Below are 69,830 nucleotides of genomic sequence, written 5' to 3' on the forward strand. Positions count from 1 at the left end.
GGCATGAATAAAGGACCAACGCAGGCTTGTGAATTACTGGAAGGAGACTGAGTGTGATTTATTTTCCTCTCAAGGCAGATTACTATGCAGCAAATTTGAATTATGATTTTCAAATTGCACTGGAATATTGAGCAGTTTATGAATTACATAGATGGCTCAGGTTACTCTATGAAGTATTAGAAGGTTGAATGTCTAGCAACCAGAATATTCCATGAGACCTTACTGATAATATTCCTCTATAAATCAAAAGGAAAAGTCTGGTACAGTTTGGAAATCACAATGTTCATGGTATCTGAACATAGGTAGGACATGTTACTTCATTCTGCTCTCTATAAACTACTTTTTTCTATATCCCAGTTTCCACAATTTCTTCTTTGTTTAATTCCTCATTTGTCTTCCCAGCCAGTTTCATTCTGTCTCTTGCGTTCTTCATTTCGATGTCAGGAACAGCATTTAAATTGGCAAACATTGTCCAGGCCTGTTGTTAGCAACCACGGCTAAGTTCTAAATGGCCTGTCCTTCTTCTGAAAAGGACAGACATGACCTGGTTATGTTACTGCACAACAAAGAGAGGGACCTCCACACTTGCCTCCACGGCTATTTTAAGGAGACTTTGGTGGGAAAGCCGAGTTGGCAGATATTTCCAGACCTCATAAATGAGCTATGCAGTGGGCCGCAGGGGACAAAAGGGCATAAGATACTCTTCTTGAACTGAGCGAGGAGGGCAGCAGAGAAAAGAAGAGGAGCTGTAATCGTGGAAGTTAGTGGTCACATTGACCAACAAGGCTCAGAGAATCCTCTGCTCTGCTTCACAGGACGTCCAGACTAACTGCTGACTTGTTGTGCACAGCTTGTCAGTTAATGTTTGGCAGAGAAAGTGGTGAGGTCGTCATTTGGTGCATTTGGTAAAACTGTCTGGAGACCAACAATGCAGCTTGTGTTCATGCAGGATAAAGGTTTGGCAGTCAGATGCTTCTGAGTAGAACATTGCAGCTGACACGTTTTCAGCAGCAAATGTCCTCAACCAAAAGAAGATCTGGTGACTTGAAAACCAGTTGCACATAGACATATATATATATATATATATATATATATATATATATATATATATATATATATATATATATATATATATATATAGAAGATTAATATCCTAAACTACCCAAAGACATCGATGTCCCCATCCAACATAACTGTCTTTCACCACCAGTGGCCACCCACCAGTTCCTGATGTATTGCTGCACATATTTATATTGTTTGCATTAAAATACGTATTAGCCAAATGTAGGTCAGCTTCTCCCTAGATGCAGTTTAGGGAATTGCAAATTCCCTAAACTGCAAATTCCCAACCATACGCGTCCTGTGTTCTTAGCTGCTACTCTTTGTAAAGCTAATCTAACCTCAGTCTGTCTCCATTATCTGTCTTTGTTGCTGAAGAGCTCTTTGGAGCTCCATTAGAGAAACTGTTCGTATGAATCAGGAGCAGAACTCATGTCAGAACTCCTCTTTGGGCCCTGGCATAATCTTTGCTGTGTTTGTAGATAAAAGGAGAACATGTTCACAAAGATGTGTCATCCCGTCATTTACCTGCAGAAATTTGCACCACTTTCATGAAATTAAAGCTCAACAGTTAAAGGGGCACTTGAAATGATGCATGCGCCCCATCCTGCGAAATGACTGAGGACTCCCCAGCAGGGGTCTGACAGAATTGTTGATCAATACTAGTGTTTCAATGATTCCTTCATCAGGTGCTGACCTTTCTGAGTTTCTAAAAGCTTTTATCTCCTGGCCAGTGCTCTGGAAAGAATATTGCACATTCAGAACACTCAATCCCTTCAACTCCTTCATTTTATTCAACTCAAAGCCTGGTGATGGCTCTATGAATGGCATTAATGGATATTTGGGCTATTAAGGCTAATACATCAAGCCATAATAGTAAATGAAGAACTAAATTTGCCTCACAGTACTGAAGACTTGTGAACTGTTGTCACCTGATTCTATAATATTTTTACTTGTTTGCACTACCAACACTCCCTGCTGGTTTCTTTTAACCATGATCATGATTGTTCCCATTAGAGAGTGGGCCAGGAATGACATCATCTCAATGCTTATGTGGATGTGTCCTTTGGCAAGACACTTAACCCAGATCAGCCCCAGCAGGCTGTTCCTGCGGTGTGTGAATGAGGATGAATGGTGGATCGTCCTGGTGGGCAGGTGGAACCTTGCATGGTGGCTCCTCCCATTAGTGTATGGCTGAGTGTGAATGGGTGAATGACGTCACGTTAAAACACTTTGAGTGGTCAGAACACTGTAAAAGAGACATACAAGAACAGTCCATCTACCATTTTACCATTTGTTGCACTTCCTGTTGGACAGAGGCTGATAACGGTCATACATTAATGCTCCTTCAGGATCAAATAGAAAGAACATGAGTCGTGTGGGCCTTTTCATTGACACATATTACAGGTTTTAGGGTGCAGCAGATGACACATATTATAAATATCCATCTGTCTGCAGGTGGGCCATGAACCCAAAAGCCCCTCTCCACAGTGGGAGCCCGCTAACCACCTCTCCCTGGTGGTCTCTGAAGATGCAAGAATAAGACTTGAGTCATGCCAGCAAAGGAATCCTCTTATCCCGACTCAATTGAGACCTCAAATACTTCTGCTCAGGGCACTGGGAGGTCGATGCAGGGCGGCCTCACACACAGCTGGACCTCCGGCGAGAAGCCACAGTCTCACATATCATTCTGTTTCAGCAGCGGTAATCACTCTACTTATCCTGGAAGGGTCTGCAACTGTTTTTGGGGGTCCCCTCTGAGTGTGTGTTGCTTTCGGATGCTCACCTAATATTTTGACAGCTGTATGAAGAGCATGCATCCTCTTGATACCTGAGGTGATGCCTTGCAGCTGCAGGTAGCACTGAGGTCAGGGAGCTGCAATCCCTGTGGTTTCTTATAGGACAGTGGCAAAAATAATCTCGGTCTTTACAAAAGGTTTGTTGTCCCTTTCAATAGGCTGACATGCTTTAGGGGGTTTTGTACTTTTTCTTAGTTTAACGCAGTGAAATGTTGACTGTTAGTTCGGGAAAATGTGTCACTAGCCACGCGTGTGTGTGTGTGTGTGTGTGTATATCTATCTATCTATATATATATGTATATATATATATATATATATATATATATATATATATATATATATATATACATATATATGTATATATATGTATACATATATATACATATATATACACACATATATACATATATATATATATATATATACACATATATATACACATATATACATATATATATATATATATATATATACATATATATATATATATATATATATATATATATATATATATATATATATATATATATATATACATATATATATATATAATTGATTTTCTGTATACTATCAAAGAAAAGTAAAACGTAACTGAAACAAACCGAAATTGTCCTGAGGTCTTAGCAGCCTTAAGCACTTGTGAAGGCTGTTAGTGGCTTTAAGGTGAGTCCTTTCCTTTGCCACACCTCATTAGCCAGACTTAGCATCCCTAAACGCGTTTTGTCAGAGGCCGTTGGCTCACTGATAGCCAGTCAGCTTCTTTCAGACCTTGCTACACATGTAAAGGTTTCCGTGCGGTCATTGCAGAAGCAGAGTATCCTCTTGTGCCCTTTATTGCTTTACTTTTAGAAAGAAATGATTAAAGGATGTAGCAGTGCAAATAAAATAGAGTTATGTTGAAACTATTTCTGTCTATAACAGACAGGCTTCAACAAGAGACAGAGAATAACTTCAGAAAGATGTCCCAGTTAGAGACGTTCACATTACCCCTTTTGCCCTGTGAACATTGTGTCTGCGTTTCAGGAACATTAGGACGACTCTGATCACAAGATCATGCTGCTCTGATCATCAAGCTTCCTTCTCTTGGAGGTTTCCAGATACATGGTTTCATCTTCAGCATGTAAAACAAAAAGGGACTTCAGTCATAACTGGAGGGTTTATAGATCACCTCCCCTGCACATTTCCACCTGTCAAGGAAAAGGAGGTGCCCTACTGCTGAAAGAGCGTCTCAGAGAGCGAAGAGGAAGAGGAGCGATTGACGCCTCTGGAGACACCAGCTGCTCTGATCTATATTCAGGAGTACAGGGATAAAAGGTGACGAACCTATTGAAAATATGTCAAGTGGCATTCAATCAAAGGAGAACATATAGGTCTAAACTCAGCTCAGGGGCATCTCCCTGTCAAACCTCTGGAGCGATGCCCTTCTGGAGTTGAACTTGCTGCGTCATCCAGGAGGGATTCACAATTGAGGACAAATTAGTTATGAATGACCAAATTAGTGAAGTAAGAACAGCTACAAAACCGTCTCAGAGTATTTAGTAAACACTCTTAACCTTAGATAACGGTGTGAATGAGCAGCGGTAATATGGACTGTGGACTATAACGACACAATCCTGCCACACGAGGCTCCACTTCCTGCCCACATGTCCGATGGAGAAGTCCTGCTTCCAGGTCCAGAGGGAAGTCTCTCTCTGGAACAGCAGCAGAGTTCAGGGACCTGAAGACCAGGACCAGTCCTGATGTTACAGGTGATCTGGCGTCGCTCTGTCAGCGACACGAAGAAGAAAGAGTTCCACGTGGAGACGTCTCTCCACTGCAAGGCCGTCAAATAAGGAGGTCAAATCACACCAGACGCTCATAATTATACTGGAGAGTTCTACAATATCATCAAGAGACAGTTTAAATGAATGGCGACATCGTTAGGCTGTAATAATAATTTTAAATTATATCAGCATATAATTCAGATGTCAGAGCCAAACTGTATAATGTCAACATAATTATTAGTTATATCTTATGTCAGGTTTTCTAACTCAAAATAGTTTTTCTTTCTTCCATCACTGATATATCACGGCCTGTCCATGAAGCCTTCATTCCAGCGTCTGCTGTGTGTTTGGACAGTAATGGTTTGATGATCTGGAGTCCTTGGGCACATTTCTACAAAATACCCCCAAAAATAAGAAGCGTGCACATTCTGCGATTAAAAAGGCCAATGCTTAACCATTTCCCCGCCTCAGTATACCTGACAGAGCAGTCTGCACCGGTGGAAGAGGAACAGGCAGCTGAATGTCTCCATGGTCTGGTGTCATTGCTTGCTGACCTGGAATGCACTTTGGTTGACGGCTGGAGCAACAGAAAACACCTTGACACCAGCGTAACACCATTTAACAAAGCAGGCGTCAAAACATTCACACACAAACACAGCTTTTCAAACGGAGGAAGGGCATTCTGCACGTGAGAAAGACCTTTAAGGTACATGCAATGTGATTTGGTGAGAGGTTGAATGCACTCAGCGGGTCGGCGTTTCATTTTATAAATCAATCCGTTTCCTTATCGGAGGCTTTTATTCACCCCTACGAGCAGTTATGAGGCCTGCTGTCCTCTGACATGTATAATCTCAGATGTACTCACTAAAAGTAAACTGAGAGGGATGTTGTTATAATTATTATTGTTTTAATAATTATTACTTTCAGTTCACAGTTTTGTGGTGTTCAGGTTTGTGGGACACTTTTGTGTGAAGAACATATATCAGAATACATTTCCAATGACCACACACTGTACAGCCCGACACATTCATATTACCAGAGCCCACTGAACCCAGAGAGAGAGCGAGAGAGAGAGAGAGAGAGAGAGAGAGAGAGAGAGAGAGAGAGAGAAAGAAAGAAAGAGAGATTAGTTTTTATGACCTTGTCGTTCTGCTCTCACGTTCCCTCTAACTTTTGGGAACCGTTCTTTATTCAAGCAATAAGGGACGAGAGGCAGTGCTGTATCGTCAATAATGTACACACAGGTAACACACTGGTAACACTGTAACACACAGGTAACACACAGGTAACACACTGGTAACACTGTAACACACAGGTAACACACAGGTAACACTGTAACACTGTACCACACAGGTAACACTGTAACACACAGGTAACACACAGGTAACACTGTAACACACAGGTACCACACAGGTAACACTGTAACACACAGGTAACACACAGGTAACAATGTAACACACAGGTACCACTTTAACACACAGGTAACACACAGGTACCACTTTAACACACACGTAACACACTGGTAACACTGTAACACACAGGTAACACACAGGTAACACTGTAACACACAGGTAACACACAGGTAACACTTTAACACACTGTAACACACAGGTAACACTTTAACACACTGTAACACACTGGTAACACACTGGAACACTGTAACACACAGGTAACACTGTAACACACAGGTAACACTTTAACACACTGTAACACACTGGTAACACACTGGAACACTGTAACACACTGGTAACATACTTTAACACACTGTAACACACTGTAACACACTGGTAACACACTGGAACACTGTAACACACTGGTAACATACTTTAACACACTAGTAACACAATGGTAACACACTGGTAACACACAGGTAACACTTTAACACACTGTAACACACTGGTAACACACTGTAAACACTGTAACACACTGGTAACACACTGGTAACACTTTAACACACTGTAACACACTGGTAACACACTGGTAACACTTTAACACACTGTAACACACTGGTAACACACTGTAAACACTGTAACACACTGGTAACTCTGTAACACACTGTAAACACTGTAACACACTGGTAACACACTGTAAACACTGTAACACACTGGTAACACACTGTAACACACTGGTAACACACTGTAACACATTGTAACACACTGTAACACACTGTAACACACTGGTAACACTTTAACACAGTAGGAACCGACAAGGAGACAAAAGGGTTTGAACACAAGAGGTGACGAGCAGCAGGTGACACAACGAAGGCAGCAGTTGAAGAAAACACACAACCAGGAACCAGGTAGACAATCACACACAACCACCAGGACAGGAAGTGCAGAGACACACAGGACATAAGACGACAAAATAAAACAGGAAACTCACATGACAGGTTTAGATTAACATAACTCCAGAATAATATTTACAGAAGTTATGCAACAAATGAACCAACGTTCACGTTTCACACGGAGCTGGAATACGACGTCCTGGATGAGTTTGTGTTTGAATCCAATGTTAAATTCTGTTGCTTAAACTAATTGCGTCTGATGGATAAAGTGTTGATGAGCGCCACCTTTGCTGATAATAAACAACAAAAAACTAAAGTGGTACACATCTGGATGTGTGAGGACGAGAAGTAACACAAACCAACCAGCAGCAGGTTGCACTCAGATCGGAAGCAGAGGATAGTGTCACCAACATTTCACCTGACAAGATGGCTCCATTGAGGTCGTCTTTTATTGTGATGGACACACAAACCAGACCAGGACAAGAGTACATGGACTTTAACTCAAAATGACAACTGTATTCCTCATCATGTGCAGACGCACATAAACACTGCATGTTCACAAGACTCAATTCTCGGCAGGTGCAATCTGAGGCAGAAGTCAAAATAATGCACCACTTAGTTTTTGTTCTGGATAGAGACAAAGAGACGGACACGTTCGCCCAAGATTAAGCTTCAAACAGTTGTTGTGTGGTTAAGGAATTGTTGATTCTTCTGTTACTTTACAGGCTTTTCAGGAAGCTTTTGTGCATTCAGGTCAGTTTTCTTCATGGTAAGCTCATGAATACAAATCAACACAAAATGCTTGATGCATTCAAAGCTATTGTTCATATTTGTGTATTTTCCAATCATTTGGCTGTGAATACATACAATGAGTCCTCACTGATCAACCACTGTTTCCTTCAGTAGTTCCTCGATGCTTGATCTCCAACCTTTGACTCAAAGGAGAATATACACAAACACATGTAGCTCATGAGTAAGAACTGTTGGGAAAAATGCAATATTCAAGAAGCAATACTTCATTGCCACTGATACACTGTCAGCTTGGAAATTACACGCTTTCAAAACATACGTGATTGGACGACTAAGCTGTCTATCAAATTATGCATCTCTTCCGTCGAGAAAAGCCTTCAGTTTTGTTCCTCACTCGTCTTTCAGAGAAGAGATCCTCTCCAGTTGATATGACGGATGCTGCTAGAGCGATGCAGGAGCTCACAGTCTCCTCGTGATGTCACACACACTTAAGCTAGCCCCCAGCAGCCATGCACGCTAACACAAACTGAGCCAATAAAGATGAAACTGCCACGGTGTTGATGGTTTACGGTTTTGTTTGGTAGTTTATTTTTTGTGTCTCTGCACTTCCTGCCCCTGTGTGCCTTGTTCCTTGTGCGAGTCTCCTGATTTGTCTGATTGTCGTCACCTGTGCTCCTCGTTGTTCCCACCTGTGTCTCACTACCCTCCCCTTGTATTTCAACCTCTTTGTCTCCTGTCCCCTTGTACTGTGTTACTTGTGGTGTCTTATTTCAGTTTCCCTTCAAGTCCCGGCTTGATTCTGGTTTTGTGCTTTTGCCTTTTGGGCCCTGGCGGTTTTCAAGTCGGCCCTTGTTTTTTATTAAAAATAAAGATTCTTTGAACAGTTCACCGGCGTTCGGGTTGTGCTTCCGACACGTGACAGATACTGACTCTGCTCAGGTTCATGTCAGTTACTAGTGGAACCTGTCGCCATCAATAGCCCGCACTTTTAAGACAGGTGTTTAGCACAGGGATGACCACATTGATCTTCAAACCTCTTCTTGTGATCAGAACTAAACTTAAAGTTACATGAATGCATCTTCCACGGTCGCTACTGCATTGGAAAGTCTGTCCAGACGTTGAGGAAACGAGGTCAGTTGGTAACAAAAAGTTGATGTTTTCAGCAATATGGTCCGATTAGCTTGGAAAACAAAAATAGTTTTTAATATTAAATACAATAAATCCAGTACACTGAAAGAAGATCATACAACTCCAAAGCGTAATGCACTGATGTCACCTCCTCCTCTTCTCTGGCAGTTATTGAAAGTGATTCAAGGGACTATTAAAAACCATTAACTGAAGTGGAAATAGGTGAGGCAAAGTGGTAAAGTGGGTACACCAAAAAGATAAATGACCACATTTTGTCACATCATAACTCGTGCAAGGTATTGGATATCACAGTTTGATGATGTATAACAGTTCAGCAGTATCCAAGGGTGGAAGTTGCTTTCACAGTGATCTGGCCCACAGTTCCTGGCTCTGCTCCCTGACTGGAGAAAGAGGAGTGACATTTAATTTCACATTTCTTTCCGACATGGAGCAGTTTTAAATGAATGGTCTACACTATTAAAAGCAGTACCTGGTGTTTAATGGCTGCTTTATTGTGCATTTTGTGCTGAAGATCCAGGTTCATATGTGATGAACATGACAAGCAGTTTTGCAGAGCTGCCAACATATTTGGACGTTAATTGGCCTTCTTGAGGTGGAGTCAGACATTGTTAGAAGTGACCTTTGGAGAGAACCTGCAGGCGCACATTGTTTTCAACTGAATATGGTTTTATTCTAAAATCACATTCATGAATATCAGTGTCAAAGCATTCTTGTTCTGTTTGATCCGGGCCAAAAGCTTTTTTTTGTTTTGTTTGTGACATCTCGCTTTAAATTCATAGAGCTTAGTATAGTTTTGAATTATTTCTGTACACAATGCTGGAAACTATATTAAATAGATTATTATACTGTAACTGAAATGTCACAGTAATTGTTTGACCTCTGCTGAAGACATTTCTAGATCCCATGTAAATGATGTTGCTTTAAGGACATGATTCTGTGTAAAATCTGTGTACCACCACAAGGCTCCTGCTTCTGTTGTGTGGTGCTGCCCCCACTGAGAAGCAGCTGCTCAATGAATGATCAGTGATCACTAGACATTCAGTGGTCAATACCAATGCATGTGCAATAAGAATAAAAACTGAACCAGTGTTCAGAAGTGAAACGAGTCATAATTACCTCTCTCATATATGTTATGTTGCTCTGAAAACAGGCCAAGATACGATGCATTTTAATAATCCCTAAAGGATAACATGGTATAAAGCATACTATCCAAACACAATGTACACAAAGTGGCATCTCATCTAAAGACATCCTTGTATTAAACCATACTTGTTGTTCCCATCAGGAACTATGGGTAAACCACATCCACCTCCTGGTCAAACCCCTCGGCAGAAGATCACGACTTTAAAACAGAGAAAATGTCTTTCTTCATCTGATGAACCTAAAAAAACACTTGGTGTCAAACTCTGCACAGATGTTGTTGATCATCAACGTCAATCTCTTTAAATACATGAATTACAAAGTGCAATGTTCCTTCAATACGCTACTGAAGTACACAAACGGCAGAGAATAAGATTTAGGAAAGCGCCCCAAGCAAATAAAGTAAACAAATGTGTGCTGAATGTTTGAAGAAACTGAATGTAGTAATTGTTTTGCTTGTGTTTCTCACTATTTCACCAACGTATTGACCTTCAAAAAGACATACACTCGGCTGCTATCGCTTTTATAATCTTCTATTAACCTCCATCTGTTCATGGTGTCCCCTTTTTCATAGCTCAGTTTGTACATGAATACAGATCAGTGACTCTTGATCTGATATATATATTGTTGTCAAGCTTTCCATCATGTTGTTCACTGCTGATATGTTTTGAAGCGAGTATCTTTAGCAAATGGATGTAAATACAATGTGACAGAAAGTAAGCTGAGTTTGTGGCTTTTGAAGAGAGTTTGTGCACAACACTGTTCTGACACAACTGTGCCGAGTCTTTCCAGCTGCCTGACAGTGACGTGTCATTAAAGTCTCTGTCAAGTGACCTCCTCGCAGCGTTCACATTTCTAAGCCTTTTCTGAAAAGCTCTCATCTCATAACGTGCTGTGATTATTCTCTGAACCAAACTCAGTCAGAATGAAGTCCAGGTGAACAGCAAGAGCTCATATTGTGACGTTCTCGTATAACTAATTCCAAGACATCTGCTGTGTCAAGATGAGCAGTCAGAGACACATTCAAAGACTTGTGCAAAAGCTTAAATGTTGTGTGAAAGTACAGCGCAGCAGACTGAGTACCAGAGATACTGTTGGTTTGTGTCTTTTTCTTTTGGCTGGTATTCCATTTTCACTTTACTCAGTATGATAATATGGGATGGATAATAATTGCAGTCTGCAGTCACAGAGCCTGTACATTTCTGTCTCCAGAAGATGCTGCGCAAGTCTGTTGGGGAAAAAACAACTGGGCTCGGCTACATTAGCCACGACCAGCATCCCGAATAACTGGCTTTAGTTTTGGATACTTTGAATACCGTAACGGTCCATTGTGGGTCCGCCAATGGAGGGCAAAGCTAAATCAAAGACTGGGTCTGGAGCTACAGAAGATTGGATCTGTGTTAAAATAGATTTGCAGAGTCTTGTATTTCACATTGATATCTTCAATAGACCTTAGAGTCCCAGGAGAAAGCCTGAATGTTTTTGGAGATGTAGTCTACTTTAAACAACAAATCTCATATGAAACGACAGCATTTATTCTCTTGGTTTTACGGATGATGAAATGAAAAGAATGACATATCCTACATGCTTTTGTTTGGTCTCATTTCTTTAGAAATTAACATGGTTATGTTTTCAACATGCATACAAGAAAATTGGGATTTATCAAATGTATATCTCTTAGAAATGGCTGGTTTACCCGTTCAAGATTATATAAAGTAATTAGGTGGTGCAGAGTCAGGATCGTTCATTTTTACACAGAAACTCTCTTTTTTTGTGCTGTATAAATACAGCTTTTTGTGAATTGGTTTGCCATGAAAATAACAAATCTGGTCCAATGAGTTTAGAAGTCAGTGTTGAGGGTCAAACAACATAAAATAAATGAACATTGCTTCTACTTGGGGAGCACAACATGAACACATTGTCACCTTGAGTTGGAAAACTTACAAATAAATAGTTTCTTATTCACACATCCAGCAGATAAACATCAACATTATCACTTGTATGCGGATTGTTTCTGGCCACCTGGTGAATGCAAGTCTCATGAATGCAATACTCCTCTTTGTTGTGGTCTCCACCTTAGCTTCATTAGTTCGGATTCCTGGGAGCTCTTGGTTTTCGACTGCCTGTGTTCCTTGTGAAAAAAGAAAATAACGAAACAGCCGAGCGAGTGGGTTTGTGTATAGAAACAGAGCACATCAGTCTCCAGATGTCTGCCAGTGAACGGCTCGTGGATAACCTGCCTTCACCGGCTGACTGACACCACTGAACCAAAAGAGCTGTTCGGCTCAATGGGACGAAATCCCCAGAGAGAAACAGGTGAGCTTCCAGACTAACTGGGAGCCTTGATCTATACGGTTAATACATTCACACACACACACATATATATATATATATATACACATACATACATACATACATACAGCATAAGACCACAGGCCAGTTATGTTCAACAATGAACATTGTGTGCACCGTCTCACACACAAACTCTCAGTTCAACCAAGTCCACAAACAAAAATTACTAAAATTAAAATGACTATTCATGTTGCTTAGTAGCACTTCTGGTTTTCTTTTCCTTGAACAATCCTCTTCAAATCTGGCTTGTACTCCGTTGATGTCAATTGAAGCAATTCTTTCACATGTCGGTCTGAACAGATCGATGCTTTGATTTCACGTGTTTCAGGGTAGAAACAGACTCGCAGACATATGTTCACCCAAACATTGACAGTATCTTAAGCGTTTGACATTGGGGTATTTTCCATTGGCACACTTTTCCAGAACTCAATGGTCCTTTCCCTTAAAGCAGGTTTCAGTCGGTCCTGCTCACAAATATTCATCATCTCCAATATGTTTGATCACATTATTAAATTTTTTAAATAAAGTTATATTCGTGCAAAAAATAACTAATATTAAAATGCCAAAAATCAGCGAGTCGCACATGTGCAGCCTAGTAACAGCGCATGGTGAACATTTAAAATCAGCATTTCCTCTTGCGCCCCACCTGTAATAAATACCCAGTTTGATAAATACTGACCTAAAGGAAACATTTTAATGGCAACTACAATGTGTGTAGGCTTTGTCACTGCAATGCGCTTTTCAGACTTTTGGAAGACTATTTCCAGAGACTTGATATGCAAAGTCAGAAACGTTGTTTATGGAGCTCCAGGCTGCAGCCTGTTGATGTTGTGTGTCTTGACCTGCACATACATGAACTGGAAGGCTTTAAAAGTGATCGCTGAGAGCTGAAAATAGTGTTAGCTTAAAGCAGCAAACCCATTGTGAAAAGCGTGCAACATATTTTTCGCCCCTCTGTCTCTCTCTCTGTCCACTGTGTGTTCCGTGTCTGTGTGGTTGTGCTCACCTGTGTGTGCCGTGTCTGTGTGGTTGTGCTCACCTGTGTCTGCCATGTCTGTGTGGTTGTGCTCACCTGTGTCTGCCATGTCTGTGTGGTTATGCTCACCTGTGTCTGCCGTGTCTGTGTGGTTGTGCTCACCTGTGTGTTCCGTGTCTGTGTGGTTGTGCTCACCTGTGTGTGCCGTGTCTGTGTGGTTATGCTCACCTGTGTGTGCCGTGTCTGTGTGGTTATGCTCACCTGTGTCTGCCATGTCTGTGTGGTTGTGCTCACCTGTGTGTGCCGTGTCTGTGTGGTTGTGCTCACCTGTGTCTGCCATGTCTGTGTGGTTGTGCTCACCTGTGTGTTCCGTGTCTGTGTGGTTGTGCTCACCTGTGTGTGCCGTGTCTGTGTGGTTGTGCTCACCTGTGTGTGCCGTGTCTGTGTGGTTGTGCTCACCTGTGTGTGCCGTGTCTGTGTGGTTGTGCTCACCTGTGTGCACAGCATTGGGGCGATTGACAGGGGAGGTACACCAGATGAGATGTGTGGGTGGGGCTGCGTTCTGCTGGAAATCCACAACCATCTCCCATGTCTTTAGAGCATTGAGCTTCAAGTTGTTTTTTCTGCAAAAGTTCACCAAATGGTCTGTCGCCTATAGGTGGACTCGTCCCCACCAGGGATGAGTACGCTAAGGGTGGTGTCATCCACAAACTCCAGGAGCTGAGTGGACTGGTGCCTGGAGGGGCAGCTGTTGGTTTAAGGGGGAAGAGCAGAGGGGTCAAGGGCCCAGTCTTGGGGGAACCGGTGCTGATGTTCAGAGAAGCTGAGACATGTGTTCCCGTCTTCAAATGCTGTTTCCTATCTGTGATCCACTTGCAGGTGGAGTCGGTCTGTGAGTCTGGGGGAACTTGTCCTGCAGCAGGGCCGGGATGATGGTATTACAGGTGGAGCTGAGAAGGCCTCTGACAAAGGCCCAGGACATGACAAAGTAGTTTTACTTTGTTACTGTACTTAAGTACATTTTTAAGTATCTGTACTTAACTTAAGTCAAAATAATAGTGCATACTTTTTACTTTTACTCCGTTACATTTTGCAGCTATTATCTGTACTTTTAATGCACTACATTTCTACAACATGTGTCGTTATTCGTTACATTTTATGAACACAGTTTCGCCAACATGTTGCAGACACAAAAATATAGATTGCGTTCAGCACCGCAACGACAACACATGAGCCGGATATGAGCCACCTTTAGCCTATTTAAAAAACATGTTCGATTTCAAAGGCATCAAGAATGACTCGTGGAGGTTTCAATGCCTTTCCTGTCTGTGTTAATGCCCCTGACTTTTTGAAAATGAATATATATATATATATATATATATATATATATATATATATATATATATATATATAATTTGGTTGCTTATAATTATTGAATGAATGAATGAATGAATGAAAAGTACTTTATTAATCTCCAAGGAGAAATTTTTTTGTCGTACTAGCAGCATCCCAATGCCATAAGCTAAGCTAAACACACAGATGATAAAATAAAATAAAATAAAATAAATAATAACAGGAACAGGGGTAACAGATATATACATAAGTAAGAAATAAGTATAAATATATATATATATACATACATGCAAGCAAGCGAAATGAATACATACATATATATATATATATATATATATATATATATACATATATATATATATATATATATATATATATATATATATATATATATATATATATATATATATCCGTACACATATACATACACACATACATACATATCTACATATACATATATACACACATACATACATACATATACACATACATATACACATACATATATACATACATATACATACACACATACATACACATACATATACATATATACAAACATATACATATATACATACATATACACATACCTACACATACACACCTACCCGTGGCCCACGCACATACATATACACATATATACATATATACATACACACATATACATACATATATATATATATATATATATATATATATATATATATGTATATATATATATATATATATATATATATATATTAAATGTAAACTGAGTGCAATGTGCAAAATGTGCAAAATGCAAAATATATGTATGCAACATACATATATACATATATACATCAGTATTATCTATATACATGTACAGTGTACAGTGAGACTTTGTCCAATTACGAGTAGTGACTTCTGTAGAGGCATAAGTATTACCACGAGCTATATCTGCATTCTTTATCAAAATGGTACGGCCTTAGACATTGAGAGACAACCCATTGCATGAGTACTTTTACTTTTAATACTTAAAAGAAAATTTAAAAGTAAGTACGTTTCACTTTTACTTTAGTAGGATTGTTGATGCAGTACGTTTACTTTTATTTTCATTTCCCTGGGTACTTGTACTTTTGCTTAGGTACTAAACTTCAATACTTCCTCCACCACTGATTAATGGCATTACGAAAACAAGAATGTGGTAACAAATAGTTTGTATTTCTTTGTACCATCTTGGCTTTCCACATTCAGATGAAAACAACCGCTCTTTATTGACCTGCAGAGGTTGTGGAAAAGTCAGAGCACAGTGGGAATTATTGAAAGGAAAAATATAAATAATCCTCTCGTGGGGTGTCATGCTGTGCATGGATGGATTCCTGAGAGGATCAACCGGGCAGGGGCCACCTGGCCTTCAACTGCAAAATGTCACGAGAAGACACACGAGCCGACCAGGAAGACATGTAAAATGACCACAAAAAAAAATGAAAATAAATGATGCCAGTGAGTGAAAGCTCAAGAGATTAAAAAAAAGCTGTAAAGAGACTCAAAATGACCACAATGAGACACAAAAACAATACAAAGAGATGCACATCAACTACATTATATCTACAAAAAGACCAAAGACACAGGAGAAGTACAAAGAGACTCAAAACTACAGAGTGATATACAATGACAACGAAAAGAAAGAAAACAGATGAAAGAGGCTGAACAACTAAAAGTCTTGCTCCTCTGTAGCAGAGGTGGAGCGCCTTTTTGCATGTCTGTTTCCAGAGGCTCATTGTCTCATAACCTGCCCACGATGCTGTGTCGTGATTCTGTTCAATATGGAGCAAGATACTTAGTCTCTCTGGGCAAATGGATGTTGTCTTTGTATTCACTAGAAGAGTGACACGGTCTTACATTTAATATGAATGCAAGGGTTAACTTGGTTAACAATACAGCCCCAGATCAAAGCAACAATAGTCTCAGCATCGTGCAGACAAATACCTATTATGCTTCAGACTAACCGCCACTTATTTCATATAGATTCCTGAAGAATTCCTTTATTATCTGGAGATTATGGAAATAGAATGTCTCACACGCAGCTGACTAATGAATTGCTGGTGTGATCAGCACTCGTTAAATGTTTGATCCAGTTATGTGTACACAAGAGAAAACTATTCAGTTGTTGGTAATTCAAGGCAAACAAGTCATTACCACTACTTCTCCCTCAGATTATTATGCTAATGTGATTATTTGTGTGTGCTCATTCTGCAGTGATTGAGGAGTGCACAAACCGTGGCTGTCATTTGCGGCTGTGTGCCTCGCTGATTTCAAAAGTGAAATATTGTACAAATGACCACAGTCATTTGCTGGTTGAGGGTGATAAAACTTTCTCAGCTAAATATACCACGGGAGAGACAATGAGATCAAATATATGCAGGGAAAGCTGTCTCAGAAGTTAAAAAACCACATAATCACGATGCGTTCTACACATGCACTCATTGAGTATTGATTCAAGACAAATGAATATGTAAATGAAGTCAAACAATTTAACTGTGTTTATAAAATATGACTTAAAGACAAACAACAACATCAGGGAACTATTTCCCAAATATCCACACTGGTAGTTCTTTTTTTGGCGCAACCGCGCTGCGAATAAAAGCATCAACCAATCACGTTGTGGGAAACGGAAGTCCTGGCGTAACTTCTAGGCTGGCCGCCATCCATTCATTTAACAAACCATCCTTATTTAGACACTGGGCTCCAGTTTTAAAGACAGGCAAGCGTAACATATTCACGGGGGTCAACTCCAGTCTCGCCTGTCATTACGTCTTACCCAGATACAACCAATACGTTTTTCTAATTGGCTATCCGTGTAGCCCATTTCTTTTTTTGATTGGCTGATGAGTGGTTCCTCACGGCAGACCTCGGCTCCTGAATCCGCTATTTGGGGAGCTGTGCTTGTCCCTCCGTGGTGAAGACAGCGCGACCAGCTCATGTCTGCGCGCTGCGGCACATTAAATAGCCTAGAATTTTTTTTCAGCGTGAGAAATACGATGTGTGACGGGAGGGCGGGACTTAAGACCGAAATGAGTGACAGTCACGTTCAATGCGTGACACTTGAGAGCCCTGTTTAGACATATGGGTTGAATCACATACAACCTATTGTTGAGTAAGGGCTGAAGTTTTTGCAATTTGTCAAAAATATCATTGTGTTCTGGTTTGACCTGACTCATGACTGGAAAGTGGGGTAGTACAGACACCATATCATCATTAAGCATAAAATTCTAGCTCCAACAAATAGATATGGACAGTAAAGTGCGAAACTGAAGCTAATTAATGTTGTTTACATAGTGAGTTTGTCATTTCCACCGGTAAAAGCAACTGTCGGCACCAGTTTATTAGCCGGCTAGAATTCATACGTTGCTTCTTGCTAAAAGAACAAAGTCAGTTAAAATACTTGGTGGGGGCCTATGGACCTGGACTCTTGGCTGCATTTTCATTCAACTATAACTGGCAACTGCAAACCAACCTTAAGTCTTGGTTGGCCTCTTATTAAGTTAATTACAGAACGAATAGTAATTAGCTCAAGCTGATATGATATCTGCTGCCAGAGCACAGAGCCTTGGAGCAACCTGGAACTCAACCCTCCACCAGACACATTAAAGACCAGAGGAGATAGGTCTGTGCCAGTTTGTCTCTGACGAGCGGACACAGAGGACTATGTCTTAAACAATAGTTTGAGCGGTTCCAGATATCTAGCCGTCCCCTGCATGTTGACGTCAGACTATAATCCCTTCAACAGTTCTATGACGAAGAACCTGATGAGTGGACTCTGTTTGGCTCTTATACTCGTTGGGCAGAGTGTAGCCCTTCGCCGATGCTTACCACAACCTTGTGCTAAGGGGATAACAGTAATATGAAGACAATAGCTTGTGACATTACATGGAAACACTTACTCAGCGTATGCCTCAAAACACTCCCCCCATCTCTGATTCTCTATTTCTGTCTCTCTCTGTCAAATTCAATAACCAACCAGCTGTTTCTCTTATTTTAAAACATTGACTCCTTGTTCTCTGAGCATGGCACAGGAAGATACATACAGTACTCCTTGCTACATCATCAAAGCTAATACAGCGACAATATCCCACAATGCATCTATTAACAATTCAAACAACAGCGCTAACAACCCGCACTGCTGCACTTGACATTGTTTTCAAGATTTGTATTTTGCTGTATTTTGGTGTTTGAGCTTGTCTGACCTAAAAATGAGCAGCCAGGACTTGTTGCATTTCAGTCTCTTCAAAGAGGAAATGTCTTGGGAACCAATTTGCCAGCTCTAAAGGACGGCATTGTTAAAACTTGCTCTGTAATGAAACAAAATATTTTTAGACACATTTTTATAGCTTGTTCTAACTTGTATTTTCAAATACAGTGAAAACTGCGCCAAACTATCCGAGAACCTGAACTCCAGTTTGAGTCAGAAGTGGCACATGTTGTCATTTTCTTTCTGGAGAGCATTTGCAGACAAGAGTGACAATGTTGTGAGCTGAGACCGACAACTGGGAGGTTGAGAGAAATTTATACAGAGATAAACCCATCATAATCAAAGGAAGGTGGGAGAGAGGAGAATAGCTGTCTAACACTGAAACAAAAATGCAGCTGCTAGAGGAAGTTGCAGATCTTGTAGCTGAAAGACATGACAATAGCTGTGCAGATGTGTTTGCGACACAGGTGGGCAAACTTTTTGCTTTAGGGGCAACAATGAGTTTTTAAATGTGACATATGAGCCCGGCCAGTATGAGATGGCTGCAGTGGCAGCCTGTGCATTTTCTACGCCTTCAATGGCGGCTCTACACATAAACACATGAAGCTGTAGTGTAAGTTCAGACAGGAAGATCATCGCCTCACTTGTACTGTCCCTCACCAGCAGCACACATTCTGACATCCAATCATTGTCGGAAGATTCATCATTCACTGTTAAACAGCTGGACGCGGCGAGGCACGACCAGATCCTACGTGACTCTCACAGGAGCTCTCAGCCTTTGGCATTTGAGTCGAGCTACGTCTTTCATCGTGGTTTGTTAATTCATATGTCCGTCAACAATTTGTGTGAAACTAACCAATAAACACTCAGGACATCCCTATGGACCTACACACCCACCTACGCTGCAAAAAGACACTGGCTTACAGTTGGATGGACAACCCAACCCTTTCTCATTTTGTTGAAAGTAGTAACAGACAACACTTTGGGGTTTTAGACATTGATTTACATGCATCTACCATTTTATTCATATGTTCCACTGCTGGCTACGCAAGGGACTAAATCATAGCGCAAGTTGGACATTATTGTGATATACCGCACCTTTGCATGAGGACATTTTTTTAAACTGGACCTTGTTGAACATTAGTTAAATACCCCTGCTATATAATGACGGACTGCTAGGAGGGTTCTGTACATATGTTTTCTCAGAGATAAAAGGATCCTTAGCAGCAGCAGCCTAACTCTGCACACTCCAGTACAGTAGGTGGGATAAGCACCTAGTCATGTTGGTTGTGATATGCCATTTAAACTTGAAGAAGAAGCAGCAGCTGCAGACGTTCTCTGTGGAAACTGTATACCACTTGGACCTGCTGTCCTTACACTGTTTGGCCACCCGAGGCACAATGGAAAGCATTTCTGCCATAGTTTGCTGTTAGCTCGCAAACTAACGAGCGCTTGCTGTTTAACGCTCGCACCCAGCCGCGCCCAGCTGTTAAACAGCTGAGGCATTGAAACGTAGCTAGAAAATCCATGGCCCGCCACTGGTAGATATTCATCATGCTGAATGTCTTCTCACTAGTGTTAAGGTTAGGGTTAAAGCTAAACAACAGCAGCATCCTCTGTGCCATCCTCCTGATGTTCAGTGAAGCATAACCCTCATCATTTGAAGTGAGTTGAATGTCTCCTCTCAGTCACAATGAAGATCAGTGCTACTGCATAGTCTATCAGGATCAGGACCAGGTCAAAATGACCTGGTCCTGATCCGGTTTAAGCTCGGCACGCCAGAAGAAACACGTTGGACCGAGAGAGTGTTTGAACTGGAGAGTGGGATCAACTGAAACGACGGGTCTTGCAGGAAAAAGGCAAAATGAATGTGGATTCCAAGACCTGTATCCAAGAGAACTCCCATAATGGCCCTTGTCATTACTTGCCTGTCTGGATGGAGTGATATTGATGAGACATATCGACGCAGAGCCCTAACAAGACACTGGGGGCATGATTGATTTAAAAAAGGAGACGAGAAGAGATACAAGGGCAAACGTTTAACCCTTTGACTTAAACAACCCTTTAACATCAGAGATCTCCTCCTGTCTCTTGAATGATTTTGAATGCTTATTAGACTCCAAAAAGCTCGTAGGGTCACAACAAGGTGTGTTTTATTGAAATCCGACTTAAAATGTACTTATCAAGATCTAGTGAAACGTTACGTCCGCTGCTTAAAAGTGACGGTGAAGCTTCAACTTTTATGTAATTACATAAACTTAACGGTAAGTTTGAATGTATTTTAATGCACAGCTACCAACTCTCACGGTTTGACCATGGGACACATGCTTTTTTATGTTTTCACACGCTCACACGCCATAAGTGGATCTCCAGCACACTTGCAAACAGTTAATCTGTTCTTAACAGGCTTGTTTGGCTGGAAGGTTTATATTAGTGAAGGAACAAGTCATGTCGGCACGCAGAATACACTACATTGAACCAACTGGGGGTATAGCTCAGTGGTAGAGCATTTGACTGCAGATCAAAGGGTCCCCAGTTCAGCTCTGGGTGCCCCCTGTATAACAGGTTGGAAAGACAAAAATGTCTTTCTTCATAGAAATTGGTGTTTAAGTGGATTTCCAGCAAACTTCTGAATAACTTAATCTGTTCTTAAAAGGGAAGGCTTATATTACTGAAGGAACAAGTTATGTTCCCTTATTCTGTGAGGTCACTCCCAGTGTTTCTCATATTAGCCGTCATTTTCCATTAGCAATCACAGTTGCAGCTATTGCTGAACAGAAAATCTAGAAAAACAACAAACCTACGGTCAATTCTAACTTTTCTCTTCAAGATCCCAAACAAACTGTTGACTCCTAGTTAAAAAACACATGGTCTCCAAATTGTAAATACAACCAACTATCTACAGGATAGTTTATGCCAAGACCATAACAGGTACAACAGTGCGGCACGCAGAATACACTACATTGAACCAACTGGGGGTATAGCTCAGTGGTAGAGCATTTGACTGCAGATCAAAGGGTCCCCAGTTCAACTCTGGGTGCCCCCTGTAAAACAGGTTGGAAAGACCAAAAATGTCTTTCTTCGTAGAAATTGGTGTATAAGTGTATTTCCAGCAAACTTCTGAATAACTTAATCTGTTCTTAACAGGGAAGGTTTACAATGGTGAAGGAACAAGTCATGTTCCCTTATTCTGTGAGGTCACTCCCAGTGTTTCTCATATTAGCCGTCATTTTCCATTAGCAATCACAGTTGCAGCTATTGCTGAACAGAAAATCTAGAAAAACAACAAACCTACGGTCAATTCTAACTTTTCTCTTCAAGATCCCAAACAAACTGTTGACTCCTAATTAAAAAACACATGGTCTCCAAATTGTAAATACAACCAACTATCTACAGGACAGTTTATGCCAAGACCATAACAGGTACAACAGTGCGGCACGCGGAATACACTACATTGAACCAACTGGGGGTATAGCTCAGTGGTAGAGCATTTGACTGCAGATCAAAGGGTCCCCAGTTCAACTCTGGATGCCCCCTGTAAAACAGGTTGGAAAGATAAAAATGTCTTTCTTCATAGAAATGGGTGTATAAGTGGATTTCCAGCAAACTTCCAAATAACTTCTGTCTGTTCTTAAAAGGGAAGGCTTATATTACTGAAGGAACAAGTTATGTTCCATTATTCTGTGAGGTCACTCCCAGTGTTTCTCATATTAGCCGTCACTTTCCATTAGCAATCACAGTTGCAGGTATTGCTGAACAGAAAATCTAGAAAAACAACAAACCTACGGTCAATTCTACCTTTTCTCTTCAAAATGCCTGAACAAACTGGTGCCTCCTAAATAAAAATAAAAACCCCATGGTCTCCAATTTGCAAACACACTCAATTATCTGACTATTACTGGCACAACAGTGCGGCATGCAGAATACACTACATTGAACCAACTGGGGGTATAGCTCAGTGGTAGAGCATTTGACTGCAGATCAAAGGGTCCCCAGTTCAACTCTGGGTGCCCCCTGTAAAACAGGTTGGAAAGAATAAAAGGTTTCTCTTTATAGAAATGTTTGAATAGGTGGATCTCCAGCAAACTTCTAAACAATTAATCTGTTCTTAACAGGGAAGGGTTATAGTACTGAAAGAACAAGTTATGTTCCCTTATTCTGTGAGGTCACTCCCAGTGTTTCTCATCTTAGCCGTCATTTTCCATTAGCAATCACAGTTGCAGCTATAGCTGAACAGAAAATCTAGAAAAACAACAAACCAACGGTCAATTCTAACTTTTCTCTTCAAAATCCTAAAGAAACTGTTGACTCCTATTTATAAATCACCCACATGGTCTCCAAATTGCAAATACACCCAACTATCCACATGACAGTTTATGCCGAGACCATAAGAGGTACAACAGTGCGGCACGCAGAATACACTACATTGAACCAACTGGGGGTATAGCTCAGTGGTAGAGCATTTGACTGCAGATCAAAGGGTCCCCAGTTCAACTCTGGGTGCCCCCTGTAAAACAGGTTGGAAAGACCAAAAATGTCTTTCTTCGTAGAAATTGGTGTATAAGTGTATTTCCAGCAAACTTCTGAATAACTTAATCTGTTCTTAACAGGGAAGGTTTACAATGGTGAAGGAACAAGTCATGTTCCCTTATTCTGTGAGGTCACTCCCAGTGTTTCTCATATTAGCCGTCATTTTCCATTAGCAATCACAGTTGCAGGTATTGTTGAACAGAAAATCTAGAAAAACAACAAACCTACGGTCAATTCTAACTTTTCTCTTCAAAATGCCCGAACACACTGTTGCCTCCTAAATAAAAAAAAAACCCACATGGTCTCCAATTTGCAAACACGCTCAACTATCTGACTATTACTGGTACAACAGTGCGGCACGCAGAATGTGTCATTTTCCATGAGCAATCACAGTTGCAGCTATTGCTAAACAGAAAATCTAGAAAAACAACAAACCTACTGTCAATTCTAACTTTTCTCTTCAAAATGCCTGAACAAACTGGTGCCTCCTAAATAAAAATAAAAACCCCATGGTCTCCAATTTGCAAACACACTCAATTATCTGACTATTACTGGCACAACAGTGCGGCATGCAGAATACACTACATTGAACCAACTGGGGGTATAGCTCAGTGGTAGAGCATTTGACTGCAGATCAAAGGGTCCCCAGTTCAACTCTGGGTGCCCCCTGTAAAACAGGTTGGAAAGAATAAAAGGTCTCTCTTTATAGAAATGTTTGAATAGGTGGATCTCCAGCAAACTTCCAAACAATTAATCTGTTCTCAACAGGGAAGGGTTATAGTACTGAAAGAACAAGTTATGTTCCCTTATTCTGTGAGGTCACTCCCAGTGTTTCTCATCTTAGCCATCATTTTTCCATTAGCAATCACAGTTGCAGCTATAGCTGAACAGAAAATCTAGAAAAACAACAAACCAACGGTCAATTCTAACTTTTCTCTTCAAAATCCTAAAGAAACTGTTGACTCCTATTTATAAATCACCCACATGGTCTCCAAATTGCAAATACACCCAACTATCTACAGGACAGTTTATGCTGAGACCATAAGAGGTACAACAGTGAGGCACGCAGAATACACTACATTGAACCAACTGGGGGTATAGCTCAGTGGTAGAGCATTTGACTGCAGATCAAAGGGTCCCCAGTTCAACTCTGGGTGCCCCCTGTAAAACAGGTTGGAAAGACAAAAATGTCTTTCTTCATAGAAATGGGTGTATAAGTGGATTTCCAGCAAACTTCCGAATAACTTCATCTGTTGTTAACAGGGAAGGATTATATTACTGAAGGAACCAGTTATGTCCCCTTATTCTGTGAGGTTACTCCCAGTGTTTCTCATATTAGCCGTCATTTTCCATTAGCAATCACAGTTGCAGGTATTGCTGAACAGAAAATCTAGAAAAACAACAAACCTACGGTCAATTCTAACTTTTTTCTTCAAAATGCCTGAACAAACTGTTGCCTCCTAAATAAAAAAAAACCCACATGGTCTCCAATTTGCAAACACGCTCAACTATCTGACTATTACTGGTACAACAGTGCGGCACGCAGAATGTGTCATTTTCCATGAGCAATCACAGTTGCAGCTATTGCTAAACAGAAAATCTAGAAAAACAACAAACCTACTGTCAATTCTAACTTTTCTCTTCAAAATGCCTGAACAAACTGGTGCCTCCTAAATAAAAATAAAAACCCCATGGTCTCCAATTTGCAAACACACTCAATTATCTGACTATTACTGGCACAACAGTGCGGCATGCAGAATACACTACATTGAACCAACTGGGGGTATAGCTCAGTGGTAGAGCATTTGACTGCAGATCAAAGGGTCCCCAGTTCAACTCTGGGTGCCCCCTGTAAAACAGGTTGGAAAGAATAAAAGGTCTCTCTTTATAGAAATGTTTGAATAGGTGGATCTCCAGCAAACTTCCAAACAATTAATCTGTTCTTAACAGGGAAGGGTTATAGTACTGAAAGAACAAGTTATGTTCCCTTATTCTGTGAGGTTACTCCCAGTGTTTCTCATCTTAGCCATCATTTTTCCATTAGCAATCACAGTTGCAGCTATAGCTGAACAGAAAATCTAGAAAAACAACAAACCAACGGTCAATTCTAACTTTTCTCTTCAAAATCCTAAAGAAACTGTTGACTCCTATTTATAAATCACCCACATGGTCTCCAAATTGCAAATACACCCAACTATCTACAGGACAGTTTATGCTGAGACCATAAGAGGTACAACAGTGAGGCACGCAGAATACATGACGTTGAACCAACTGGGGGTATAGCTCAGTGGTAGAGCATTTGACTGCAGATCAAAGGGTCCCCAGTTCAACTCTCGGTGCCCCCTGTAAAACAGGTTGGAAAGACAAAAATGTCTTTCTTCATAGAAATGGGTGTATAAGTGGATTTCCAGCAAACTTCCGAATAACTTCATCTGTTGTTAACAGGGAAGGATTATATTACTGAAGGAACCAGTTATGTCCCCTTATTCTGTGAGGTTACTCCCAGTGTTTCTCATATTAGCCGTCATTTTCCATTAGCAATCACAGTTGCAGGTATTGCTGAACAGAAAATCTAGAAAAACAACAAACCTACGGTCAATTCTAACTTTTCTCTTCAAAATGCCTGAACAAACTGTTGCCTCCTAAATACAAAAAACCCACATGGTCTCCAATTTGCAAACACGCTCAACTATCTGACTATTACTGGTACAACAGTGCGGCACGCAGAATATACCTCATTGAACCAACTGGGGGTATAGCTCAGTGGTAGAGCATTTGACCGCAGATCAAAGGGTCCCCAGTTCAACTCTGGGTGCCCCCTGTAAAACAGTTTGGAAAGAATAAAAGGTCTCTCTTTATAGAAATGTTTGAATAGGTGGATCTCCAGCAAACTTCCAAACAATTAATCTGTTCTTAACAGGGAAGGGTTATAGTACTGAAAGAACAAGTTATGTTCCCTTATTCTGTGAGGTCACTCCCGGTGTTTCTCATCTTAGCCATCATTTTCCATTAGCAATCACAGTTGCAGCTATAGCTGAACAGAAAATCTAGAAAAACAACAAACCTACGGTCAATTCTAACTTTTCTCTTCAAAATCCTAAAGAAACTGTTGACTCCTATTTATAAATCACCCACATGGTCTCCAAATTGCAAATACACCCAACTATCTACATGACAGTTTATGCTGAGACCATAAGAGGTACAACAGTGAGGCACGCAGAATACACTACATTGAACCAACTGGGGGTATAGCTCAGTGGTAGAGCATTTGACTGCAGATCAAAGGGTCCCCAGTTCAACTCTGGGTGCCCCCTGTAAAACAGGTTGGAAAGACAAAAATGTCTTTCTTCATAGAAATTGGTGTTTAAGTGGATTTCCAGCAAACTTCCGAATAACTTCATCTGTTGTTAACAGGGAAGGATTATATTACTGAAGGAACAAGTTATGTTCCCTTATTCTGTGAGGTTACTCCCAGTGTTTCTCATATTAGCCGTCATTTTCCATTAGCAATCACAGTTGCAGCTATTGCTGAACAGAAAATCTAGAAAAACAACAAACCAACGGTCAATTCTAACTTTTCTCTTCAAGATCCCAAACAAACTGTTGACTCCTAATTAAAAAACACATGGTCTCCAAATTGTAAATACAACCAACTATCTACAGGATAGTTTATGCCAAGACCATAACAGGTACAACAGTGCGGCACGCAGAATACACTACATTGAACCAACTGGGGGTATGGCTCAGTGGTAGAGCATTTGACTGCAGATCAAAGGGTCCCCAGTTCAACTCTGGGTGCCCCCTGTAAAACAGGTTGGAAAGACAAAAATGTCTTTCTTCATAGAAATTGGTGTTTAAGTGGATTTCCAGCAAACTTCCAAATAACTTCATCTGTTGTTAACAGGGAAGGATTATATTACTGAAGGAACAAGTTATGTTCCCTTATTCTGTGAGGTCACTCCCAGTGTTTCTCATATTAGCCGTCATTTTCCATTAGCAATCACAGTTGCAGCTATTGCTGAACAGAAAATCTAGAAAAACAACAAACCTACGGTCAATTCTAACTTTTCTCTTCAAGATCCCAAACAAACTGTTGACTCCTAATTAAAAAACACATGGTCTCCAAATTGTAAATACAACCAACTATCTACATGACAGTTTATGCCAAGACCATAACAGGTACAACAGTGCGGCACGCGGAATACACTACATTGAACCAACTGGGGGTATAGCTCAGTGGTAGAGCATTTGACTGCAGATCAAAGGGTCCCCAGTTCAACTCTGGGTGCCCCCTGTAAAACAGGTTGGAAAGACAAAAATGTCTTTCTTCATAGAAATGGGTGTATAAGTGGATTTCCAGGAAACTTCCAAATAACTTCTGTCTGTTCTTAAAAGGGAAGGCTTATATTACTGAAGGAACAAGTCATGTTCCATTATTCTGTGAGGTCACTCCCAGTGTTTCTCATATTAGCCGTCACTTTCCATTAGCAATCACAGTTGCAGGTATTGCTGAACAGAAAATCTAGAAAAACAACAAACCTACGGTCAATTCTAACTTTTCTCTTCAAAATGCCTGAACAAACTGTTGCCTCCTAAATACAAAAAACCCACATGGTCTCCAATTTGCAAACACGCTCAACTATCTGACTATTACTGGTACAACAGTGCGGCACGCAGAATATACCTCATTGAACCAACTGGGGGTATAGCTCAGTGGTAGAGCATTTGACTGCAGATCAAAGGGTCCCCAGTTCAACTCTGGGTGCCCCCTGTAAAACAGGTTGGAAAGAATAAAAGGTCTCTCTTTATAGAAATGTTTGAATAGGTGGATCTCCAGCAAACTTCCAAACAATTAATCTGTTCTTAAAAGGGAAGGGTTATAGTACTGAAAGAACAAGTTATGTTCCCTTATTCTGTGAGGTCACTCCCAGTGTTTCTCATCTTAGCCATCATTTTTCCATTAGCAATCACAGTTGCAGCTATAGCTGAACAGAAAATCTAGAAAAACAACAAACCAACGGTCAATTCTAACTTTTCTCTTCAAAATCCTAAAGAAACTGTTGACTCCTATTTATAAATCACCCACATGGTCTCCAAATTGCAAATACACCCAACTATCTACATGACAGTTTATGCTGAGACCATAAGAGGTACAACAGTGAGGCACGCAGAATACACTACATTGAACCAACTGGGGGTATAGCTCAGTGGTAGAGCATTTGACTGCAGATCAAAGGGTCCCCAGTTCAACTCTGGGTGCCCCCTGTAAAACAGGTTGGAAAGACAAAAATGTCTTTCTTCATAGAAATTGGTGTTTAAGTGGATTTCCAGCAAACTTCCGAATAACTTCATCTGTTGTTAACAGGGAAGGATTATATTACTGAAGGAACAAGTTATGTTCCCTTATTCTGTGAGGTTACTCCCAGTGTTTCTCATATTAGCCGTCATTTTCCATTAGCAATCACAGTTGCAGCTATTGCTGAACAGAAAATCTAGAAAAACAACAAACCAACGGTCAATTCTAACTTTTCTCTTCAAGATCCCAAACAAACTGTTGACTCCTAATTAAAAAACACATGGTCTCCAAATTGTAAATACAACCAACTATCTACAGGATAGTTTATGCCAAGACCATAACAGGTACAACAGTGTGGCACGCAGAATACACTACATTGAACCAACTGGGGGTATAGCTCAGTGGTAGAGCATTTGACTGCAGATCAAAGGGTCCCCAGTTCAACTCTGGGTGCCCCCTGTAAAACAGGTTGGAAAGACATAAATGTCTTTCTTCATAGAAATTGGTGTTTAAGTGGATTTCCAGCAAACTTCCAAATAACTTCATCTGTTGTTAACAGGGAAGGATTATATTACTGAAGGAACAAGTTATGTTCCCTTATTCTGTGAGGTCACTCCCAGTGTTTCTCATATTAGCCGTCATTTTCCATTAGCAATCACAGTTGCAGCTATTGCTGAACAGAAAATCTAGAAAAACAACAAACCTACGGTCAATTCTAACTTTTCTCTTCAAGATCCCAAACAAACTGTTGACTCCTAATTAAAAAACACATGGTCTCCAAATTGTAAATACAACCATCTATCTACAGGACAGTTTATGCCAAGACCATAACAGGTACAACAGTGCGGCACGCAGAATACACTACATTGAACCAACTGGGGGTATAGCTCAGTGGTAGAGCATTTGACTGCAGATCAAAGGGTCCCCAGTTCAACTCTGGGTGCCCCCTGTAAAACAGGTTGGAAAGACAAAAATGTCTTTCTTCATAGAAATGGGTGTATAAGTGGATTTCCAGCAAACTTCCAAATAACTTCTGTCTGTTCTTAAAAGGGAAGGCTTATATTACTGAAGGAACAAGTTATGTTCCATTATTCTGTGAGGTCACTCCCAGTGTTTCTCATATTAGCCGTCACTTTCCATTAGCAATCACAGTTGCAGGTATTGCTGAACAGAAAATCTAGAAAAACAACAAACCTACGGTCAATTCTAACTTTTCTCTTCAAAATGCCTGAACAAACTGGTGCCTCCTAAATAAAAATAAAAACCCCATGGTCTCCAATTTGCAAACACACTCAATTATCTGACTATTACTGGCACAACAGTGCGGCATGCAGAATACACTACATTGAACCAACTGGGGGTATAGCTCAGTGGTAGAGCATTTGACTGCAGATCAAAGGGTCCCCAGTTCAACTCTGGGTGCCCCCTGTAAAACAGGTTGGAAAGACAAAAATGTCTTTCTTCATAGAAATGGGTGTATAAGTGGATTTCCAGCAAACTTCCGAATAACTTCATCTGTTGTTAACAGGGAAGGATTATATTACTGAAGGAACCAGTTATGTCCCCTTATTCTGTGAGGTTACTCCCAGTGTTTCTCATATTAGCCGTCATTTTCCATTAGCAATCACAGTTGCAGGTATTGCTGAACAGAAAATCTAGAAAAACAACAAACCTACGGTCAATTCTAACTTTTCTCTTCAAAATGCCTGAACAAACTGTTGCCTCCTAAATACAAAAAACCCACATGGTCTCCAATTTGCAAACACGCTCAACTATCTGACTATTACTGGTACAACAGTGCGGCACGCAGAATATACCTCATTGAACCAACTGGGGGTATAGCTCAGTGGTAGAGCATTTGACCGCAGATCAAAGGGTCCCCAGTTCAACTCTGGGTGCCCCCTGTAAAACAGTTTGGAAAGAATAAAAGGTCTCTCTTTATAGAAATGTTTGAATAGGTGGATCTCCAGCAAACTTCCAAACAATTAATCTGTTCTTAACAGGGAAGGGTTATAGTACTGAAAGAACAAGTTATGTTCCCTTATTCTGTGAGGTCACTCCCGGTGTTTCTCATCTTAGCCATCATTTTCCATTAGCAATCACAGTTGCAGCTATAGCTGAACAGAAAATCTAGAAAAACAACAAACCTACGGTCAATTCTAACTTTTCTCTTCAAAATCCTAAAGAAACTGTTGACTCCTATTTATAAATCACCCACATGGTCTCCAAATTGCAAATACACCCAACTATCTACATGACAGTTTATGCTGAGACCATAAGAGGTACAACAGTGAGGCACGCAGAATACACTACATTGAACCAACTGGGGGTATAGCTCAGTGGTAGAGCATTTGACTGCAGATCAAAGGGTCCCCAGTTCAACTCTGGGTGCCCCCTGTAAAACAGGTTGGAAAGACAAAAATGTCTTTCTTCATAGAAATTGGTGTTTAAGTGGATTTCCAGCAAACTTCCGAATAACTTCATCTGTTGTTAACAGGGAAGGATTATATTACTGAAGGAACAAGTTATGTTCCCTTATTCTGTGAGGTTACTCCCAGTGTTTCTCATATTAGCCGTCATTTTCCATTAGCAATCACAGTTGCAGCTATTGCTGAACAGAAAATCTAGAAAAACAACAAACCAACGGTCAATTCTAACTTTTCTCTTCAAGATCCCAAACAAACTGTTGACTCCTAATTAAAAAACACATGGTCTCCAAATTGTAAATACAACCAACTATCTACAGGATAGTTTATGCCAAGACCATAACAGGTACAACAGTGCGGCACGCAGAATACACTACATTGAACCAACTGGGGGTATGGCTCAGTGGTAGAGCATTTGACTGCAGATCAAAGGGTCCCCAGTTCAACTCTGGGTGCCCCCTGTAAAACAGGTTGGAAAGACAAAAATGTCTTTCTTCATAGAAATTGGTGTTTAAGTGGATTTCCAGCAAACTTCCAAATAACTTCATCTGTTGTTAACAGGGAAGGATTATATTACTGAAGGAACAAGTTATGTTCCCTTATTCTGTGAGGTCACTCCCAGTGTTTCTCATATTAGCCGTCATTTTCCATTAGCAATCACAGTTGCAGCTATTGCTGAACAGAAAATCTAGAAAAACAACAAACCTACGGTCAATTCTAACTTTTCTCTTCAAGATCCCAAACAAACTGTTGACTCCTAATTAAAAAACACATGGTCTCCAAATTGTAAATACAACCAACTATCTACATGACAGTTTATGCCAAGACCATAACAGGTACAACAGTGCGGCACGCGGAATACACTACATTGAACCAACTGGGGGTATAGCTCAGTGGTAGAGCATTTGACTGCAGATCAAAGGGTCCCCAGTTCAACTCTGGGTGCCCCCTGTAAAACAGGTTGGAAAGACAAAAATGTCTTTCTTCATAGAAATGGGTGTATAAGTGGATTTCCAGGAAACTTCCAAATAACTTCTGTCTGTTCTTAAAAGGGAAGGCTTATATTACTGAAGGAACAAGTCATGTTCCATTATTCTGTGAGGTCACTCCCAGTGTTTCTCATATTAGCCGTCACTTTCCATTAGCAATCACAGTTGCAGGTATTGCTGAACAGAAAATCTAGAAAAACAACAAACCTACGGTCAATTCTAACTTTTCTCTTCAAAATGCCTGAACAAACTGTTGCCTCCTAAATACAAAAAACCCACATGGTCTCCAATTTGCAAACACGCTCAACTATCTGACTATTACTGGTACAACAGTGCGGCACGCAGAATATACCTCATTGAACCAACTGGGGGTATAGCTCAGTGGTAGAGCATTTGACTGCAGATCAAAGGGTCCCCAGTTCAACTCTGGGTGCCCCCTGTAAAACAGGTTGGAAAGAATAAAAGGTCTCTCTTTATAGAAATGTTTGAATAGGTGGATCTCCAGCAAACTTCCAAACAATTAATCTGTTCTTAAAAGGGAAGGGTTATAGTACTGAAAGAACAAGTTATGTTCCCTTATTCTGTGAGGTCACTCCCAGTGTTTCTCATCTTAGCCATCATTTTTCCATTAGCAATCACAGTTGCAGCTATAGCTGAACAGAAAATCTAGAAAAACAACAAACCAACGGTCAATTCTAACTTTTCTCTTCAAAATCCTAAAGAAACTGTTGACTCCTATTTATAAATCACCCACATGGTCTCCAAATTGCAAATACACCCAACTATCTACATGACAGTTTATGCTGAGACCATAAGAGGTACAACAGTGAGGCACGCAGAATACACTACATTGAACCAACTGGGGGTATAGCTCAGTGGTAGAGCATTTGACTGCAGATCAAAGGGTCCCCAGTTCAACTCTGGGTGCCCCCTGTAAAACAGGTTGGAAAGACAAAAATGTCTTTCTTCATAGAAATTGGTGTTTAAGTGGATTTCCAGCAAACTTCCGAATAACTTCATCTGTTGTTAACAGGGAAGGATTATATTACTGAAGGAACAAGTTATGTTCCCTTATTCTGTGAGGTTACTCCCAGTGTTTCTCATATTAGCCGTCATTTTCCATTAGCAATCACAGTTGCAGCTATTGCTGAACAGAAAATCTAGAAAAACAACAAACCAACGGTCAATTCTAACTTTTCTCTTCAAGATCCCAAACAAACTGTTGACTCCTAATTAAAAAACACATGGTCTCCAAATTGTAAATACAACCAACTATCTACAGGATAGTTTATGCCAAGACCATAACAGGTACAACAGTGTGGCACGCAGAATACACTACATTGAACCAACTGGGGGTATAGCTCAGTGGTAGAGCATTTGACTGCAGATCAAAGGGTCCCCAGTTCAACTCTGGGTGCCCCCTGTAAAACAGGTTGGAAAGACATAAATGTCTTTCTTCATAGAAATTGGTGTTTAAGTGGATTTCCAGCAAACTTCCAAATAACTTCATCTGTTGTTAACAGGGAAGGATTATATTACTGAAGGAACAAGTTATGTTCCCTTATTCTGTGAGGTCACTCCCAGTGTTTCTCATATTAGCCGTCATTTTCCATTAGCAATCACAGTTGCAGCTATTGCTGAACAGAAAATCTAGAAAAACAACAAACCTACGGTCAATTCTAACTTTTCTCTTCAAGATCCCAAACAAACTGTTGACTCCTAATTAAAAAACACATGGTCTCCAAATTGTAAATACAACCATCTATCTACAGGACAGTTTATGCCAAGACCATAACAGGTACAACAGTGCGGCACGCGGAATACACTACATTGAACCAACTGGGGGTATAGCTCAGTGGTAGAGCATTTGACTGCAGATCAAAGGGTCCCCAGTTCAACTCTGGGTGCCCCCTGTAAAACAGGTTGGAAAGACAAAAATGTCTTTCTTCATAGAAATGGGTGTATAAGTGGATTTCCAGCAAACTTCCAAATAACTTCTGTCTGTTCTTAAAAGGGAAGGCTTATATTACTGAAGGAACAAGTTATGTTCCATTATTCTGTGAGGTCACTCCCAGTGTTTCTCATATTAGCCGTCACTTTCCATTAGCAATCACAGTTGCAGGTATTGCTGAACAGAAAATCTAGAAAAACAACAAACCTACGGTCAATTCTAACTTTTCTCTTCAAAATGCCTGAACAAACTGGTGCCTCCTAAATAAAAATAAAAACCCCATGGTCTCCAATTTGCAAACACACTCAATTATCTGACTATTACTGGCACAACAGTGCGGCATGCAGAATACACTACATTGAACCAACTGGGGGTATAGCTCAGTGGTAGAGCATTTGACTGCAGATCAAAGGGTCCCCAGTTCAACTCTGGGTGCCCCCTGTAAAACAGGTTGGAAAGAATAAAAGGTCTCTCTTTAAAGAAATGTTTGAATAGGTGGATCTCCAGCAAACTTCCAAACAATTAATCTGTTCTTAACAGGGAAGGGTTATAGTACTGAAAGAACAAGTTATGTTCCCTTATTCTGTGAGGTCACTCCCAGTGTTTCTCATCTTAGCCGTCATTTTCCATTAGCAATCACAGTTGCAGCTATAGCTGAACAGAAAATCTAGAAAAACAACAAACCAACGGTCAATTCTAACTTTTCTCTTCAAAATCCTAAAGAAACTGTTGACTCCTATTTATAAATCACCCACATGGTCTCCAAATTGCAAATACACCCAACTATCCACATGACAGTTTATGCCGAGACCATAAGAGGTACAACAGTGCGGCACGCAGAATACACTACATTGAACCAACTGGGGGTATAGCTCAGTGGTAGAGCATTTGACTGCAGATCAAAGGGTCCACAGTTCAACTCTGGGTGCCCCCTGTAAAACAGGTTGGAAAGAATAAAAGGTCTCTCTTTATAGAAATGTTTGAATAGGTGGATCTCCAGCAAACTTCCAAACAATTAATCTGTTCTTAACAGGGAAGGGTTATAGTACTGAAGGAACAAGTCATGTTCCCTTATTCTGTGAGGTCGCTCCCAGTGTTTCTCATCTTAGCTGTCATTTTCCATTAGCAATCACAGTTGCAGCTATTGCTGAACAGAAAATCTAGAAAAACAACAAATCTTCAGTCAATTTTAACTTTTCTCTTCAAAATTTCTGAACACACTGTTGCCTCCTAAATAAAAAAAAACCCTCATGGTCTCCAAATTGCAAATACACTCAACTATCTGACTATTACTGGTACAACAGTGCGGCACGCAGAATACACCTCATTGAACCAACTGGGGGTATAGCTCAGTGGTAGAGCATTTGACTGCAGATCAAAGGGTCCCCAGTTCAACTCTGGGTGCCCCCTGTAAAACAGGTTGGAAAGACAAAAATGTCTCTCTTTATAGAAATGTTTGAATAGGTGGATCTCCAGCAAACTTCCAAACAATTAATCTCTTCTTAACAGGCTTGTTTTGAATTAAACCGAAACTGAAATTATATTCAGCCCATGTCTGGTGATACTATTAACCATCTACACAGGAACAGGATATCATGTAACCATGATTTGTTGAATGGGTGTTGTGAACATTTCCATAAGAGAAGGATCTTCCAACGGGCAATTAAAGAGGCAAAAGCAATAGTATTGTCCTGAGTCGCTGAGGTGGCGAGGCTTTCAGGAGACCTACGGAAAATAGTTATGTGTGGGGATGGATTGACGGTTATACCTAAAATGTCAGAAATGGATTTCAAAAAGGACTGCCAATAATTATCTATTTTTGAACAGGACCAAAACATGTGAGTCAGATTACAAGGAGTCTGGAAGCATCTACTACAGGCTTAATCTATTGACTCTGGAAACATTTTAAAGAGTTTATGTTTGCTGTAATGTAGACGGTAGAGCACTTTAAACTGTATGAGAGACAGCTTTGCACAGCTCGAAGAAGAATGAACAGCCTCAAGAGCCTTTTTCCAGAAATCCTCAAAAAAGTTTGCAATCCAATTTCCCAATCAGCTTTAATCTTATCCACCACAAATTCATCAGTTGTGAGCAGGAGGTCATAAAGGAAGGACACCTGACCTTTGGGCAGCAGTCCCACCTTGAATGCCAGGTCTATGTCACTGAGGCTCGGAGCTTGAGGGAATGCTGGCGGGTGGGTCCTAGCAAAATCGCCAAGTTGAAGTTATCGAAAAAGTCTGAGCTATTTAAATTGAATATAGAACACAACTGGTCAAAACTGGCAAAATGTTATTAACATTTAAATCACCCAAACAACGAAGGCCATTTCTCTCCAATTATGTAAATTGTGGGTCTTTCTTAGCTGGTATAAAAATATGATTATTACAGATGGGTGTTGCTTTAGGGAGGGAAAGCCATCCAAAGTGTCTTCTAATTTGCGACCATATTTTAAGTGTGTGTATTACCACAGTATTAGATGTGAATCGAGAGGGAGAAAGAGGGCAGATATCACACACTAGTGATGGGAGAGACGAGGAGGATGAGGAGGAGGAGGAGTCAGCCTCCAATCGGCACCAGCTGTCCTGGGGTGAGATCGCCCAACAGGGCGAACTGATCTGTTCCTCTGAAGTGAAGTCCCTCCTGTTCTTGCACGTTTGCCTTTCCAAATAAAAGAAGAAACAGCTTTGTCAATAGATTTGAAAAAGGACTTAGACACTGAAACAAATACAAATATCTGGGTTGTACAATCTTTTATGATAGTCTGTATCTTTCCTGCTAGAGATAGTGGCAGACAATTCCACCTCTGTAGATCTGATTTTACTGCAACAGTCAAAGTACAATTTTGATCTTTAAGAGTATGTATGGTATGTGTAACTATAATACATATGTATTTTATACCAGTGTTTAGATATTTTAAATGGTATAGACAACTGTAAAATGTTTGCAGCTAGTTGATTAATTGGAAGACATTCACTTTTTGAACTATTTGACTTGCATCCCAAAATAGTGTCAAAAATGTTCAGAAGCGAAAAGATATGTGGGATACTTGTCAGGCGGTCACACACGTACAGAATTATATATTACGTTTCCCATCTTTAAAAAAAGGGAGATTGTGCTCAAATTATCGGGGAATCACACTGCTCAGCATGCAGTAAGGACTCCCACTGATTGTTGAATAGCTGCAGGAAGAGCAATGAAGATTCCTCCTGGCCCGTGAAAAAGTGGACCAGCTCTGTACCCAAGGCTTTTGGAGGGTTCATGGAAGTTTGCCTTTCTAGTCTTCATCCATCCTTCCTTCACTGACACGTCCCAGAGGCCAGTAACAAGCATGCTACTATTTGCAAATCATAAGCATGCTGTTAAAATGAAGAAAAAAAACAGCAGGCAATTGCAGCGGTGGCATGGCAAGAGGACATGTTTCTCCATAATGCTGCAACATGTAAGACTTTTGATAAGTTTAAACTGTGTGAATTCCAAGGCATGCTGAGCCAACTGGGTAGAACAGTTATCGCCTTGAGAACAAGTAATGACTGTCTCTTTCCAGGCTGTGCCTCGTGCGTTTCCCAGTGTTTCCCTCAACCTGCCGTTTGTTTCCGTGGACGTGGCTCCTCCCTGGTCTCCTCCCAGCTCCTTCTGATTATGGCTCATTCACCTCACCTGTCTGCTCAGCTCCCTTCCATCTTCTCATCAACTCAGCAGTACATCCACCCCAGCTCTCCATCCACTCATTGCAAGATTGTTGTTCCAACCACAGTAGTAGTTAATTGCGCTTGATTGTGCAGTAATTGTGTATTTTGATTTTTATTCCTTGTGTTATCTCTTGTCTCTCTGTGCCTCCAGGATCATCCTTCCCGGTTCCCCATCCTGCTCGCTTCACCAGCTCATTCCCCAACCTGTCACACCCGCTCTGCCTGTCCCGCCTCGCTCGGCTCCGTCATCCACTGTCGCCCTCTCGGTCTCGCCCTCAGCTGCCCTAGCTCAAACTCTTGCCATTCTCACCACCAATTATGTAGGTGTCACCGAAGGATCTGGCCAACATGGATCCAAAGGGAGCATTCCCTCCGTCAAGCTCTTGCTTCACGGGGTGCTTTTGTGGGCCGTCACGACCATCTTCTCTGGGATGTTGTGGAGTCTCTCGAATCCCTCTCTGCTGACATAGGCCAGGTTGGACAGCAGCTCGACCAGGTTACCACACAGCTTTCCTCTCCAGGAATTCCCCAAATTTCATTCAAAAACCCTGCTCATTTTTTTCCAGTCCAGAGCCACACGTTCTCATGCCTGAGACCGAGGAACATGCAATTCTTTCTTGATGGAGTGTTCTTTAGTGTTTGAGCAGCAACTCTATACGTATATCAGTGCTAAAGCCTCTTATGGCACTCGTGTTCATGTACTGAAACCAAGATATCATGTTTATTTATACATGATATCTTGGTTTCAGTACATGAGTCTTGAGATTGAAATAGTAAAAAAAAATGGCCATCACAAGTTCCTTGAGCCTAAGGGTAATACACATAAAACTCAACAAGGTATTTATGATTTTTGTGAGGGTGTGTCCTTGGGCAAGACACTTTTGCTCCTGAAGGTTGTGACATCGGTGTATGAATGCGTGTGAATGTAACATTTAGTTTGGCACCTTGCATGGAAGACTGCCATCAGTGGGAGAATACTGACATTGAGTTTAAAACACTGAGAAAGGACGTGACACAAGACCATTAGTAATGATATCCAACATACTACCTGTGTACTGCATGTGATACTGTCTATCAATACCTCACATGAAGTTGCAGCCAGGGGTTAATATTTTTGTTTGATACATTACTTAGTTTGATTATCAACAATGTCATTTTCTGACCATAAAAATTGACTTTACATCTTTTGTAAAAAGAATTTAAATAAAAATACCTGAATGGTCCGTTCTTTTAAACGACCATATTTGCTTCTCCTGAGTAAATAGTCCCCTAAAACATTGTTTGGTGTGTGTTCTGAAATGTTTCCATAGTAACCAGGACAATCTTTGTGTTGTGCGGTTTATGAAACATATTTTCTTTTGGAATCAGCACAAGAAACTATGAACATAAGATTAATGTAAAGTTAATATCACAACATGTTGGGAAACAGTTTCTTGTTCACACAAACGGATCAACAGCATCAAATGTATAGTTGTTTGTGTTTAATAATTACTCTCTTTTTTGTTTCCTGAGGAAAATATCGTGTTCTAGTTGCTAAATGCTCCAATGTGTTCAGAAGCCAGTCACTAACTTTCATCTGCTCTGTGATGCCGGGAACAGTTCGTTCCTCTCAGCTTTTGAGCAGCTTCCTGCTGGAACGAGACTAATGAGACTGTGGGTCGTTTTCTCAGAACAAGCTTTAGTGTACTGTTTAGTTGTAAAATGAGAACATTTGTGAAAACAATGTAACAGCTGAACAGAATATACTAATACACTAAAATATATTTCTCAAATCATCCGAGTTGAAAATAGGCAACAGAGTAACACGTTCTTGATTCATATTTCATCAGCGCTGCCGAGGTCCACAGCTGCATCGAGGCTCGGATCGGTTGTTCTTCGGTGAGTTGGGATCTTGACTTGATTATCTTCTCTTTCTTGACATCATTTATTGTTTATTGTCCCTGATGTAAATACATTTAATAAATCTAATTAGAAGCACTAAAAGGAGGCTGAGGACCTGATGGTGCATTTACTACTATAAAGATATATTGGCAATTTGAGAAAATATGATGAGACATACATTATTTTCTTAACAGTTAACAACTTCCTTTTTTTTTTACTTTGAGACAAACACGATTCTGTACAGCACCAGCGTACCAGCGTGGCAGCAGAACGCACATGGGTAGAAACTGTATGCCAAAAGCTTGGCAAATAAGACCATAATCATAATAATGCTGGAGTTAAAGTGCCTTAATCTTCTTGTAGAAATTGAGTGTACTGACCTTAATAACTACCCACCCATCCATTACACAAACTAACTCCCTCAATGGTGGAGCATCCAGCCACATTGTGGCCTCTTGACAACTCAGAAGTTTGAGAAATGATTATACTCAGCAAGGGATGTTATCTCATTACCTCCAAGGTAGTGGAACAAGTCGATGGATTTCACTCTGTCAGCTGCCCATGAAAACAGAGATGAGATATAGTCTCTGTGTGACTAACACATCTTACCATGGTGGCCCTTAAGTACTGGCAATGTGAATGATATTTCAATTACAGTATCAGCTTATCTTCCCTTTTGCTATTGCATCTCATAATAGTCTATTATCCACGGCCTTTCATGCTTGATTATTAAATAGGATTTCAAGGCTCTACAGGAGTTTGCCAGCAGCAACAAATGAGGCAGAGAATTGAGAATTGATTTCCATTGAGCAGAACACTCCCCGCCCCCCTTCCTCAAGTCCACTGAGTTTGTCTACACTCTCGGATATTCATGACAACTTTATCCAAGGTTGTCATATTTCATCGAGGTTGTTTTCCCAGAAGAAATACCAAAATGGTGACGCAGGCTTGCCTTCTGTGGGTTTTGTGGTGCAGCGGTGAGTGTTGGTCTCTGTGGGGAGATGAGCTAACCACAGCAGTGAAAGCAGAGAGCTTCACTGCTGAATTATGAGTCCCTGAGGCTCAGAGCTTTTATTGTAACCTTTATGACACGCCGGTATACGCTGGCACCCACGCAAGCATATGCACATTTCTTCACACACAATCCTACAGAGGTGCAGACATATCCTGCACACATATCTATTTGTATACACACATTCAGCAACACAGGCCCAGGCCTTGCTTTGCTTATGCAGCACGATGTAATGATTCAGCTCAGCGACCGGCTGTGCACCTCACATGGCCCTGAGTGTTCAACATGGTGTTTGCCTGTAGCTTCCTGTTGTTGGAGAAGCCTGCGTCCCTCATGTCTCCTACTAACTACATTCCAGAACAACAACAATAAATAGTGTGGATCAATTAAACACGCCACTTCACTTCAATAACGTCACAAAAAAGAAGAAGAAAAGCCAAACAGTATTTATTTTTTTTAACCCTGCTGATTGTTTAATTTGAGTTGTTTGGTTTAGTTTCACTTTCCAGAGTTTAGCATATGTTTGAAATGGTTAAACAATCTTTCATTTGGCTTTATGTTGCAGTGACACAGGGCAAAGTCTGTGCAGTTTTCTAATTTGTTTAAGCTTAACCAAACCTTTCCCTAGCATTGCTATCATCCACGCCAACCGCCCTCCTGCAACGTTCTGTGCAGCAGCTCTTTATTGACAGTGCACAAAAACAATGCCGAAATGTACTTTCCTCCAAGACTTATTGAAGCTGGAACATGCTCCTCCAAACTGCACATAAGAGAACGGGTTTCTTTTATTCTTGCATTTCTTCATTGCAATTAATTCATGATTTTTTTAAATCCAATCTGCCCACACGTTGCGGTTGTGCTTCCATTGATTGGAAAGCAACCAGTAGTTGGATGGATGTCAATTCTAATTACAACAATTAGCACACATTGGAAAGCTTTCTGGACAGCTTGTTTAAGCAGACAAAAGGGTACTGAAACACCTTGGGGATGTTTGTTTTCCTGTAACCAGGTGGAGAGGAAGTACAACTTTCAAAGTGCAATGGTTCATTATGACGGCAGTGGGGGGAAGAAACATATCCACAGCTTCGATCAAGGAAAACTAATGCAGACACAGGTTGTGTGATTTCAGTCTCCAGAATTTCCGTAATCAATATGCAGGTGAAATATTTAAGTTAACAAATATTGCATCATTCCCCTCCTGCAGGCAGCCCCAGGCAGACTGGCATTAGATGTGGGTGTTTGTCTGTAACCTGGGCTGACTAACTTTACATCTTCGATGGAGAAAACCAAACACTATCTGATGGATGCTTCTGGAGAAGCGTGGCTGAGGGTTAAGGCTGACTTTCTGTACGTGTATGAGAATCTGAGAGCGTTTCATTGTTGAGTGAATGATCTTAAGAGACGTTTATAACAAAGACAACATCGCTACAGAAATGTCACCAGCGTTCAGGAATATTTCACAGGAGACTTTAAGAACACTTTTCTAAAAACTTTTGAAATCTTTTCACAAAATTCTGACTTTCTAGATATGTAAGATTTCGATGGAGAAAAACAAAACCCTCTCAGAGGTATAAAACAGATTAGTAATAAAATCTCCTCGCAACACTGAGGGGTGCTGATGGATGAGTCATTACTTCATGTTGATATTGTGATACATCAGCTGATTTGTCTCGCTCTGTCCATCTAACAATGGCACAAAACGTTCCTGCCAGAAGCAGCAATGTTGTGTACCATTGTGTGTGCGTTGCATGCGGGCTGCAGGTAATTGTCACTGTGGTATGTGTGTGAGCCCGTGGCTAGACAGAATTGCGCAGCGGCCCGCCCATTGTAGTTCCATCTCTAATTCCCCTCTCAGCAAAGGGATCCCTCCTGCATGTTGTTGTGGAGCGTTGGAGGAGCAACCTCTTCCACTGACTGTCCCCGAATGCAAAACCCCATCAGCTTCCTTCTGTTGGGCTCCTTTGGGAGGGTATATAAGTAAAAGCATAATGTTCTGTGAGAAAGCAGGACACTCAGAACATCTCAGCAGGCAGCATGCCTCCTCGCCCTCGGGGCCTGGACTTAGTGTTTGTACAATGCAGAGGACTTGAACTCAGAGCCCTGCTAAATGCTCCTTGAGAAAAGATCAATGTTTCATGAATGAGTCCCTGGTGCTTTCAGAGGCAGCCAGGAGCAGACGGGGTGGTCTGCTTCCACCAGCCGATTAACAAAAGAAACACTGATGTCCCGCAAGACAGCACAATGCACATCCATGAGGACTTTGTTTCTGCTGGCTCTCAAAGGATTTTCCTTTCAAAGTTATACAGGAACTAAGTTTGAGGATAAAGTGCTTGGTAAATAATTTTAGCTCTCCGTCTCTGCTAGGATATATATATATATATATATATATATATATATATATATATATATATATATATATATATATATATATATATGACATATGTGTGTCATTAGAAAAAAATTGAATCACAGCGCATCGTTCATAATAACAAATTATGTCTACCCTCTGAACCTGGAGGCATAAAAGTAAATAAGCTAGAAAAGTTATTGGAAAGCCAATTTTCATCTATTTAGAAAAAATACCTAACAGCAAAATATTTACAAAATGAATAGAATTAATGGACAAGTTGAAAACATAAAGCAGACATCTGCCAGGTGACGTCATGTGCTGACTGATGTTTGGACTAAAATGCCGGCAGGTAGAGAAAAGAGTAAGAATTCACCTTTGATGGCAAAACAGAAGTCTCATCTTTCAGTGAGAAAACTGAAATATTGCTGTGGACACTTTAATAGACTTTTCAAGAGGGTCTTTTAGTATTAATTTCACAGCTGCATAGCTACAAGAGGATTTAATTTGTTCAGGCCAAACATGGTCTGCATGACTCTTTTGACTCGCACTGAGATCGAGAAAGTCCGGTTTGCTGGCTACGCAGCTAATTGTGTGTGAAATGCAGCATGCCTATTTCAAGGCAAATGATATTTCTCCCTTTTCATCAGCTGCAATTTCAAAGCAATGAGGTCGCTGAGTGGCACTGAAACCAATGAGGCATTAAAAACCAATACATTGTTGTAGTGTTAAGCACATGCCCTCATACTAAGTTCAAAGCATCCTTTAGTACTTAGCGTGTAATATGCAGCTCGTGGCCAGCACGTCCTCAGCATGCGTCCTGCATATCAAGACAACGAAGCCCTTCTTCAGGACGCAGAGCACGCTTCGTCTCTGGGGTTGGCCGCCGCGGCCCAGTCTTTTTTTAAATATCACTCACTGGGAACAGGGAGAAAGAGCAATCACCCAGTTGATTAGATTAGTGGACGCGGGACAGATAAAGTGTCGGTCGGCTGATCGAGAGAAAAGGGAACGCGGGCCAGGACCTGCTCTTGTGGATCACATTAATTGTGCTTTAAGTCTCGGGGTCCGCAGTTTAGCCAACACTTCTTCCCAGCAACGCAATTAATATGGGATGTCTACTTGTTGCCCACCACATTGACGTGTGCTTGTGATGTCACACACATGCGCGCACTGCTGCCGCTCTGGGGGTGATTAGTGACGACGGTTGCTGCCTCCCAATGAGTTTTACTACGGCCCGCATCTCCTGCTGCATGCGAGTCCTGAGGGCGCAGCATTAATCACTGGCTCATGGCGGATGGCCATCTTGTTAGCGTCCTCTATTGTAATGGCACAGAACCGTGGTAATGCTTGTTGTGGCGATGCCGTTTAGCTCACCGACCCTCCTCTTAATGTGTTGGAGTGATATAAACAGTTTAAACTCCACACAGTCCAGAAGCTGCAATTCTGAACCAACTATCAGGAAAGACAACTAGAACTCCTTCTCGTGACTAATGAGAGGCAGTTTAATGATGACGAGGAAGCACAGACGTACCGTTCCAGAAGTATTTTCTTCTCCTCGTCTCTTCCTCTCTGTCACTTTCTCTCCCCTCGTGGCCTGACATTGAGCTCCAGTGCAGAACGTGTTCGGGTCGAGTCGGTTCGGGTGCTTGATTGATGCGTCTGGCCCGAGCATCTCTAACGAGGTCTGCACTGTTAACCATTCGACCTGGTCCTTCATCAGATAACCGTCGGATCAATCTTGTGTGAAATAAATTTGACCAAAATCACACAATTATTAGTTTGAGCTTAACTAGATAAAAAGGTGATTGGTCTGTTTTTCTTTGAGCTAACATGTGTTCCAAAGCGCCTCTAATCTGAACGCGTCAAAATAGTGTGTTGTAGCACGACAAAGGGGGCGTGGCTTATTTCAGCCGCTTCTTTCCTTGAAAATAGCGCTCTTTTCCATTATTGACTATAGATGAAATAACCTCTAGATCTGCTTTAGACTTGTTGTGTCACTAAACGTGTGAACATCACCTCCATGGTGTCTGGGTTCATCATGGTCTCCTAGTCCCACAACAGCCTGAATGAAGCTCTCAGCTCCTTCTGGAGGACCGGCAGCAGTTTGGTTCAGCAGGATGGCGGTGACAGACGCTGATTGGCTGACGTGACTATGACTCACGCGTTTCTGCTGCCGGAGTTGGGAAACTCGTACGTCGACCCGAGTTTACCCCGCAGCCGACGGGCTGTTGGTGCTGCTTCTACACGTCTGACGCACTGCCTGCTGGGAAACACACATCCACGCGGCGTCCACGCGGCGTCCACGCGGCGTCTACGCGGCGTCCACGCGGCTGTGCATTGACTTCACATGAAACCTCGACGCACGTTGACATCTTGACGCGTTCGGTGTGAACACAGCGTGAGTCTGTGACCGAGCAGAGAGAGGAAGAGGATCAGCATCTTTCCTCCCAGCTGAGCTCAAGTGATGGTGGACAGCACAGAGAGCAGGAGATGCTCAAATTGGGCTCCAGGGAGTTCTCCACCAATCAGGGTGTGGTTGACCTGTCAGTCCAGAAGAATGCTTTAAATCGCTTCTGTCGCCCAAGATATTGATTCATAAAAGATGGGATAGAAGGTTTTCATTTTATTCATTATTTTAACAAACATAAATCGTTGTCCATTCTCTCTGGATATCCACCATTGCTGATTTCCAACACGCAGAGAGAAAACATCCATTTCATCTTTTCCATCAGTTGGTTCATAACTAGCTAGATGCTAGATGCTATGTTTGCTTCCAGAGTGGAAGTCTTGTGTTAGTTGGACCCAACCAGCCTCCTCCCCATGTGAACTTTGATAAGAAATGTATTGGCAATTTGTCAAAAAACAAATGTAATCCAGGAGAAAATATGTTTATTATGTATCTTTATTTCTCTTCTTCCATATTCATGCTCATTAAAACCTTTCCCATCACGCTGGTTGGTTCTCCTCTGGAACTTCCTTAACTCAAACTCTACTTCTTCCCCCATGTCACTTCTTTTATTTTTTATCCTCGTTTCCCCCTCACTGTCTCCTGTTTCACCCTCTTTTCACCGGAGACTCGCACGTCTTTCTGCAGTTTTAATTCTTCTTGATCTCGGAGCTGTCTCCCTCTAATTCTGCCTGCAGGACGGATTCACAGGACAGCGTTCCACACTGAAGAGGAGTTCTGTCAACTTCTTGGATCTTGTGATGTAATATTTGTGCTGCAGTGTCTTCTTATTTCATGAAAACTTCTGTTCTCTACAGCAACCTCTGGGCAACTCATGATGAAGTCTGTAGCAAAATGAAAATGGGAATTTGCCAAAGCTTTGTACCAAACTGTTGTTATGTTATAGTGGTACAGTGTGTGTATTGTAGGAGCCATTAGTTATGTTTATAATATCACCACGGATAGCGGTGTGGATTCTATCAGGTTATCAGGTGCCACAGAGACTCCACACGTACTGAACGCAGTCAGTCATCACATCAACGGACAGGTTGGATTGCAATATAAAAGTAATCCATAAACAGGAAGCTCACTTCAACAGGAAGTTCACTTCAACAGGAAGCTCACTTCAACAGGAAGCTCATTTAAACAGGAAGCTCACTTCAACAGGAAGCTCATTTAAACAGGAAGCTCACTTCAACAGGAAGCTCATTTGAAACAGGAAGCTCATTTAAACAGGAAGCTCACTTCAACAGGAAGCTCACTTCAACAGGAAGCTCATTTCAACAGGAAGCTCATTTGAAACAGGAAGCTCATTTAAACAGGAAGCTCACTTCAACAGGAAGCTCACTTCAACAGGAAGCTCATTTAAACAGGAAGCTCACTTCAACAGGAAGCTCACTTCAACAGGAAGCTCAATTCAACAGGAAGTTCACTTCAACAGGAAGCTCACTTCAACAGGAAGCTCATTTAAACAGGAAGCTCACTTCAACAGGAAGCTCATTTGAAACAGGAAGCTCATGTAAACAGGAAGCTCACTTCAACAGGAAGCTCACTTCAACAGGAAGCTCATTTCAACAGGAAGCTCATTTGAAACAGGAAGCTCATTTAAACAGGAAGCTCACTTCAACAGGAAGCTCACTTCAACAGGAAGCTCATTTAAACAGGAAGCTCACTTCAACAGGAAGCTCATTTAAACAGGAAGCTCACTTCAACAGGAAGCTCACTTCAACAGGAAGCTCACTTCAACAGGAAGCTCATTTCAACAGGAAGCTCATTTAAACAGGAAGCTCACTTCAACAGGAAGCTCACTTCAACAGGAAGCTCATTTAAACAGGAAGATCACTTCAACAGGAAGCTCATTTAAACAGGAAGATCACTTCAACAGGAAGCTCATTTGAAACAGGAAACTCATTTAAACAGGAAGCTCATTTCAACAGGAAGCTCATTTCAACAGGAAGCTCATTTAAACAGGAAGCTCACTTCAACAGGAAGCTCATTTGAAACAGGAAGCTCATTTAAACAGGAAGCTCACTTCAACAGGAAGCTCATTTAAACAGGAAGCTCACTTCAACAGGAAGCTCATTTAAACAGGAAGCTCATTTCAACAGGAAGCTCACTTCAACAGGAAGCTCATTTAAACAGGAAGCTCACTTCAACAGGAAGCTCATTTGAAACAGGAAGCTCATTTAAACAGGAAGCTCACTTCAACAGGAAGCTCATTTAAACAGGAAGCTCACTTCAACAGGAAGCTCATTTAAACAGGAAGCTCACTTCAACAGGAAGCTCACTTCAACAGGAAGCTCATTTAAACAGGAAGCTCACTTCAACAGGAAGCTCATTTAAACAGGAAGCTCACTTCAACAGGAAGCTCACTTCAACAGGAAGCTCACATCAACAGGAAGCTCATTTAAACAGGAAACTCATTTAAACAGGAAGCTCATTTAAACAGGAAGCTCACTTCAACAGGAAGCTCATTTAAACAGGAAGCTCATTTAAACAGGAAGCTCACTTCAACAGGAAGTTCACTTCAACAGGAAGCTCACTTCAACAGGAAGCTCATTTGAAACAGGAAGCTCATTTAAACAGGAAGCTCACTTCAACAGGAAGCTCACTTCAACAGGAAGCTCATTTAAACAGGAAGCTCACTTCAACAGGAAGCTCATTTCAACAGGAAGCTCACTTCAACAGGAAGCTCACTTCAACAGGAAGCTCACTTCAACAGGAAGCTCATTTCAACAGGAAGCTCACTTCAACAGGAAGCTCATTTAAACAGGAAGATCACTTCAACAGGAAGCTCATTTAAACAGGAAGATCACTTCAACAGGAAGCTCATTTGAAACAGGAAGCTCATTTAAACAGGAAGCTCACTTCAACAGGAAGCTCATTTCAACAGGAAGCTCATTTAAACAGGAAGCTCACTTCAACAGGAAGCTCATTTGAAACAGGAAGCTCATTTAAACAGGAAGCTCACTTCAACAGGAAGCTCATTTAAACAGGAAGCTCACTTCAACAGGAAGCTCATTTAAACAGGAAGCTCATTTCAACAGGAAGCTCACTTCAACAGGAAGCTCACTTCAACAGGAAGCTCATTTGAAACAGGAAGCTCATTTAAACAGGAAGCTCACTTCAACAGGAAGCTCATTTAAACAGGAAGCTCACTTCAACAGGAAGCTCATTTAAACAGGAAGCTCACTTCAACAGGAAGCTCACTTCAACAGGAAGCTCATTTAAACAGGAAGCTCACTTCAACAGGAAGCTCATTTAAACAGGAAGCTCATTTAAACAGGAAGCTCACTTCAACAGGAAGCTCACTTCAACAGGAAGCTCACTTCAACAGGAAGCTCACTTCAACAGGAAGCTCACTTCAACAGGAAGCTCACTTCAACAGGAAGCTCACATCAACAGGAAGCTCATTTAAACAGGAAGCTCACTTCAACAGGAAGCTCATTTAAACAGGAAGCTCACTTCAACAGGAAGCTCACTTCAACAGGAAGCTCATTTAAACAGGAAGCTCACATCAACAGGAAGCTCATTTAAACAGGAAGCTCACTTCAACAGGAAGCTCATTTAAACAGGAAGCTCACTTCAACAGGAAGCTCACTTCAACAGGAAGCTCACTTCAACAGGAAGCTCACTTCAACAGGAAGCTCACATCAACAGGAAGCTCATTTAAACAGGAAACTCATTTAAACAGGAAGCTCATTTAAACAGGAAGCTCATTTAAACAGGAAGCTCATTTAAACAGGAAGCTCACTTCAACAGGAAGCTCACTTCAACAGGAAGCTCATTTAAACAGGAAGCTCACTTCAACAGGAAGCTCATTTAAACAGGAAGCTCACTTCAACAGGAAGCTCACTTCAACAGGAAGCTCACATCAACAGGAAGCTCATTTAAACAGGAAACTCATTTAAACAGGAAGCTCATTTAAACAGGAAACTCATTTAAACAGGAAGCTCATTTAAACAGGAAGCTCATTTAAACAGGAAGCTCACTTCAACAGGAAGCTCATTTAAACAGGAAGCTCATTTAAACAGGAAGCTCACTTCAACAGGAAGCTCACTTCAACAGGAAGCTCATTTTAACAGGAAGCTCATTTAAACAGGAAGCTCATTTAAACAGGAAGATCACTTCAACAGGAAGCTCACTTCAACAGGAAGCTCACTTCAACAGGAAGCTCATTTAAACAGGAAGCTCACTTCAACAGGAAGCTCATTTCAACAGGAAGCTCACTTCAACAGGAAGCTCACTTCAACAGGAAGATCACTTCAACAGGAAGCTCATTTGAAACAGGAAGCTCATTTAAACAGGAAGCTCACTTCAACAGGAAGCTCACTTCAACAGGAAGCTCATTTAAACAGGAAGCTCACTTCAACAGGAAGCTCATTTGAAACAGGAAGCTCATTTAAACAGGAAGCTCACTTCAACAGGAAGCTCATTTAAACAGGAAGCTCATTTAAACAGGAAGCTCACTTCAACAGGAAGCTCATTTAAACAGGAAGCTCATTTAAACAGGAAGCTCATTTAAACAGGAAGCTCATTTAAACAGGAAGATCACTTCAACAGGAAGCTCACTTCAACAGGAAGCTCATTTAAACAGGAAGCTCACTTCAACAGGAAGCTCATTTGAAACAGGAAGCTCATTTAAACAGGAAGCTCACTTCAACAGGAAGCTCATTTAAACAGGAAGCTCACTTCAACAGGAAGCTCATTTAAACAGGAAGCTCACTTCAACAGGAAGCTCATTTAAACAGGAAGCTCACTTCAACAGGAAGCTCACTTCAACAGGAAGCTCACTTCAACAGGAAGCTCATTTAAACAGGAAGCTCATTTAAACAGGAAGCTCACTTCAACAGGAAGCTCACTTCAACAGGAAGCTCATTTAAACAGGAAGCTCACTTCAACAGGAAGCTCATTTAAACAGGAAGCTCACTTCAACAGGAAGCTCACTTCAACAGGAAGCTCACATCAACAGGAAGCTCATTTAAACAGGAAACTCATTTAAACAGGAAGCTCATTTAAACAGGAAGCTCATTTAAACAGGAAGCTCATTTAAACAGGAAGCTCACTTCAACAGGAAGCTCACTTCAACAGGAAGCTCATTTAAACAGGAAGCTCACTTCAACAGGAAGCTCATTTAAACAGGAAGCTCACTTCAACAGGAAGCTCACTTCAACAGGAAGCTCACATCAACAGGAAGCTCATTTAAACAGGAAACTCATTTAAACAGGAAGCTCATTTAAACAGGAAACTCATTTAAACAGGAAGCTCATTTAAACAGGAAGCTCATTTAAACAGGAAGCTCACTTCAACAGGAAGCTCATTTAAACAGGAAGCTCATTTAAACAGGAAGCTCACTTCAACAGGAAGCTCACTTCAACAGGAAGCTCATTTAAACAGGAAGCTCATTTAAACAGGAAGCTCATTTAAACAGGAAGCTCACTTCAACAGGAAGCTCACTTCAACAGGAAGCTCATTTAAACAGGAAGCTCACTTCAACAGGAAGCTCATTTGAAACAGGAAGCTCATTTAAACAGGAAGCTCACTTCAACAGGAAGCTCATTTAAACAGGAAGCTCATTTAAACAGGAAGCTCACTTCAACAGGAAGCTCATTTAAACAGGAAGCTCATTTAAACAGGAAGCTCATTTAAACAGGAAGCTCATTTAAACAGGAAGCTCATTTAAACAGGAAGCTCATTTAAACAGGAAGCTCACTTCAACAGGAAGCTCATTTAAACAGGAAGCTCATTTAAACAGGAAGCTCACTTCAACAGGAAGCTCATTTAAACAGGAAGCTCATTTAAACAGGAAGCTCATTTAAACAGGAAGCTCACTTCAACAGGAAGCTCATTTAAACAGGAAGCTCATTTAAACAGGAAGCTCATTTAAACAGGAAGCTCACTTCAACAGGAAGCTCATTTAAACAGGAAGCTCACTTCAACAGTAAGCTCATTTAAACAGGAAGCTCATTTAAACAGGAAGCTCACTTGACGGTGAATCAGTCGTGAATCTCCTCTTTGTCGCGCGTAACATGGTGTTCTCCTGGAATTAGATAGTCACACAATATTTTTAATAAAATGTCCACAGAATTAGTTTAAAGCCATAGTTGCTTGAACAATTTCACTTCATTTGTGAGAAAAAAATAGTTTGCATTGAAAGCAGAGATCCCGTAAAATGCAGATGTGTTCACAGAGCATTATCCATTATTACATCCGAGCATTGTGACAGAACCTTGAATAGTGAGTAAGAGCAGCAAGAAGGTCAACGAAGGTCAACGAAGGTCAACGAAGGCTGCTGTATGACATTCTGTCTGGAGACCGGGTTGAATATTATAAAGCTTTTTAAAAGTTTGATATAGAAGTCAAGCAAAAGTATAATTCTTTCATGTGTATATTCTGAAGTCAGGAAAGAGGTCGACTTTACCTCTGGAAAAATAAATAAAAGGTTTTTGTCATCAAGTTCAAAGAAAGGTTTTAAAGTGAGAATGTAGAGGGATGGATGCACATTATAGCCACATGGCATAAGATCCAGCGTTGTGATTCTGAAAGGAATATATATATATATATATATATATATATATATATATATACATATATATATATATATATATATATATATGTTTTAGTTCGATAGCAAAGTGAAGACTGCATCTATCCGTGCACATGCACTCTGGTCATATTGTTAGATTTCCTTCATTGTTACAGTGTGAAGAAATCATTTCATGAGTAAATCAGAGTTGGTGGTTGGTGTCGTGGCCAGGGGGCTGGTGGAGGCACTCCGTCACTCTCATGCGGATGAATCTTCTTGTGATGCCAAACAACGCCGGCCAGCTGACACAAACCGCTTCTGAAAGCTCCCTCACGAGTGCAGAAAGCCCATCGACAGTCTCAAGTGAGACAATTAGAAGTTCCATTCAAAATGTGCCGCCTGTCCGATAGCATAGCGTGCCGCCCTCGGACAGCCTGAGATTGTGCATCGCGGCCATGAACACGCCTTGCGTTGCTGAATAACTAACCGTCTGATGTGAGATGACACTATTTTAGATAAGAACAAATGGGGTCTCGCCCCCTTTTCTTCCTCTCTCCAAACACTTTGAAGTGCTAAGGGGTTATTTCCAATCGCTGCCGTGTGGGAGCGGCGAAAAGGTTAATGAATTCAACACTGTAAGCCACGACTCCCCTTACAGTGGGCTGGGGAGCAGAGGGCGTCAGCAGCATGCTGATGAGGGCGCGGCAGCACAGGAGAGCGCCGCTGCCCCCTGGAGGTGCAGAGGTGCAGGTGCGCGGCTCGTGAGAGGCTCTGTGGAAATGTCAGATTGCATTGAACAAAATGATTAGATTGTCCCTCTCGAATTCTTGGTTGTCATGAACAAAAATGAGCAAAAGAGTGAAAAATGTTTGACGTTAGAAAGATTAGACCTTTTATTTTACCTGGAGAGGTATCACAATTACATCCTGTGACACTAAAGTAATAAAGGACTATCTTATCTTAAAGAAAGCGTTCAGAACCAGCTAGAAATAGTGCATGTTTATGACCATGTTCATATCCATTATGTATCATAATGTAATAATAATAATAATAATATAATAATGATAATAATAATAATAATATAATAATGATAAGAAGAAGAAGGGATAATATCTCGACGTACTGCTTTTCTTTAGATCAGATTACAGGATGCTTTCACACCCATGAGTTGTTTGGACAAAAGGGAACCGGATGAAACATTAAACATGTTCACTTTTTACAGACAGAGGTTGATAGTTTGCACAGTTCCTGTGATCTGCATCATCAGGACCCATTATGATAATTCTATGACATCTACTGTTGCTGCTTTTTTTAATAGTTGTAACTTTTGTATCGTGCCTATTCATGATATGAATCATTTCTGTCATATTCATGTAATGTGCTGGTTCTGGTCACATGACATCTCCATCTGTCCATCCTGACAGAGGATCCTGTTGCTCCAGAAGCTTCTTCCCTTTTCTCCCATTTAAAGGGTTTTGGGGAGTCGTTCTTGATCCGATGTGAGTGATGTTATACAAAATAATCTGAATTGAATTGAATAATACTTCTAATGAATATATTTATGAAGAAGTACACCAGCATCCACATTCTAAAGCGGTCTGGGTTCAGTTGTTTGGTCCACAGAACCACCGACAGCCGGACAGCAGACCCGAGGTCCTCTGAAGCGGTTCATCGTTGTGTCCACCAAGCAAAAGAAGCCTTTTGAAGGATGTACCGTCAGCTTCAGAAACTAGTGGTGGATGTTGTTGATGTCGTTATTATTTACATTATTTTTGCAACAACATCAAACAATTATGTTTGTTCCATTGCAGTTCGGTGGCACTCTAGTGAGGTTGAAAACAACTGCCCTGTAAGAGTCTATCTTCACATGAAGAGATAGAGCCTCACAGAGAGAGAGAAGCTAGTTTAAAATGTCCTCCGTGTTTCTGTATGCACAAATGTGTGTGAGAGAGAGCAGACAGAGAGAGCAGGGAGGATTTGTGTGCAATCTGTGTATTCCTCTGTCTCAGTATCTGAGCAGCATCTCAACAACTTGACAGAGGGCGTAAGCAGCAAGGGACCTGAACCAGTGACCAGAAACAATCCCCCGGCAGGCTGTGTATTTCTGCTTTCCCTCCACTCATCCCTCCATCCGTATCGCAGCCCCCTTAAATCACAGCTCGGCTCCAGAGTCGGCCAGTGGTACATCAGGTGGAAGAAAATCCAATCTATTTGATTGAGATATTATTTGCATAGTGTACACTCTGGCTATTACGAGTATGATTAAAACAATCTTTCCGATCCACTCTTATGGAAAGCCGGCAGAGCAGAAACCACATTATTGTCGTGATTGGCTGCAGATAACTTTGGCCGTGCGTGACACTGTGGGAAAACAATCCCTTGGAGACGTGTCTTTGCACCGCTTCCCCTGAAGCCGTATGTATCAGTCATTTTGCAATGTGGCCTTCAGAGCCACGGCAGCTTGCTGTTTACTCGCTGCTTATGAAGTCCATGCAACGGACAGCTCTGTCTCTCTTCTCCCTGTGCAGTTCCTCCCGCGCCGCACTTAAAATGACAAGCGGCACATATGCGGCCCTGCGCCTGAGCGGAAAGCGTCCAGCCGGCTCTGCGGGGGCAGTTGGGGTGAATGCACCATCCTTTATTTATAGAGCTGGAAGCAGCGAGACTGACAACCTGGGATAGCAGAGAGGTCTAACCCCCCCGCCCCCCTCAGGCTGTCTCACACCCAGGACGCTCAATCATCGGCTCCGTCGGTGAAAAGCTGCTTTGTCCAACATGTCACATCGTCAGGGTTGCTTCTTGCTTGCAAACCCTTCTGAGTGTGTCACACGTGTGTGAGAAGGGAACATTTCTGCCAACCTGAAGGCGACCAGGTGAACTTTTAACACCCCAAAAGTAACATATCTGGAGGTGAAAGGTGTTCTCATGACAACTGTGACGTGTTGACCTGAGTGTGAGAAGCACCGTGTGTTCACTGACATGCACGCACCCTTTGTGAGATGTGCAAGTGACAGATCTACGAGCTGTTTTTAAACACATAGTTCCTATAATGTGCTGGTGAGCCACATGAGCGCCGATGCTCCAAAAGAGCACAATCACGTTTGGCCAATTCACACTTTTTTTCTTTTGCCCGACAGCTCCATCAACAAACAACTGGGTGGTTTTCATCCACATGAATAAAACATCAAGAGGAACAATGCGTGTGTTTAAAAAAAGGTTTCTCTGGATCTGGTGCTCAGCATGGATGTGGACTACAGAGAAGCGAGTGACAGCTCTCACATAACTTTTGAACTGTTCCAGCGTACGAGAGTGCACTTGATTCTGTGGGAGACAGTAGCATGGTCTCATCCCTCGTGAAGCTAGGCCATACATAAACTTCAAAGCAATACAGAAGGACACATAATATCATGGAAATAAAATGCAGCTTGCTTCCAGGACTCGCGCTTGCCGCAGAATGTTTAAAAGTTAAACGTGCTTGTCGCAGCCTTTACAAAGTGTGTGACAAATCATTAGCGGCAACAGAGGGAACATGACATGCCTCCCCAGATCGAACGTTTTTAATAGCGAGGAGATTGTGCATCAGTGCAGCGCTTGCTTCGTGGGAGAGGGATCACTTCACAGAGCGTCCATTGGTCTGACAGCCAGGGAGAGCCCGGTAATCAGTGCCTACCAGCTGAAACACCTAGCAACAGGATGACGGGGCTTTCATACATCGTGTTCGCTGATCGATAAAGGCAGAAAGCCGACACCGTCCTAAGAGCACCGCCTGTCTCCAGACTTTGAAAGGAGCTTGAGAAACATTAAGGGTTTGAGCCAACGGCCCGGAGGTCCAACAATATGATTAAAAGCTCTGCTCTTTGAGGGCAAAGCCAAACTCGATCAGCCATTCGCTCATGCAACATGTGAAGGGTCAGTGTCTGTGGGAGCAAGTTCATTCAGACATGCCGGCTTCGCCCGCAGCAAAGATGTGTGGTGTGTGTGTTGTTGGTTTTTGCACGCCACAACCCTCCTTTCATCTGCTGGTTTGTGGCTTGTAGTGCGTTGTGTGTTTTTTTGTGGAGACATGGAGCTCAGGCTCTGAGCCGGAGACACACAAAGAGCCGGCTAACATGCAATCACAGGGATGCAGGACACGCGGGAGGTCTCCACACGGAGTGTTAACGCTGAATGGAAGAGCCAGACACACAATGAGGAAGAGAGCCACAGCACAGACACACTCGGTTGTTTGTAGTCCTTTTTCAGTCTCCAGACAGTTTTATTTATTCAGCCCAAAATCATTAATTTGTCTCACATTCTGTACAACATGACAGCTTCTTTCCCCAGATTCAGAAAAAGGACTGGAAGGATTGTGGAATATTATAAACATAACGTTGAGTAGAGTAGAGAGAAAGCACCAATGTGATGAAGGTAAATCGCGTGGCAGTTATTAAATGTTTAAAGGTTCTCGATACGGCATTCAGAACATGAATAAAGCAGAAAACAAGTATCATCGATGTAAAGTAATAATGGATAACATCTATCTCCCTCTGTGTGTCGACATCAGAGCTTCTCCTTCGTCTACGTATGATCACGCCGCCCGGCCGACAGCGACGGCCTTCCAGGTCCCCGGCAGGGAAACGCTGTCAGCTGTGTCGGTGTGAGCTCTGTTAGCTCGCGGCCGTCTCCACCTGAGCCATAAAGAGGCAGCCGACAGGACCGACCTGCGTGTTGAGGGCTTCCACAGCTGAAGGGATTCTCACTGCAGAACTGTTCGGACAGATCTTTATTCTGCTGACACACACAAACACCACTAATGTAACTTCTGAACAACTCAACAACACAAACACCGGTCTCCTGGGTTAAAGTCCTGTTAGAGCCACACACCAATGGTGTTTTTTGGTCATTGTACTACGTTATCAAACTCCAGGAGCTTCTCTGAGTCTGAAAAGGACTCGGATGAGTTTCTAATGGAGTTACTTGAAAGCCTGACATGTCTCACAGAGAAGGACAAAGTGCTGCCGTTTGATGCTAAAATCCCACATGGCAAGCTTTTAAGGTAAAGTTGTAGATCTTAAAGAAACTCTAAATGTTTCTGTAATAACATTATGTTTTGAAGTGAAACGATTTCATGGTTTTGCATGAATATTTTTCTGAACTCTTTGAATCCCACTGTGATGTGCATCTTTTTCTACTATTTCACTGGAAATTTAAACCACAATGTATTGATTGATCCAGAAAATAATCAGTGATGAAACAACTAGTTAGATTATGTTGAGATTTAATCCACAAATAACTCAAAATACACTCATCAATAAAGCTGATAAAGTGTGTGTGTGTGTGTGTGCATGCTTAACGATTGCAACATTTTCAGCTCAACACTTTGGCGCCTCCACCTGGCAGCGCAGGGCCCTCACACTCCTCTCTACATTTACTTAACAGAATTTCATGAAAACAGAACGCTACATCGTCTAAAGTTGTAAGGATGTTATGATGGATTATGGGTCCGTTTAGCTCCAGAAGCCCAGTTCAGAGCCTTGAGCCTGTGGATGTTTCTCAAGCCTGCTGCTGATCCTGGAGCCTCAGTTCAGAAACTTCCTGAGCCTGAAATCTCCCTTTAGGTTGGGATATGTTTCTGTGACGAGGACCCTAACCCTTCCCAGTCCAAAAATAATGCATAAGATAAAGATAAAATAATGCATAAGTGTTCTCATCTGAACCTCATAGTGAATAAGATCCGTGTTTCAACCACATCTCACTGTCTTTACTATAAGTGTCAGCAGCTGGCTCAGGCTGTCCCAGTGCTGAAGGCCGAGCCGTGAAGGCCGAGCCGTGAAGGCCGAGCCGTGAAGGCCGAGCCGTGAACGAGAAGCGCTGAAGGAGGCTCTGCTTCCAGGAAAAGAGACTTTGGTAGCATGTAGCTTGTGTTTTAGCGTGTGTGTGTGTTTTAGTGTGTGTGTGTGTGTGTGTGTGTGTGTGTGTGTGTGTGTGTGTGTGACCAGAGAGGGAGTGGGCTTATCGAGGATCTATCCTTTCCCACACTCTTCTGCTCTAACCCGGACCTGCTCTGATTTCCCTCGAGTGAAGCAGCTCTGATATTCTCCTGCAAACTTTATCTCTCCAACAAAGTTAATGGTAAAAATCAAGATGAGTTGGTCAGCTGATCAGTCAGAAGAAGCTGGCGTGTTGGAGAGGCAGATGCGGCCCACAGACAATCGATTACCTACTCAGCATTACCACATTAGCATTTATCGACAGGGACGAGCACAGAACGGTGTCCTCCTTTTGGACAATATCTCATCAATATCTTTTTATCAGGCTCAGAAATGATTCATGCCATCTGTGATATTGCCTGTTTAGTTTGGTTCAGTGTGATACTATCCCAGGGTTTATCTTATCTATACTTCTCTTTATTAATAATACAACAACCTGATGCTGCGTCGTTTGCACAAGACGGCAACCATTTTTATTTTCGTTCCACACTTCACATTTCCTCTCCTTCTCTTCTTCCGTTAGTCCCTTCACAATAAAAGCCCAAGAAATATAGATCAGTCACCAATCAGATGCATGTTAACGTAAAGCCACACAATTAATCTGAAGCCACACCCCTTCAACGTAAAACATGATGCCACACCCTTGTTAACGTTAAGCCACACCGTCGTTATTGCGCATCCACACCCCATTATTGTGAAGCCACACCCCATTATTGTGAAGCCACACCCCCTTAACGTGAAGCCACACACCGTCAATGTGAAGCCACACCCCATTATTGTGAAGCCACACCCCTTTAAAGTGAAGCCACACCCCCTTAAAGTGAAGCCACACCCCGTTAATGTGAAGCCACACCCCATTATTGTGAAGCCACACCCCATTAATGTGAAGCCACACCCCATTATTGTGAAGCCACACCCCTTTAAAGTGAAGCCACACCCCGTTATTGTGAAGCCACACCCCATTATTGTGAAGCCACACCCCTTTAAAGTGAAGCCACACCCCTTTAAAGTGAAGCCACACCCCGTTAATGTGAAGCCACACCCCATTATTGTGAAGCCACACCCCATTAATGTGAAGCCACACCCCATTATTGTGAAGCCACACCCCTTTAAAGTGAAGCCACACCCCATTATTGTGAAGCCACACCCCTTTAAAGTGAAGCCACACCCCGTTATTGTAAAGCCACACCCCTTTAAAGTGAAGCCACACCACGTTAATGTGAAGCCATTTGGTTCTGCAGTGCCCATTATATTAGTGTTCTGGTAACAATGGTTGTAATTTGATTGGTGCAACAGGATTAGGATGGATTACCGCAAGTATTTTTATGTACTTGTTGTACTTGAGCACTCACTGTTCCACTGGTTCTGCTCCTTGCAGTGAATTCTGACAGTTGAGCAGCCAACTCACCGACAACATGATGAGAGAAAATGTTACCAATCTGGGATCTTTTCCTTGCTTCTCTCCTGACTGAAGTATTCAAAACTTTAGCAGTCGTGACTGCTCACTCTTCACCACCAGCTTCATGCTTCAGGAACCCATCGCTCCTCTACCATCCGCCCTGCAAACAGCTGTGGTCAAATGTCTTCATGGGTATCATTTAATAGCTTTAATGCAAAGCCTTCTCCCTGAGGAGAGAGCGCTTCATTTGTCACGGCGTCGTCTGACCGGCCGAATAATCACAGTGTGTTGCTAGTTTGAAGCTGAGCAACTGACCGGCTGCAGAAAGGCTGCAGAAAGGCTGCAGAAAGGCTGGTGGTGAGGCACGAGTATCTTTATGAAGCTGAAGAAATGATGAGAAACAGATGGTTCACAGGATTTAAGCTCCAATATAAGTTTTAGGTTTTTAAATTTTTCTTTCTAAGAACAAACAGAAAGCAAAGAGTTTATCAAAATCAGGTTTATTTGCCGTGAGTCAAACATTTGTGAAACAAAAACAAATCTAATAAAATATATCTTTTTAAAATAAATAATCAGTATAAATAAAGTTATGTCAAGGAAAAAATGAAGATGGGCCCTTAAACAGACTTGCTGCTATAGTACTGTACCTATATGTCCATTATCCATGAAACGATCTCTCCTACTCCCCTTTCCTGCCTCCTCCCTCCTTCCTCCCCCCTCCCCTCCCTCTCCACCCCCGCTGTATTTCACAATCCTCTCCTGGGCCGGCGTTCAGTGTAAACTCTCTCAGCGTTCTTCGGCTTGCGTGCTTCAGTCTTCATGCGACCTCTGGGACTCTGCTCCGGATAACTTTCCACCTCTGTCAGGCCTCCCCCTCTCTTTCACTCTGCCTTTCTTTTTTTGTCGATACACTCCATTTTACGACTCTCGTCTTTGTTTATCCTGAGAAGAGTGAGGAAGAAAAACTGGGATTAGGCCAGATGACTAACACAAAACATCTGGAGGTCTGCGCTCGAGTCACATGTTCATATTTTATGAGATTTGTCGAAGCAAACATTCGTAACAAACCTCTTTGTACTCTCTAAAAGATTTCCGTCTTATTCACTTTTTTTTTGCAGAGTAAACATGGATGTTTTGCCAGACGGCTTTTGGCTCTCCAAAATATGTTCTGATGCTTCATCGCAGGGCCAAATCATTCTTGTGGTGTGATTTTCTGCCCGACTCTCATGATGCAGAGCGAAAAGCAACTGCAGCGGGAGGTTCAGTCAGTAAGTGCGGCTCAGAAGCCTTTTTGCAAAGGCTCGAATTTGCATGCAGATTTAAGCTCAGATGTTCCAAAGCAGAGTGGGAAATCACCAGAAAGAAACAGTCAATGCCAGCGACTTCATTCAAGATGTTTTGATTTTTAAAAATAATCTTATAATTGAAGTGCTGTTGTTGCGTGACATCTGAGCAGTGACTGTGTGGATCCATCTCTGTCTCTTACCTTTCCCAGCATCTCAAGAAAGCCTTGGCCATTTTCCCACCAGTGTTCATACATATTTCGTCAGTCGAGTTGTCTGGATTGGTCATGGTTACACTGAAAAATACAAAATTTTAAATGAAAATCAACAAGAAATGTTATGAATCTTCAGTTATCAAAAGAAGTGTTTCAACTTACATCAGCTCTGTTTTATCACATCCAGGGCGACTCTCAAGGACTTTAAAATCTGACATGTTGCCTCTGATGAACTTGATTGTGTTGAGACATGAGCAGCGTCCAATAAAGTCGTGAGCTGCAGAGAAAGTGGTTTTAAATGCAGTTAGTTTTGTAATCTCATGAACTGTAGATCACATAATATGAGTATTATTTGAGTATTAGTATAACAGTATGGTTCAATATAGCGAATCATCAGTTTTCAATCTTTTGCAGTGTTTTTACAGAGACTGCACCACACATCCTGTTCTACTTGACTTTAACCATCATGAACGGTAATGTCGCTCACCTTGATGCAGCTGAACACAAACTGCAGCCACGAGCAGCAGCAGCAGAACGCAGCGTTTCTGTGACGAGGCCATTGTTCTCTGTGGAGAGACAAACAAGTCCAGAGGTCCTCGAGAGGAGAGCTGGTTGAGGAGAGAAGAGTGAAGAGCTGCTGCCGCCTCCTCTCCTTTTATAGGCAGTGCAGAGTGGGTTTTCCCAGAGTCCATGTTTGTTCCCGGCAGGCCAAACCTGAAACATACAACAGAATTTCCACCATCACCCTGGAGACGCTGTGGAATGTGCTTTCACCGGCGAGCAAGGGAAAGGGAAAGGGTCATGAACAACGTGACTCTGCCTCCCAGATGAGTAATATCTGGCATGTCCAGGCGAAGCAAACTGTAAATGAGCGGTATTGTCGGTCAAGAAGAAGACCTTGAGGAATGTTCTTCTGACAGGAAGTGGAACATAAGTCATCAGACAAGACAAGGTGGGAGGTTAATTGCTTTACTTTAATAAAATGAGCTGTTTTATGAGCTTTATTAATGAACACTGCATATGAGTTTCTGCACTGAAAAACTGACACGTAGAAGTCCAAACTGTTTTCCCACATTCTTCATGTATGTTAACAGTTAACTGCAACCAGAAAACCAAGATGACGGCCGGCAGCAGACGAGCAGCACCTGCTCTATGGAAAACACTGAAACACTTTCTGTGGTAATGGTTTCAAACACATCATGAGTCAGCTCCTGTTACTGGTATTTACAGGAATATGTGCTACTCGTTGTGGCGAGTTTCATCAACAACGTCCAGCCTGTGAACAGTTCCCTTTCCCATACCACACGGGAGATACTCTAAGGGATTGCTTTCCCTCGAGCGGCTATTTCAGCATTTTCAAGCCTGAACACATTCAAGTTAAGAAGGTGCAACATTCATAAAGTACAACTCTGGAAATGCAAACAAATCAAAGCACCCACCCACGTATTTTAATTGCAAACAAGTTATTGGTCAGTTATCGTCTAATAAGCACTTCTCCTTGACCTCTGTGGAAAACATCACAGGGTCAAAGAAAGATGGGAAGGAGACTTCATGAGGAGTTAGGAAAAGACCACAGGGTCAAGGAAAGATGGGAAGGAGACTTCATGAGGAGTTAGGAAAAGACCACACGGTCAAGGAAAGATGGGAAGGAGACTTCATGAGGAGTTAGGAAAAGACCACAGGGTCAAGGAAAGATGGGAAGGAGACTTTATGAGGAGTTAGGAAAAGACCACAGGGTCAAGGAAAGATGGGAAGGAGACTTCATGAGGAGTTAGGAAAAGACCACAGGGTCAAGGAAAGATGGGAAGGAGACTTTATGAGGAGTTAGGAGAATACCACAGGGTCAAGGAAAGATGGGAAGGAGACTTTATGAGAAGTTAGGAAAAGACCACAGGGTCAAGGAAAGATGGGAAGGAGACTTCATGAGGAGTTAGGAAAAGACCACAGGGTCAAGGAAAGATGGGAAGGAGACTTCATGAGGAGTTAGGAAAAGACCACAGGGTCAAGGAAAGATGGGAAGGAGACTTCATGAGGAGTTAGGAAAAGACCACAGGGTCAAGGAAAGATGGGAAGGAGACTTCATGAGGAGTTAGGAAAAGACCACAGGGTCAAGGAAAGATGGGAAGGAGACTTTATGAGGAGTTAGGAGAATACCACAGGGTCAAGGAAACATGGGAAGGAGACTTTATGAGAAGTTAGGAAAAGACCACAGGGTCAAGGAAAGATGGGAAGGAGACTTCATGAGGAGTTAGGAAAAGACCACAGGGTCAAGGAAAGATGGGAAGGAGACTTTATGAGGAGTTAGGAGAATACCACAGGGTCAAGGAAACATGGGAAGGAGACTTTATGAGAAGTTAGGAAAAGACCACAGGGTCAAGGAAAGATGGGAAGGAGACTTCATGAGGAGTTAGGAAAAGACCACAGGGTCAAGGAAAGATGGGAAGGAGACTTTATGAGGAGTTAAGAGAATACCACAGGGTCAAGGAAAGATGGGAAGGAGACTTTATGAGGAGTTAGGAGAATACCACAGGGTCAAGGAAAGATGGGAAGGAGACTTTATGAGGAGTTAGGAAAAGACCACAGGGTCAAGGAAAGATGGGAAGGAGACTTCATGAGGAGTTAGGAAAAGACCACAGGGTCAAGGAAAGATGGGAAGGAGACTTCATGAGGAGTTAGGAAAAGACCACAGGGTCAAGGAAAGATGGGAAGGAGACTTCATGAGGAGTTAGGAAAAGACCACAGGGTCAAGGAAAGATGGGAAGGAGACTTCATGAGGAGTTAGGAAAAGACCACAGGGTCAAGGAAAGATGGGAAGGAGACTTCATGAGGAGTTAGGAAAAGACCACAGGGTCAAGGAAAGATGGGAAGGAGACTTCATGAGGAGTTAGGAAAAGACCACAGGGTCAAGGAAAGATGGGAAGGAGACTTCATGAGGAGTTAGGAAAAGACAACCACAGTGTTTAGTAAATCTGACCACAGTTTCACTAACTAACTACTTCTGATGCGACGGCATACGATGTGAGTGAAACTACAATGTTCAGAGTTTACAAAGCAGCACATCTTCCTGAGCAGCACCCACTGAGCTCCAGAGCATCCTGCCGTCTGAAACAAGCTGTGGTTGCTGCAACAAAAGAAAAGTCCCAGTATTATTTTGCACTGTGACATATTTCCTCCTCTCAGGTGTTTCTCTCTGCCGTCATTATTTGGCTCCCTCGTCACGATTGTTGATGCAGTTTTATTCGATGGTTGAATACAATGAAAGACACAATTTAATTTACTTGAGGCATCTTTTTTATTACCAACTTCAATTCAAAGCAGCGTGATCGTACAGCACATTACATCATAGTTTAATGTTTATGTCTGTAGAAAACATCACACACTCCTCCTGGCAAGAAACTTGTAATTCTGACTTTATTCAAACATTTTACCCTTTTGTATATGTTATCTCTGTAATGTGTGACATTAAATTCCTTTAATATGTGACCCCCTCTGTGATGTCTGAACTGCATGCTTTCTGTTAGACCGTGACAAACACTTTCCAAAACAAGCTTCAAAAAAAGACAAAAAATGTAATAAAACCTCTTGCTAAATACTGTCAAGTGGTCCACAGACTAATGCACCACACAGTCAGCCAGCAGATATCTCACACAAACAAACAACAGGGGCGTACCTGAACACACCGCAGCCCACAAAAACACGCTCATTACCCAGCAATGTGCAGTATTTCTGGTCAGTGTCTGCTGCAGCCACGCTGCAGAACGTAGCGGTTCCTTTTTAGTGGAAACGGTTGATCCAGTGATCACATGTGTAGGATTTAGTGGCATCGAGCAGGGAAGCTGTAATATCACGACCGACACCCTCCCGCTCAATCCTCCCTTCCCAAGCGCGCGGAGAACCCACGGTTACCTTCAGGTTACGTTTGGTTTGTCCGCTCTGGGCTACCGTAGATCATGGTGGTGCAACATGGTGGACTCTGTGAAGAGGACCAGCTCCTTGTGTAGACACCAAGGACTCGGTTTTAGCTAACAACACAATCATTTTTGGTTTCAGGTCATTTTGCGCTCATGAAAACATAAATATGAATATTATGTTATATTCCTGCAAAAAGATTCCACAACAATTCTCCACTGGTCCTTTAAAAGGGCTGAAAGTCACCTGATGAGGTGCCTGAGGGTTGTGCCTCTTTTCACAGGTGTAATGAATATTATTAACGAATGAATGAAATGAAAAGTACTTTATTAATCCCCAAGGAGAAATTAAATTAACGATGGCTCCTGTGAGTTTCCTGTTCCTGCCACTTGAGCCATCAGTAATGTTGAGCTTGTACCAGCCGAGACTGCATGTGTATGAATATGAAACACGGGACAGTCTGAACCTGAGGCCTTTCACACGGTTCAGTTTCACCGCTTTTACAATTCACATTCTACAATATCACATTTATAACAAATTAAAATGTCCTTAAAAATATAACTTTTACAACCGGTTCACACATTTCACATTTTGTCTTAGGCCATCGGCGGCGCTCAGTACGACGGTAAGAACACGCTCCCTGACTGGTCTCATCCTCTAAAGTGTAAAAGCGCTGTGATGTTTACCGACAAGGACGCAACAAGACAACACGTCAACAAACAATTACTCATCTCCACTTGGATAGGGGTCGAAACCCATTCATCCAACACCAATATATTGTTTGGGGTATTTTCCTGTTGTGAGACTTGAACTTCTCTCCACTTAGAAATCAACATGTTGTCTACTCTTCCGCTTGGTCAGTGGCGTTCTGCGTCTGATACCAGCACTTGAAAGCCTCCTTTAGTGTCTGAATGAGACGCACCAGACTTTCAGCTGACCCCTACCTGACCCCAGCTGACCCCTACCTGACCCCAGCTGACCCCTACCTGACCCCATGTGTGTCTCCAGTCACAGCTACCGACGTAGAACAGAGTGAAAGACTCCACTTAGTGTTGGAGAGTTGGGTCAAGCAAACACAGACGTTCAACCTGTTTGTATCCTGAGTGTAATGTCCCCTGTGTTACTTATATATCTAACAAGCCTTCTTATTGTTACCCAACCCATGGTTCCTAAACATTACGAAGTAGTTCTGCAGCGTGAAGGAACCTAAACACATAGCGAGCCTTCGTTGGAGGTTTACTTTGAAGCGAACAACGGGGATAAGTAGAGCATCATAGTTGATGAGTTGTGAGAAAGACAGAAACACAGCCTCCTCTCCTCCAAAGCGATGGCAAGAGTCAGTTCACCTCTATTATCTTTGTATCAACAACTTCTCATCGTTTCAACCCGTCCAGATAGTTTTTCTGACTTCTTTGGCTCATGATTGTGCAGGTTAGTAGATGAATGGAATTGAGAAGAACTCAGAGGACTCTGAGCAGATCATCTCTCGGCTGCGTATGAAAGTTTACCCTGAACACTGTAATAATAATTATTATTATTATTATTAATAATAATAATAACAATTAATAATAAGATGATGCAACATAAACGGGCCGTGAGTGTTTTTGCTGATTGTCAGGAAACATGAAGGCAAACAGCACTTCATGATTGGCTGGAGCCTGGCGGCGTGCTGATCTATTGCCAAGATGGTTTTCTAACTCAATCTTGGTCTTTATTGTCTGCATGTCCAACTGTTGCTTTTCAGACGGATGAGTTGTAGTTTGTGAAATCTTTTACCAGTATTATCTAACACTAAGCTCTTATTATCTTTCTCCAGCTGTATTTTGTGTTTAAAGAGTGTTTACACATCGCACAGGTCTTTTGGGATATTACAGCCAAACTTTGAACGGACGACAGCCCGTCTGTTTCGTATCAGTCCTCTGGCCGCTGGCAGGAACTCGTTCTTTTCTAATTCAATGAGTTTTTTTGTGAATAGGTGGTATCTGCACCTGAACATCACTGTGGATTCAATTAAAAGCAAATCCAATGTTGTCAGCAAGCTGCCCTCTCACAGTTCCCTCTGAAGCGGTGAGTGTAGGTAATACGGTAACTTAAGCCTTTTCTTATCCGCACACCATTACTTACGCCATGAGTCAGGGTTTCCCTCTGTAATATCATGAAGCGTTAACATTTAACATGATCTTACTGAGGAATACATGTGCTTTCACATCCTGTGTGGCCGACGTTTGCAGTGTTGCACAATACGTACGAGCAATTTAGGGTCAGCCAGAATAAGAACCGCGGGCTTGTTCTGTGGAAACGTCTCCAGGGGGGCGCTCCGTTCCCCCCACGACACACACACACACACACACACACACACACACACACACCACATGTTTGTTGGACAAAACTCAGGCGATTCCTGCCAAGACCCAGCTGGAGACAATTTTCACATGGTCACAAAACTTGGGGGAAACGAAAGTAGAAGTAGATAACATGAAGCACAGCCTGAAAAGATAATGAAGGGCACTGTTAGGAGTCTGCTGGGACCTTTACGCGTCAAGAACAAAGTCATTGCTGAAGCATGAGTCATTTCAGGATTTTCTCACAATTGTTTTATTTAACGGTTGAACAAAACGTCTTCAAAGGTCGTGCAGTACTTTTGTCCTGCAACACATTGTCACTCGCAGCTCATCAACTAGCATTGGTCCCCTCCAGCGTCGGCTTTGCACACATCAACAACGTTTCAGGTTGCACTCGTCGCATGACTTCAGTCCGTTGAGTTACTGAAGCAGAACAACTACGACGTTGTGAGTTAAAACATAATATGCTTGTATGGTAAAGTATATTTTCCACAAAGCTGCCGTTAGTCTATGTAACAAAACTAAGATGAAATAAGCCACCGTTTACTTTGCTTTTCTCCTGGGTGAAAGTCCTGTGTTTGTTTAAACCACATATCTCTTTATTAGTTACTTTAGTTACTCCGAGTGTCTAATAGGTGTGTTTACAGGAGGTAGTTAAAAGCCTGGTTAGTCTCAGGCACCACAGGGGGTCGGATGCACCAACGTGGGGATATTTGGCGGGTTGGTACTGTACATGAACAGGAAAGGAATGAAGGAGCTTCATTGCTTCATTCATCTCACTTGTAGGGCCAGCCCCCCAAAAAATGTCTACGGAAAATGTAAGGATGAATTAATACAAGTAAACAAAATGAAATGTGTTTTTTATTTAATATTGACAGTCAATGCAGACATACACAGTAATTACATGAAACAATGTGTAGTTCACATTTCAGTTGAGGTACTTTACGTCTGCCGCAGAATCTGTAAGCAAACTTGTAATTGAGCTTCATCTACATCAGGAGCCCATTTCAGCTTGTGTTGAGGGGCCGCACGTAGTTTTGTTTTTGTGTTAAACATCCTCCCTACTTGACCCCCCCAAAAGCACAAATCAGGGAGTGTATCTTTAAATATTGAATTCAGGACCCAAAACCCAAAGAGAGTTCAGATTCTAGTTTGTTTGAGGCCCCCTGGTGGCTGAGGGGCCCCACGCAGCCACTTAGTTTGCTCACGCCTCGGGCTGCTCATTTGTTTGTTCTGCCCTTGATATTTTTCCCTTTTCATCTTTTGTTTCATGCGTTCCCTCATTTGGCACTTCAAAGGGAATGTATATCAGGTTTGGAAAGTGGCTGCTCAGTTACTTCTTACTCATAAATTAATACCGTGGAGCTGATGTCACAGCGCGCTGCCGGGGGAGCGGAGTGAATCCAGCGCTGGAGGTAATCCTCCCTCACACCAGGCCTGCAAACAAGGACTGTGCAACCAACCGGTCCAGCAGGTTCTGGTTAAAAGGCAGCGATGAGGTCCAGTTCGATCGGTCGGATAAAGCAACTGATATGTGCGATAGGTCGACTGGGATGCAGGCTGTGTGGGTCCTCCAGGAATGTAAAAGTACAGACGGTGCCACAGGCCTGTTGCGGTGACCTCTTAGCGGCCCGTGGAGAGGGTAAGCGGCCGGCCGGGACAGCTCTTTGATAGAGTCCAAATACTCCTGCGTGGTGTGTGAGGAACAACCCGGGTCTCCGTCCTCGGCGTCGCTCTCCTGCATTTCATTGATGGTCGGGAGTCGGTCCACGGAAGAGAGGAGGCATCTGGGCTTCATCCTGCAACATACAAAGTAGGTCTGTTAGTGGTGCTGCTGTGATGGGAACATTTGGGTCATGCCCTCATTTTATCAAAAGGGACATTTAGTTCCAAGTTTACTTTCTCAAAACCCAACTGGCAGCTGATCCAGATGTGATCAGCTCCTCAGGAACAGAGCACCAGTCTCAGTCTCTTAGGCTCTGAAGCCTGAGCCCTGAGACTCACGGACGTCAGCTGTAAGTGAGTGAGAGGCTGTGAGTGCTTGAAATGTGTAAATACAAATGAGTCAGCGCTTTCCTGCAACATATCACATTACCATGACAACGTCCAAAAGATGCTGGTGTACAATTGGGCGAAAGTCTGCATCTAGTGCTGCCTTACAGAGAGGCTTCATAAAGGACTCAAAGAGTCTGCATCTAGTGCTGCCTTACAGAGAGGCTTCATGAAGGACTCAAAGAGTCTGCATCTAGTGCTGCCTTACAGAGAGGCTTCATGAAGGACTCAAAGAGTCTGCATCCAGTGCTGCCTTACAGAGAGGCTTCATGAAGGACTCAAAGAGTCTGCATCTCGTGCTGCCTTACAGAGAGGCTTCATGAAGGACTCAAAGAGTCTGCATCTCGTGCTGCCTTATAGAGAGGCTTCATGAAGGACTCAAAGAGTCTGCATCCAGTGCTGCCTTACAGAGAGGCTTCATGAAGGACTCAAAGAGTCTGCATCCAGTGCTGCCTTACAGAGAGGCTTCATGAAGGACTCAAAGAGTCTGCATCCAGTGCTGCCTTACAGAGAGGCTTCATGAAGGACTCAAAGAGTCTGCATCTAGTGCTGCCTTACAGAGAGGCTTCATAAAGGACTCAAAGAGTCTGCATCCAGTGCTGCCTTACAGAGAGGCTTCATGAAGGACTCAAAGAGTCTGCATCCAGTGCTGCCTTACAGAGAGGCTTCATGAAGGACTTAAAGAGTCTGCATCTAGTGCTGCCTTACAGAGAGGCTTCATAAAGGA

General features: G+C 42.0%; 1 protein-coding gene and 29 non-coding genes across 30 annotated transcripts; 29 read left to right on the forward strand and 1 right to left on the reverse strand.

Moving 5' to 3' along the window:
- Window positions 1–21,322: 21,322 nt before the first annotated feature.
- Window positions 21,323–21,394, forward strand: trnac-gca (transfer RNA cysteine (anticodon GCA)). The gene has a single exon. It is a non-coding gene; the product is annotated as a tRNA-Cys (tRNA).
- Window positions 21,395–21,812: 418 nt separating this feature from the next.
- On the forward strand, window positions 21,813–21,884 carry trnac-gca (transfer RNA cysteine (anticodon GCA)). The gene has a single exon. It is a non-coding gene; the product is annotated as a tRNA-Cys (tRNA).
- Window positions 21,885–22,303: 419 nt separating this feature from the next.
- trnac-gca (transfer RNA cysteine (anticodon GCA)) lies at window positions 22,304–22,375 on the forward strand. The gene has a single exon. It is a non-coding gene; the product is annotated as a tRNA-Cys (tRNA).
- A 407-nt stretch (window positions 22,376–22,782) lies between these two features.
- Window positions 22,783–22,854, forward strand: trnac-gca (transfer RNA cysteine (anticodon GCA)). The gene has a single exon. It is a non-coding gene; the product is annotated as a tRNA-Cys (tRNA).
- Window positions 22,855–23,275: 421 nt separating this feature from the next.
- trnac-gca (transfer RNA cysteine (anticodon GCA)) lies at window positions 23,276–23,347 on the forward strand. The gene has a single exon. It is a non-coding gene; the product is annotated as a tRNA-Cys (tRNA).
- A 618-nt stretch (window positions 23,348–23,965) lies between these two features.
- trnac-gca (transfer RNA cysteine (anticodon GCA)) lies at window positions 23,966–24,037 on the forward strand. The gene has a single exon. It is a non-coding gene; the product is annotated as a tRNA-Cys (tRNA).
- Window positions 24,038–24,459: 422 nt separating this feature from the next.
- Window positions 24,460–24,531, forward strand: trnac-gca (transfer RNA cysteine (anticodon GCA)). Its single transcript has one exon. It is a non-coding gene; the product is annotated as a tRNA-Cys (tRNA).
- A 616-nt stretch (window positions 24,532–25,147) lies between these two features.
- Window positions 25,148–25,219, forward strand: trnac-gca (transfer RNA cysteine (anticodon GCA)). The gene has a single exon. It is a non-coding gene; the product is annotated as a tRNA-Cys (tRNA).
- A 422-nt stretch (window positions 25,220–25,641) lies between these two features.
- Window positions 25,642–25,713, forward strand: trnac-gca (transfer RNA cysteine (anticodon GCA)). Its single transcript has one exon. It is a non-coding gene; the product is annotated as a tRNA-Cys (tRNA).
- A 404-nt stretch (window positions 25,714–26,117) lies between these two features.
- trnac-gca (transfer RNA cysteine (anticodon GCA)) lies at window positions 26,118–26,189 on the forward strand. The gene has a single exon. It is a non-coding gene; the product is annotated as a tRNA-Cys (tRNA).
- Window positions 26,190–26,610: 421 nt separating this feature from the next.
- Window positions 26,611–26,682, forward strand: trnac-gca (transfer RNA cysteine (anticodon GCA)). The gene has a single exon. It is a non-coding gene; the product is annotated as a tRNA-Cys (tRNA).
- Window positions 26,683–27,100: 418 nt separating this feature from the next.
- Window positions 27,101–27,172, forward strand: trnac-gca (transfer RNA cysteine (anticodon GCA)). Its single transcript has one exon. It is a non-coding gene; the product is annotated as a tRNA-Cys (tRNA).
- A 418-nt stretch (window positions 27,173–27,590) lies between these two features.
- trnac-gca (transfer RNA cysteine (anticodon GCA)) lies at window positions 27,591–27,662 on the forward strand. The gene has a single exon. It is a non-coding gene; the product is annotated as a tRNA-Cys (tRNA).
- A 405-nt stretch (window positions 27,663–28,067) lies between these two features.
- On the forward strand, window positions 28,068–28,139 carry trnac-gca (transfer RNA cysteine (anticodon GCA)). The gene has a single exon. It is a non-coding gene; the product is annotated as a tRNA-Cys (tRNA).
- Window positions 28,140–28,561: 422 nt separating this feature from the next.
- Window positions 28,562–28,633, forward strand: trnac-gca (transfer RNA cysteine (anticodon GCA)). The gene has a single exon. It is a non-coding gene; the product is annotated as a tRNA-Cys (tRNA).
- Window positions 28,634–29,051: 418 nt separating this feature from the next.
- trnac-gca (transfer RNA cysteine (anticodon GCA)) lies at window positions 29,052–29,123 on the forward strand. Its single transcript has one exon. It is a non-coding gene; the product is annotated as a tRNA-Cys (tRNA).
- A 418-nt stretch (window positions 29,124–29,541) lies between these two features.
- On the forward strand, window positions 29,542–29,613 carry trnac-gca (transfer RNA cysteine (anticodon GCA)). The gene has a single exon. It is a non-coding gene; the product is annotated as a tRNA-Cys (tRNA).
- Window positions 29,614–30,020: 407 nt separating this feature from the next.
- trnac-gca (transfer RNA cysteine (anticodon GCA)) lies at window positions 30,021–30,092 on the forward strand. The gene has a single exon. It is a non-coding gene; the product is annotated as a tRNA-Cys (tRNA).
- Window positions 30,093–30,496: 404 nt separating this feature from the next.
- Window positions 30,497–30,568, forward strand: trnac-gca (transfer RNA cysteine (anticodon GCA)). Its single transcript has one exon. It is a non-coding gene; the product is annotated as a tRNA-Cys (tRNA).
- Window positions 30,569–30,989: 421 nt separating this feature from the next.
- On the forward strand, window positions 30,990–31,061 carry trnac-gca (transfer RNA cysteine (anticodon GCA)). The gene has a single exon. It is a non-coding gene; the product is annotated as a tRNA-Cys (tRNA).
- Window positions 31,062–31,479: 418 nt separating this feature from the next.
- trnac-gca (transfer RNA cysteine (anticodon GCA)) lies at window positions 31,480–31,551 on the forward strand. The gene has a single exon. It is a non-coding gene; the product is annotated as a tRNA-Cys (tRNA).
- A 418-nt stretch (window positions 31,552–31,969) lies between these two features.
- Window positions 31,970–32,041, forward strand: trnac-gca (transfer RNA cysteine (anticodon GCA)). Its single transcript has one exon. It is a non-coding gene; the product is annotated as a tRNA-Cys (tRNA).
- Window positions 32,042–32,446: 405 nt separating this feature from the next.
- On the forward strand, window positions 32,447–32,518 carry trnac-gca (transfer RNA cysteine (anticodon GCA)). Its single transcript has one exon. It is a non-coding gene; the product is annotated as a tRNA-Cys (tRNA).
- Window positions 32,519–32,940: 422 nt separating this feature from the next.
- trnac-gca (transfer RNA cysteine (anticodon GCA)) lies at window positions 32,941–33,012 on the forward strand. Its single transcript has one exon. It is a non-coding gene; the product is annotated as a tRNA-Cys (tRNA).
- A 418-nt stretch (window positions 33,013–33,430) lies between these two features.
- On the forward strand, window positions 33,431–33,502 carry trnac-gca (transfer RNA cysteine (anticodon GCA)). Its single transcript has one exon. It is a non-coding gene; the product is annotated as a tRNA-Cys (tRNA).
- A 418-nt stretch (window positions 33,503–33,920) lies between these two features.
- trnac-gca (transfer RNA cysteine (anticodon GCA)) lies at window positions 33,921–33,992 on the forward strand. The gene has a single exon. It is a non-coding gene; the product is annotated as a tRNA-Cys (tRNA).
- Window positions 33,993–34,399: 407 nt separating this feature from the next.
- Window positions 34,400–34,471, forward strand: trnac-gca (transfer RNA cysteine (anticodon GCA)). Its single transcript has one exon. It is a non-coding gene; the product is annotated as a tRNA-Cys (tRNA).
- Window positions 34,472–34,892: 421 nt separating this feature from the next.
- On the forward strand, window positions 34,893–34,964 carry trnac-gca (transfer RNA cysteine (anticodon GCA)). The gene has a single exon. It is a non-coding gene; the product is annotated as a tRNA-Cys (tRNA).
- A 404-nt stretch (window positions 34,965–35,368) lies between these two features.
- Window positions 35,369–35,440, forward strand: trnac-gca (transfer RNA cysteine (anticodon GCA)). Its single transcript has one exon. It is a non-coding gene; the product is annotated as a tRNA-Cys (tRNA).
- Window positions 35,441–60,042: 24,602 nt separating this feature from the next.
- On the reverse strand, window positions 60,043–61,412 carry cxcl18b (chemokine (C-X-C motif) ligand 18b). The gene is made up of 4 exons (XM_068596448.1): window positions 61,288–61,412; window positions 60,963–61,077; window positions 60,789–60,881; window positions 60,043–60,244 (listed from the first exon to the last, which is right to left on the reverse strand). Exons 1-4 carry the CDS (start codon window positions 61,358–61,360, stop codon window positions 60,184–60,186), a joined length of 342 nt encoding a protein of 113 aa, XP_068452549.1. The 5' UTR covers window positions 61,361–61,412; the 3' UTR covers window positions 60,043–60,183.
- Between the last annotated feature and the right edge of the window lie 8,418 nt (window positions 61,413–69,830).

This window comes from Clinocottus analis, unplaced genomic scaffold, assembly GCF_023055335.1.
Source record: "Clinocottus analis isolate CAN_PGR_092001 unplaced genomic scaffold, fCliAna1.0.p SCAF_37, whole genome shotgun sequence".
Classification (NCBI taxonomy): Eukaryota; Metazoa; Chordata; class Actinopteri; order Perciformes; family Cottidae; genus Clinocottus; species Clinocottus analis.

Coding starts and splice junctions, on each gene's coding strand:
- cxcl18b (XM_068596448.1), bottom strand. CDS start 61,360: ATGGCCTCGTCACAGAAACGCTGCGTTCTGCTGCTGCTGCTCGTGGCT. Junction 61,078..61,287: donor TTGTGTTCAGCTGCATCAAG/GTGAGCGACATT, acceptor CTTTCTCTGCAG/CTCACGACTTTATTGGACGC. Junction 60,245..60,788: donor TTCTTGAGATGCTGGGAAAG/GTAAGAGACAGA, acceptor CACTCTTCTCAG/GATAAACAAAGACGAGAGTC.